We start from the raw sequence: 72089 nt of genomic DNA on the forward strand, positions 1-72089 counted from the left end.
CTATTCAGCTCTTGCACCAAGCTTAACAATGTTCTAGAAAGGAGTGGAAGCGCTGTCCTTCTCCGCAAGGATAAAAAAAAAAAAAAAATCTTTTCTTTTACCTTCCGTAAAGTAGATCTAAACCCAATCTCTATTTTTTACATAAACCTTTAGGCCCCTTGCACACGGGGCCTTCTACCTGCTGTGCGTCCCTTGTGCAGTGTCCAGCCCCCATGCCTGTAACATGTCAAAGTCTACGGCAGGCTGTGGTTGGAAAGGACTGAATCGTGTACTTAATGGTACTTGTATTGAGGGCCCTATGTGTTCAGAGAAGAATGCCTGGAACGCAGAAGATCTATGTTCAGGGGATTCATCCCTGAATGCATAGGCTCCAAGCACAGGTACCACTTACAACTGCAATAAGCCCTGTCCACCTGCAGCCTGCCATAGACTTTGAAAGGCATCTGTCCTTCCTGGGCACACTAAAGCACGACGCATTACAGCTAAATAGTCTCTTGTGCAAGGGGCCTTACATGTTGATGTAATTTCAAAAGTAGTTTCCAGTCTTTTCAAATGTAGCGCTACCCCCCCAGGGGACACTGGTATAAAAATGGTTCTTCACTAAAAGTAAACAGGCTGCCCACCACCACAGGCACAAGTCCATGCACTCCAGCTCCATGCACTCCAGCTCCAATAACTCTAGATAATAGCTTTTTGAAATCTATTGCTTGCAGAACTTTAAACAAGAGAGGGGATAGGGCATGGGAGGGTTAGGGATACTCTAAAGCACTGCAAAGAAACAAGAGGAATCTCTTCTTTTGGGTCACACCTCAGTTTCTCCTGAGGACGGGGAACAACCAGTACCCGGAGCCGGAGAGCAATCTCAATCCAAGCTATCTCTGGCAGTTACATCCTAAAAGCACACAGTCATCAGGAATCTGTTCAGGGTCATTACTCACAAGTCCTCAGGACAGATGCACATGTTTCAGCTTCCTCTAGACGCAATTCAGTGAGGGAGACAATCCTTCTCCAGGCCCAATCCCTTTGGTGAAGCCCCACTGCCAGCCCCTCGGGTAGATCACTCCAGGCCCTCAGACCTGGCACAGCTGAGACCTCAAGAACAGCTACACTGTCCACTGGCTACCTCAGAGGGGCAGCAGCCCCCCCCCCCCCAGGCTTGGAACCCTCCTGGGGAGAGAGAACAATCTCTCCAAGGCTTTAGACTATTTATCACCTCCCAGCCACCTTCTTGACACTCCTTTCCAGGAATTGGCCAGGCCATGATGAACTTTCAAGCTGGTAATTTGAATCTCCCTCCCTATGTTCTGAAAGCCTTTTCCAGTGGTAGGGGGAAGCAATCAAACTCCCAGCCTGGGAAACCCTGAACAGACCAGAACATACACTCACTGCTCCCTTGACTACAGAAGGATACAAAACCTAAATTTGCCTAGCATTCTATGCTAGGAGGATGCTACACACATTTTCTAAAAAAATGCAGATTTTAATAAAATAATATCTCATCCTTCCATGAGGGTCCTTGTTCAGAACAAAGTCACAAAATAACATTCAAAATTTTACAAGGCAATAAACATTACAAAATATCTGACTTTATTTCTTGTTTAATACAGTTCTAGTACTCCTCCTTCCTCCCTCTGCACAGCCATGAACATGAATAGTCAGCAGAGCGTCCTTAGCTGGGCCGGCGCTCCCTCTAGATGAACTAGGCAGCCGCCTAGGGCGCGCTGCTGCCTAGGGGGCTCAGCCACGGCCCGCTGACTTCCCTGTTAGCCTGGCCTGGAAACACGAGGGGCCCTACACAGGGCTGGGGCACTGACAGACTGCAGAGAAAGCAGCAGCAGCGGAGGACATCCATCATGGCTGCTGCATAGGAGGTCAGCAGCACCTCAGCCTGTGAGCAGGGCACAGCGGAGGAGGCAGAGGAGGTAAGCATGAGGTCAGTGGAGTAGGCAAAGTAGGCAGGCACAGTTGGGGAAGCGGAGGAGGTAAGCATGAGGTCAGTGGAGTAGGCGAAGTAGGCAGGCACAGTTGGGGAAGCGGAGGAGGTAAGCATGAGGTCAGTGGAGTAGGCGAAGTAGGCAGGCACAGTTGGGGAAGCGGAGGAGGCGGGCGTGAGGTCAGCAGAGGAGGAGCAGGAGGGCACAGCTGGGGAGTTGGAGGAGGCTGGACTCTGAACATAGCTGGTAATTCAGCACTCTGACCCTGTCATCTGCGCAGCCCTAGGCAAGACTAATGACCCCCCAACACCGGCGGGCGGGCGGGGGGTGCAGAGAGTGTTAGTCTTGCCTAGGGTGGGAAATACTTAAGTACCAGCCCTGGTCCTTGGTAATAAAGTGGCTATCGGATAGAAGTGCCAATGGTCAGTGTGCCAAAACACATCATCCTGTGTACATCAGGAGCTGGGCAACTGGCGCTATTCTGACCACGTGCGTCTCTTCATTATGGACAGCAAGTTAGAACAAACGTGAGTTTCTCGCCGTAAGCAACATGTCACTTCCACACCCACCCAACTCGCCAGATTTGGCTCCTGCGGACTTCACCTCTTCCTGAAGATGAAGATCCAGCTCAAAGGTCGACATTTACCACCATTGCGGAGATCCAGTATGAATAGCAGAAGGTGCTTGACACGATTCAAAAAGAAGACTTCCAGGACACATTCCAGAAGTGGCAGGAACGCTGGGAGCGCTGTATTGCTGTGTAAGGGGACTATTTTGAAGGTGATAGTGTGTAAACGTAGATAAATAAAGTACTTAATTCTAAACAGAGCTAGTCTCGAAATTTCTTGATACCACCTCATACGTCTTCTTCAGAAAATGGAATTTGTCATGTTTAGTTTTGTGTGCCTCCTATTTTTATTATTTTTTTTAACAGATAACATTGCCACAGTGTCACCGGCAGCAGGAAGGTCATTTTTGGGAGAGCTTTCATTGAGAATTAATGACAAAAAAATATTCCAATGACAAGAGGCTCTGAAAAATGCGGCATAAGCAAAACATGGATCTCAATTGTGACCTCTCACTGGCTCATAAAGTCATTGAAACATCTCTCCAAAGGTCGATGGATAACAAAGGAGGGAGATATGGACTCTTTTTATAAAGGTATTTTTTAGTGTTCAGTTAAACAAATAGAGCCAATAATTGGTCAGTTACAATGCAAAGTAACCATGTGCAGACTGGAAAGACTTACATAACCAAGGCACTAAGCCTTACAGTATATATATATATATATATATATATATAAACAAAAAAATTAAGAAAAATAACAAATAGAAAAATTCTGGATCCAAGCCAATGTATTGGTTTGGGTTTTGCAGAAACATCAGGCGATGTGTTGGGATACACATAGACATGAGCTATCAAATTTTATACCAAAGACTTGAAATGAACAGATCCTAACTTTCCATAATATTCATGTAAGTTAACCCAGAAATAAGAAGGCAGGAGAAGTGTGAAAAGGGAAGCAGAATAAGAAAAGAAGAAAAGGAAGGAGACGAGGAAAAGGAGTCCTAGGGAGTCCACGAAACGGGACCACTAGATCGACAGAAGAGTATTGTCAAATCAAGATGCCTGTGCGTGGGTAATCCAAGGTTGCCAAACCCAAAGAAATTTTTAATGGCTGTCTGATACTATGGCAGTCACGTTCTCATTGACCATAATATCTTTAACATGGTTTCTGACAGCTTTGAAGCTGAGATTGGGGTTTTCCAAGCTTTTGCAATGGTCAATTTCGTTGTAGTAAAGAGGTGCAGGCCCAATTGTTGTTCGGGGCAAAGCAATTCATTGATCGGTTTGCAAAGAAGAGCTTTGTACGAATGTCTGTTAAAGCGGAGTTCCGGGATAAAAAAAAATTTTAAGCTAAAAATACCCCCGGGACAGTCGGGGCTAGTGCATTTAAGCAACAATAGACTCTGAACTGTCCCCTGTTTCACTTACCTGTAAGAAGAAATACTTACCTTGAAAATGTTTTGTCCAGCGCTGCCATCTCAGGTGTGGGCAGCTGAAGCCGAAGCGTGTCCTCTTCGGTGACGTTGCAGTCCCTGACATCACCGAAGAGTGAATTTGGGTTGGAGGAATTTGACTGTGAGTCCTAACCTCAACCTGATAGAACACCTTTGGGATGAATAAGAGTGGAGACTGCGAGCCAGGGCTTTCCGTCCAACATCAGTGCCTGACCCCACAAATGTGCCTCTGGAAGAATGGTCAAACATTCCCATAGACACAGTCCTAAACCTTTTGCACAGCCTATATATAGGGACTGCTGATGAACTTGGATCCCCCACTCCTGTACAGCCAGGCACACCAAATTTTCACAAGTACCCAGAGCCAGGTAACAAACCGTGACTTTTTTTTTGTTATTTATTGAGGGTTAATAAGTTTGATAGGGATGGGAGGGTATGGGAAGCCCACTTGACTTCCGCAAAACGTCAGGGACATTTTCCTATATACAGTCAATGTAAAGTCTCCTTCACTTGCCTCCTGCACACACTTTCTTGCTTCAGCTAAATCACTGTAGGATAATCTGACAGTCTCCCAGTCAGATTTTAGCAAAAGTAATTTACAGGCAGGAACTCGTAGCCCCTTGTTGTGTAGAAAAGATGTAGTGAAACAGCTTGTAACTTCTCCTCTGTGGCCACTGATTCCAGCACCACCTCTTCAGGCACTGCCAACCCACCTGGCTGCAGCTGCCCTTTTCACTAGCCCTCCAGGCTAACTCTTACACCAGTCCTCCCTACTGACTTTTCTCAAGCCCACCCGGCTGACTCTCAGGAGATCTCTCAGGGAAGGAATGACGACTTAAGCACACCACTGTCTTTAGGGAGACTGGCTACATGTGTTAGTCCCCCAACAGTGCTAATCTACTCACGCTGTCCTCTCATGCTACCGTGCCTCCAGGATACCATCTCCTGTGTGGTTTTAGAATGATCCTTTCAGCACCAAGCCTTGGCCCAAGGAAGGACAACACCCCCTCCTCAGACTAGAGGGCACCCCTCAGGACCCCCGAAAGTCTCCTAAAAACTGTTTCTCCATCTTCCACCCATCTGTCCTGCTGGCATGGCCCATGTCTATTTATGGAGTGGTCTCAGACCCCTGCAATCCTAATATTCAAGGCAGCTCTTCCTAACCTTCGCCCACTAATTCTAGAAGATTCTCCAAACTTCTAGACCAGGGGAGGCACAAGAAAGCTGCCAGGATGAGTTACCCAGCCCTTGAACCTTACTGAACCCTGGCCAAGATTCCATGGCTCAGACTTAGCTCTGAGCCAAACTATATTTTATGTACTCTAAATTCTAACACACCCTGTACTAACTTCTAGCACACACTAGAGGGTGCTACACACACACATATATATACAAATACATACATACATACTGTATATATATATATATATATATACACTGATCAAAAAAAATTAAAGGAAAACTTTGAAAACACATCAGATTTCAATGGGGAAAAATATAATGCTGGACATCTATACTGATATGGACTGGGTAATGTGTTAGGACCAAAAGGATGCCACATTGTTTGATGGAAATGAAAAATATCAACCTACAGAGGGCTGAATTTAATGACACATGACAATTTCATTGCAGCAATTCAAAATGGTACTCAGTAGTTTGTATGGCCCCCACGTGCTTGTATGCATACCTGACAACGTCGGGGAATGCTCCTAATGAGATTACGGATGGTGTCCTGGGGTTTTTCCCGTCAGATCTGGACCAGGGCATCACCAAGCTCCTGAACAGACTGCGGTGCAACCTGGCAGCATCAGATGGACCAAAACATAATGTCCCAGAGGTGTTCTATTGGATTTAGGTCAGGCGAACGTGGGGGCCATTCAAAGGTATCAATTCCTTCATCCTACAGAAACTGGCTACATAGTCTCCCCACATGAGACAGGGAATTGTCATGCGCCAGGAGGAACCCAGGAGCCACTGCACCATCCTAAGGTCTGACAATGGGTCCAAGGATTTCATCCTTATACCCAATGGCAGTCAGGGTTCCATTGTCTAGTCTGTAGAGGTCTTTGCGTCCCTCCATGGATATGCCTCCCCAGACCATCACTGACCCACCACCAAACCGGTAATGCTGAATGATGTTACAGGCAGCATAACGCTCTCCATGGCTTCTCCAGACCATGTCTATCACATGTGCTCAGGGTGAACCTGCTCTCACCTGAAAATCACAGGACGCCAGTGGCGGACCTGCCAATTCTGGTGTTCAATGAGTTTCATGGTGCCGGGCATTGAGCACAGACAGGGCCTGCTAGAGGACGTCGGCCCTCAGGCTACCCTCATGAAGTCTGGTCCTGATTGCTTGGTCAGAGACATTCACAACAGTGGCCTGCTGGAGGTCATTTTCTAGGGTTCTGGCAATGCTCATCCTGTTCCTTCTTGCACAAAGAAGCTGCTCTCACCTGATTGTTTGGTCAGAGACATTCACACCAGTGGCCTTCTGGAGGTCATTTTGTAGGGTTCTGGTAATACTCATCCTGTTCCTTGTTGCACAAAGAACCTGCTCTCACCTGAAAAGCACAGGGCGCCAGTGGCGGACCTGCCAGTTCTGGTGTTCAATGAGTTTCACGGTGCCGGGCAGTGAGCACAGGGCCAGCTAGAGGACGTCGGGCCCTCAGGCTACCCTCATGAAGGTCAGAGACATTCACACCAGTGGCCTGCTAGAGGTCATTTTGTAGGGTTCTGGCAATGCTCATCCTGTTCCTTCTTGCAAAAAGAAGCTGCTCTCACCTGATTGTTTGGTCAGAGACATTCACACCAGTGGCCTGCTGGAGGTCATTTTGTAGGGTTCTGGCAATGCTCATCCTGTTCCTTGTTGCACAAAGAACCTGCTCTCACCTGAAAAGCACAGGGCACCAGTGGCGGGCCGGCCAATTCTGGTGTTCAATGAGTTTTTCGGTGCCGGGCAGTGAGCACAGGGCCCGCTAGAGGATGTCGGGCCCTCAGGCTACCCTCATGAAGTCTGATTCTGATTGTTTGGTCAGAGACATTCACACCAGTGGCCTGCTGGAGGTCATTTTGTAGGGTTCTGGCAATGCTCATCCTGTTCTTTCTTGCACAAAGGAGCAGATACCAATCCTGCTGATTGGTTAAGGACCTTCTACGGCCCTGTCCAGCTCTCTTAGAGTAGCTGCCTGTCTCCTGGACTCTCCTCCATGCTCTTGAGACTGTGCTGGGAGACACAGCAAACCTTCTGGCAATGGCACATATTGATGTGCCATCCTGGAGGAGTTGGACTGTCTTTGCAACCTCTATAGGGTCCAAGTATCTCCTCATGCTACCAGTTGTGTCACTGACCCTAGCCAAATGCAAAATTAGTGAAAAACTGTCAGAAAAGATGAGAAGGGAAAAAAATGTCTGTGGCCTCCACCTGTAAAACCATTCCTGTTTTTGAGATTGTCTCGTTGTTGTCCATTTAGAGTGCCTGTTGTTAATTGCATTAACATCAAAGCAGCTGAAACGGATTAACAACCCCCTCTGCTACTTAACTGACCACTTCAATATCCCAGGAATTTAATTGACTTCATGCTTTACTCTGATTTAAAAATGTTCCTTTAACTTTTTTGAGCAGAGTGTATATGTGTATATATATATATATATATATATATACACACACGCTCCTATAAATAAATGTAAATGTAGCACTGCCCCTGTAAGGACTGCTTGATATTTACTCTGTAGGTTCCCCCTGGTTACCAGCACCCCGCCATACTGTAAGGACAAGTCCTTAATTCTTCTTGGCTCACACTCCAATAATCAGTCCAGGGGTATTTGGTTGTTTTGTGGTTTATTGTAAATTGGGGATAGGAGAAGGAAATAGTGGGATACTCCTACTTTAACTATTCACAGTGATTGAGGACTCCTATTTTCTCTGGTTTGCTATAGATTTGAAACAGCCAGGCTGTTGATTCATCCTGCCACTTCGGATGAATGTGGATTAAGCCTCTTATCCTGAAGATGACTTGGTGAACAATTAGTTATCTTCAGGACACTCTACTTAGTATCCTCTCTCTCTTCTTCAGCTGACACCATCCACTGACTGTCCTACTAGCAGGGGTGGCCCCCCCTCAGGTCAGGCCCCTTGACACGAGTCCCTGTACTCATGATACTGTAGTCCCAGGGTCTCCAGTGTCTCCCCTCTCAGTCAGCTCTCCTGGACCTCTGGGTTGAGTGGGTGGAGGCAGCCGACCCCCTCCCTCCGGGACTCTGCTCCCCAGCCAAAGACCACACAGCACATGTGCTCCTGGCTTTTATACAGTATCCCAAAATGCATTGAGGCAACCTGCACTCTGCCAATCATCAGGACTGTATCAAAAGCCTTGGCACCCATTCGTCAGGTTTCCTTCCACTGTCCAACATGCCTCCCTATTGGAACAGTGTGAAACACTCTTTAGAGTGAATGAATCGCATACTGAGCACAATGAGCAGACCTCACTAACAGATCCTGCTCCCTGGTAGGCAGAGAGCAATATAGATTTTATCTGCAGCTCCTCTGGTAAGCAGACAGAGTTCAAAACTATACTTTCTCACTAGCACCTACCTAGGAGGGTGCTACATCTACAAATATTTTAAAATGGATGGTGTCAGTACAGCAGTGGATGGTGTCAGTCAGTTGAGAAGTAGATGGTGTCAGTAGGGCAGAGGACAGTGTCAGTCGAGCAGTGGACAGTGTGAGTAGGGAAGAGACTGGTGTCAGTCTGGCAGTCGATGGTGTCAGTAGTTTTTTATGTTTACTATTCTACTTTTTATTACTTTGTACAATTTTTTTATTATAATTTTTTAATTCTTTTTTATATCATTATTTTTAGGGAGCCCCATTGGGGGGGGGGGCTTTGGGGAATTTTTAGGGGTCTATACAGACCCCTGATGTCTCACTTTTGAGACAGATTCCCCAGTCCCTTTCTCTGCAGCCTCAGCTGCACTGGACTGTGAATGAATGGGAAGTGATCTGTGCTGAGTGGTTTCCTGTTAGTTCACAAACTGAAGCATAGTAAACACAGTTGAGATGCTTTGTATCGGTATTGGTGCATCCCTACTTGAGATGACTGTCAGAAACTGCAGACCTTATAGAGGAAATAATGGTCTGAGAATGTACAGGATACATTGTTGGCTGTGGATATGCTACATGAGGCTAGCATAGATCAATGCTATTATCCTAAATAATGTTCCCACTACAGACTGCTGAGGTTCAAGGGCCACACATCATATACCAAAGGGCTACATGTGGCCCTCAGGCCACAGATTGGACACCAGGGGATTAGAGGCAGTTACTCTTAATTTACTCTAGATGAATGAGCCACATTCACCACCACTGGTGACACATAACCTTATATTTTGCAGCTTTTCCGGTGATCCTTCTCCTGTCTAGCACTCTCTTTTAAATGAAACAAAAAACCCCTCGTCTATATTATTCTTTGGTATCCCACTAGCAGAGATTTTTTTGAGGTCATGTGGTCCTTGTGGGCGGTCGGAAGGTGATTTGACGTCCCCCGGCTGTGATCGCCACCCGGCCCAAGACCCTTTCTGAATTATAAGCAGGATATCCAATTAGGTTGTGCGCCATCCCGCGGCGCCTCTACGCTTACTTCTCCAACTCTGCCGAGACTCAGCTTTGTTCTGCGCGCCGACGTTGTCCCCGGAGCTTCAGAGCGCTGTGTACGATCTGAACATCAGACACGGAAAGAGGGTCAGAAACATTGATATTCTATTCAGCACTTGCACCAAGCGTAAGAATGTTCTGGAAAGGAACGACGTCCTTCTCAAGGTAAGAAAAAAAAATTGACTTTTTAAAAAGTTTAAAAAGTGTAAATTTCTTCTTTTTTTTTGTTGGGGCATGAGCAGTCAAATTCACATCTGTCTTCCTTCTGTATCCAATTAAGGTTGATCCAAATTCAATCTCTGAAATTATAGATAAGCTTTAACATGTTCATGCCATTTCAAAGGTTTTTAGTATTTCAGATATGGAGCGTTTATTAAAATAATCCCTGGTGATCCTCCCATGAGGGTCCTTGTTCAGGAACTTAATGCTATGGGATGACAACTGTCTCCCAAGTGCTCTCCTGCATTGTCATCTGATCACAGGCTCCCCCTGGTGGAGACTATGAGTGACTGTTCTCTGCTGAGGTTTTAGCTTTGTTCTCTCCCCGAAGCTTGAGAACACCATGTACAATGTGTACATCAGACAGCCAGGGATGGTCAGATCAATTTATATTCTACTCTGCACCTGCACCAAGCTTAGCAATGTTCTATAAAGCAGCGTCGTCCTTCTCTACAAGGTAAAAAAAAAAAACTTGTAACTGTAAATTTTGAAAAAGTGGAACTGATTCCATTTGGACATGAACAGTCACATCTTCTGAATAAAGTATATCTAAATCCAATTACTAAAAGGTTACATGAGCTTTAAAATGCACATGCCATTGTTTTAAGGCTGCATTCACGTTAGGACGCTGTGAAAACACGGGCAGAATCACACGTTTCTGCCTGCGTTTTCAGAAACGTGGCAAAGCGCATAATGTGCTTGCGGCGCCATTTTTTCTTAATGGCACCCCAAGCGCCGGTGCGTCTTTGCTGCATTTGTGGCGCAACAAAACACGCGTCAACAAACATGACTGGCTCAGTGCCAGAATTTGTATATGCACTTTCCGAGAATGTTTTGCACACATAGGGAAGCTCATTCAAGTGAATAGGCTGCCGTACGCAAGACAACAAAAAACACCAATGAAAAAACGGGCGGGACCTCTGAATGGGGCCTCAGTCTTTCAAATATGAGGTTTCCAGGAGAGACAGGCAGTCAGCTTCTACTATGCTGACTTTTTGGCTTACTCATAGTGCTCTGCGAATCTGTTGTCATGCATTCTAGTGGATCTAAACCCTAAAATCTAATTTAAAGCGGAGTTCCACCCAAAAGTGGAACTTCCACTATTTTGTTTCCTCCCCCTCTCCGGTGCCACATTTGGCACCTTTCAGGGGGGAGGGGGGAACGGATACCTGTTTTTGACAGGTACCCTTTACCACTTTCGGGATACGGCACTGCGGCGCCGTCCCTCTGAGGTTCGGGCCCCTCCTGCTTCCCCCGCCGCCACACCAATAGAAATGCACAGCGTGCTTCGCGCATGCATAGTAGGGACCCGCCCGTGAAGCCACAAGGCTTCATGGCCGGGTTCCCTTACCGGCAATGGCGGCGGCAGCACTCAACAGCCAATGGAAACATCAGCTGCAGTGCCGACATCATTGGACTCCAGGACAGGTAAGTGTCCTAATATTAAATAGTATGTGTAGCTGCTGACTTTTAATTTTTGGAGGGGATGGAGAGGGAGGCGGAACTCCACTTTAGGTTCTAGCAGTGAAAGGGTCGCTGGTTCGAATCCCAGCTACAACACTACCTGCCTGGAGTTTGCATGTTCTCCCTGTGCCTGCGTGGGTTTCCTCCGGGTACTCTGGGTTCCTCTCACACTCCAAAGACATGCTGGTAAGTTAATTGGATCCGGTCTACATTGGCTGTACTATGTGTGTGTATGAATGTGAGTTAGGGACCTTAGATTTTAGGATCCTTGAGGGCGGGGACTGATGTGAATGTACAATGTATATGTGAAGTGCTGCATAAATTGACGCTATAAAAGTACCTGAAATAAAACAAAATATTAAAACATTAACTAGACATTGATAGAAGTAACAAGACTGCTATATACTGCTGATGAGAAAAGGTATTTAGCAGTTTATATTTACTAAAAAAATTGCATTTCCATGTACTGTGTACTGTGGGAGACCAGATATAGTGAATGCAGGCTCCTGGCGAGACCAGATATAGTGAATGCAGGCTCCTGGGGAGACCAGATATAGCGAATGCAGGGTCCTGGGGAGACCAGATATAGTGAATGCAGGCTCCTGGGGAGACCAGATATAGTGAATGCAGGATCCTGGGGAGACCAGATATAGTGAATGCAGGATCCTGGGGAGACCAGATATAGTGAATGCAGGCTCCTGGCGAGACCAGATATAGTGAATGCAGGCTCCTGGGGAGACCAGATATAGCGAATGCAGGCTCCTGGGGAGACCAGATATCGTGAATGCAGGGTCCTGGGGACACCAGATATAGTGACTGCAGGATCCTGGGGAGACCAGATATAGTGACTGCAGGATCCTGGGGAGACCAGATATAGTGAATGCAGGCTCCTGGGTTTAGTAACACTTGAAGAGATGTATTGTTCTTGGTCATCAGATATATAGCGGTCTAAGGCTGGGTTTACACTAGCTGGGCTGCGGCTCACAGAAGGGGGTCCAGTGTGTCCCTGTTCTCCCTTTCAGATGTGAATCAGGTCAGAATTTTTGCCTGAATTTTTACATGAAACAGAGCTAAAGATTCACAGGACCCTTTTCCAGTGCGGACGGCAGCTGCCCCGGAGGTGTGTAAACCGGCTCCATTGAGAGCCGGTCACAGTCTCCTGTCATGCGAATTGGATGCAGGAAAAACCACATCCAATTTGCATAAGTGTGAATTAGGCCTTCAGATCTGTTAGTGGAGCCAAAGAATCAAGCCTGGAATCATTCAGGGATGTCATCAAGAATTTTCTACTACAACTACAGAGCACCAAACTAAATTCAGTTGGTTGGCAAACTTCTTACAGCATAGTCATACAAGACCATGGAGTGCAGTATGAAGTATTCATTTTCTGCATTCACACTTGGATTCCTTCCCTGGAAATCTTGGTGTCAATAATGAATTTGGTAAATGGTTTCAGTAGGACATTGCCACAATGAAAAGTGAAATGCAGGGCAACTGGACTCCATCATTGGTGGCTGACTATTATTGGACACTGCAGCACAAACCAAAATCAGCCTCAAGACACTTTTAGCCCTGATGAACTCATGCAGCATGTCGGAAACATTAAGCAATTAAATACATTATAGCCATTAAAAGTTAATTTTATTATTTTCAAGATTACATGATACAGTCATTATGCGATTTGTGTTCAGTTTGAAAGGGTCACCAAAAGTTTCTCAGGAAGCAAAGACGGCATGAAGACACATAGTGGTGGCACCGGCTCCCTTCGTCACTCCAGCCATGGTCATATATGTATAGGTATATGGACAGGCTAGGGTAGTATATAGACAGGCTAGTGTAAAGGGGAACTCTGATGTAAGGTGGTCTCTGATCACCAGAGCCCCCTTACATCAGAGTCTGCAGCATTCCACCTTACATGACAATCCACAGAGTTCCCCTTTACATCCGTCTGCATCGTCACAGTGTAAGGACAGCGAAAGGGGGAACTCTGCAGACTCTAATTTAAAGGGGAACTCTGTTGTAAAGGGAAACTCTGATGTGGGGGAGGATCTCTGGTCACCAGAGCCCCCCTCCTTACATCAGCATACATAGCATACACTATAGTAAGGGAGGACACTGATGTAAGAGGGGAGTAGGGGCACTGATATAAGGGGAAACTTTTATCCTCTTATCTTAGGGTTCCTACTCCCCTCTTACAGCAGTGACCCCCTGCAGGTTTATTTTCAGCAGATGGCAGAGCAGTCTGTCTGTGGTATGTTTCTGGTGCAGTCCAGGGCACTGAGGGCAGGAATGGATCCTCTTCTCTTCCCGCTCCCCCTCCTTGCAGTATGTTTTAAATTTGTGGAAAAGCCGCCTTTTCCACAAAAAGCAGCCTGCCCTGCCCCCCCGAGCTGAGCCCTACAGTGGACCGCCCCCCCCCAAGCCGAGCCCTTCAGTGGGCGCCCTGCCCCCCAAGCCGAGCAGAGCCCTTTATTGGACTGTCCCGTCCCCCGAGCCAAGCCCTTCATTGGGCCACCTTCCGCCTTACCCCTTCTCTCCTCCCGAAACGTCAGCAAACCGCCTTGCCCCCCACCTGAGCCAAGATCTGGAACAAACCAAGTGGCCTGGAGAGAGAAGGGGAGAGTGGGGAGCAGCAGCAGAATGACAGTGGCTGGATCGACACAGGAGCTTGCCTTGTTCCCGTCCATTGAAAATGATGGACCCGGACGGGGACGAGAGTAAAGCTCCCTGTTTTTTTCACGAACGTATCTCTAACCTGCGGAGGGTGAAGCCGCCCCCAACGGATGTGCGCTCTAGGTCAGCGCCTACCTTGCCTATAGGTAGCACTGGCCCTGGTTCAAATAAAGTCCTATCATACATTAGGTCTTTGCAAAATGGTTTCAAGGAATGTGCTGTAATGAGCAGCATAATCAATTAGGTTGTGTGCTGTCCTGAGGTGCCTTTATGCTTGATGAAGGATAGTGGGACCAGGGCCATCTTACCGAATGGGCACGCTGGGAAGTTGCCCGGGGGTGCCCCACCTGCCCAGCGACCCATCCCCTGCCAAGCATTAGTCCTGATTCCCGTGTGCATCCCACCGCCGAACTTAGCAGGTGGCAAGCGACTGTCGGCCCTGCGCTGCTGTCAGGCCACTTGAGCCATGGAGGGGGAGCCCACAACTGCAGGAATGCCTGTCCGCCTCCATGGGAACAGGCACACAGGACAGTCGAGTCTGACTCCCGTCGGTGTGTGTGTTCATCGGGCCCAGCTGCCGAACTTGGAAGCAGTCATTAGCCTGGCACTGCTGTACCAATAAATATCTCCTTATCGATAATTTACATTTTTATTCTCGTGGGTGAATGTGTAGGTGGGGCCCCAGTGCACTGCATTGCCTGGGGCGCTTTAATGCTCTTAAGATGGCACTGAGTGGGATAGTGCAATATCCACCTCGCAACATAGGAACATGCAGATAGGGGAACCTGAAAGGACAGATTTGTCTTGTGCATGAAGATCCAAGGGTCCCCAAAATGCTGCCACTGCTGTTAAAGGGCACCATACGACTCCTGTTTGCAATGAGACCTTTTTTCTATATTTTACGTTTTGAAAAGCAATTATTTGGAGGTATACAGTAGGTATGCAACAAGTGAACTATTCCCATCATTTTTTATATTCTCTCTCCAGTGTATTTTCTCCTTGAAGTACACCAGGATCTCTCTCGAGACCAGGAAGTAATAAGAAATTAGGGGCACAGGTAACACAAAGTGACATTGGCTAAAATGGATAGGTGGGGACATCTATATGGAATTATTGTGCCGGCTCCCTTACAACAACTGAAAGACTGAATCCAGCAAATGTTTCCCAAGGTTTTCTATACAGTGGGTAAGAAATTATATTTCTATCCAGTTTTGATTTTCTCTGTGACCCCCATTGGGGGGGGGGGGATTTTCCCCAATTAGAATGAAATTAGAGTAAGCAATATCAGTATAGGAGAGGAGCCTATACAACTCTGCAAGACTGAAGAGAAGGATGGAGTTCGGCTTTAGCTACATATGAAGTTTTCTTTTTTTTCTACAAATTCTATTGCTTAACTACAAGAACACAGTGGTGTAACTGCAGCACTTAATACTTTATTATTTTGTCAGCTATTCACTCAAGTTAAAAGTTTTCGAAATAATATCCGTTTCAGATTCTCCATTACCTGCTTTTAATATAATTTGTTTGGTTATTATATATTCGGAGTGAATTTTACTCATTTTCTAAAAAAAAAGTATAAGTAAATAATTACGCTTCTCTTTTTTTAAGCTGAATACTGGTTTTAACACTCTATTGCCGCCCACTCATTGCTAATGAGCGCATACATAGTGATCTGAGTGATGGCCACCATTATTGTAATGGAGTGCATGTAGATTCACCACTCAGGAAAATTGCTGTGTTCTCAGACGTGTGTAGGATAATGTATACACAGATCTTCTATATATAGGCAGGATGATAGGAACATGGGTGAATCAGCCTTGTAGTAGGGAGTTTTTCATAGTATTATACAACTTCAAGTCAACTTTGCCTTTACTGTGTAGCCCAATGGCTATTTTTGCCCCCCTGGGGTATTTGAATGCTCCAGTGTCAGTCAGATATAGCTCTATCCTTTGTGTTTATTATACTTTACTCCACATTTTTGGTATGTTTCTATGTGATCTGAATATTGTTTGGACTGTTATACCTTGTTTTCATTTACTGACTTGTGCCCCCCAACAAAAAAATATAGGTGGCCCCTCTTAAGCACTGGGGCCAGATGCTAATGGGCCCAACCCCAGGAAGGGAGCCAGCAAAGGAGGGCTTATTTACCACTCACAGATCAGCAGAAAGGGCAAAAGAACCGCTCCAGTGATAAGGTAATCCCAACCATCAAAATAAGGTGCGCAGTCCAGGCAACTGTAATGTATAGAGAGAAATAGCCGGACTCCAACTTGAAGGTGAAAAATATAAAATCTGTTTTATTCGTATCCAAAAGATAAAATCAATACAAAGTGTATCCATAATACAGTCATAGACAAGAGATGAACGCATAGTAGTTGACGCATTTCACGGATAAACGTCCGCTTAGTCGTAACCAGGTTGGGTACGAATAAAACAGATTTTATATTTTTCACCTTCAAGTTGGAGTGCGGCTATTTCTTATTTACCACTCACCTGTCCCTCAAGAAGAGCAAGTAGGTGGTTGCTCCCTCCCTGATTAACTGGTTTTTCGGATCCCTCAGACCACCAACAAGTTCCCCATGAGGGGCAAGTAGGTGGTTCCCCCTCCCTGGTGAACTGGTTTTTAGGGTCCCTCCGACCCACACCAAGTTCACTACGAGGGACAAATAGATGGTTGCCATCTCCCTATTGTACTGGTTGGGAGTCCCTCAGGTTCCCACCAAGTTCTCCATGAAGGGCAAGTAGATAGTTGCCCCTTCCCTGGCGAACTGGTTTTGTAGTTGGAAGCCCACAGAGGTTCACCATGAGGGGCAAGTAGATGGTTGCCCCCACCCTGCTGAACTGTTTTTAGGGTCCCCCTGACCCATACCATGTTCACCATGAGGGGAAAGTACGTGGTTGCCCTCTCCCTGGTCTCCACTGGTCTTGGAGTTCCTCAGATTATAAGGGGCCAAAAAGTGGTTGCCCCATCCCTGATGGACTGGATTTATAGTCCCGCAGACCCTTGCCAAATTCGGCATCAGAGGCAAGTAGGTGGTTGCCCTCTCAATGGTGAACTGGTTTTGAGGTCCTTTAGCACTGCATCAAGTTCACCATGAGGTGCAAGTAGGTAGTTGCCCCCTCAGACCTCTCACACATTCACCATTTGTGTAGGTATAAAAAGTAGGATAGAAGGAGAGCAACACAGATGACAAATAATGGTAATATTCTAGTTTAACTGATATTTACTTTTCCAGATTCCTGCAAGGATGTCCCACGATTTCCATCCAGCTGAGCAGAAAGGGAAAGATGGTCCCCTTTCCCCTGTGCCCAAATTACCATTTGAGCACTAACAGAATTCCTGTGCTTGGCAAAGTTTTATGAGCACAGGGAATTCTGGGGGTGGTGTTCCCTGTGATATCATTGTCCATATTTTACAAGTCCAAATAAGTTTTTTATTTGTAAAAAAAAAAAAAAAAAGTACTTTGGGTAGGACAAAAATGCACCTTTACAGTGGGGCTGCCCCCTGGACTGCAAGAGTCAAATGTTCATTTAGGCCTGGTTCACACCTATGCAGGTTGCAGTTTGCATATTCCAGGTGCGTTTTGCGTTTTTTAATACATGTTTTTATCCATAAAATCTATGGAACCAAAACCAGAGAAAAGTCTCTGGCCCGTTCCATAAAATACACAGATGTGAACGTGACCCATAAGAAACCATGTTAAATGGAATGTAGTGTGTTTCTGCAAAACTGGTCTCTTCTCCCCTCATAGTTATTTGATACTTTAGTTACAGATATGTAAGTAGTCGGATTTTATGTATATTAATATTTTGTAGCAATTTGTTATATTCCTCTCCTATTTATGAGATTTTTGTATTCTAATATAAGTCTATATTTACAGATATAATTTTTAATTAAGCTCCTGATGAGTGGACGGAGAGCCACAAAACGCGTAGAGCTCATAGATATGAAGACATACCCTTTGGAGGCTGACTTTATGATATATATTTTTATATATGTATTTATTCATTATTATAATATAAAGTGTATTTATGTATGTCATGTATCTACTTTATGTCAAGTCCTCTATTTTTATCTGGATTCTATATCATTGAGTCATTCATGTAATATCCAATAAATTATCAATTATTATTCTGTGACTTTATACAATCTTAATCAGCAAGTGACTTACCTTACATAAAGTCCCACGACCACTGTTTCTTCTCTGTATCTGCAAAACTGAAAATGCACTAAAAAATGCATATGTGTGAACCAGGCCTTAAAAAACGGTTTTACTTAGCTGATTCTCCACTCTTGCAGGCTTCCTCCCCAAGAACGGTCCCAGCAGCCTCCTCTCCTTTATGCTCCAGCTGCTGCAGGTCCTTTTTTAATGACTCCTTACACATAATCCCAAATGATTTATCTATCCTATATTATGAAGTATCTATTTCGGGTCTATAGACCATCCATGGACTTCAAAATGACCAGGCCAGTTGAAACTCTGTTGTCCACCATCTGTTCACATGTGTCACTGGGACATTTAGGAAACCAGTACATGGTGCAGCTTGCTGACAGCCTCAGATAACTGAAATATTGTGGGTAGAGTTGGCTAATTATTTCACTTCAGGCCTGAGAGATAAAAATCACATTAGAGTTTTGAAGGAGCAAAACTTTTTTTTGATCCAAGCCTGGAAGAAGTTTAGTCTGGAAGGTGCCGAAAAGGAGGACGGTACGGTGGGGGATCTGTGCATGCTTTTCTGGGCTGGTTGGACATTTGTGAGAGTGCAGCATTGACTGCATTTGCTCTTTTCAAATGAGAATGGATTTTGTTTGTATTAAGAGCAGTCTTTGTTAATCACACACTCATCCTGAGCTTAATTGGCCTTATTTCTGATAAGGGGAATCTCTATTTATAAATGGACTGGGTGAAATAACCTCAATGTTTGGTAGACTTGCTTTACAACATCCATTTCACTGTGCTGTGTTAGTCTATGGCCAGTCTAGTTGAGGGAGCAGCCATTGTGGTCAATACATTTACATTTTGTCCTGGTGGTTTTCGGCACAGGACTTTGAAAAGTTACAAAGTTAAAGTGTGTCCAGCATCTCCCTGACCTTCAGAGGTGAATATAAATCTTTTTACCGCTTTAGTAAATCTAAAGAAGATTGTACCTTCAGATTCTAATTAACTAGTTGAGTCCCAGGTGCAGTTTAAAAATGGCGGCTATTTGTCTCAGCATCCTTTTGATTGCTAACTTGTGTCTTTAACTACTTGCCGACCGCTCACTGAGCTGGTACTGCGGCAAAGTGGCTCGTTATCGTCTGGCGACGTAGACCTACGTCACCAGACTCCCCCCTCTCTCGGCGGCGCGCGCGCGCCGCCGGAGGCTCGCTTCCGCTGTATTCAGACAAAGCCAGAGTCGGGCCAGGGGAGGAGAGGCGGTGATCACCGCCGCTCTTCCCCGATCGCCGGGGATCGAGTAAGAAAATCCACCCACTTGTGTAAACAAAGCGGGCGGATCTCCTATGTGACAGACAGTGACAGATTACAGGATTCAGCATAGCTGAACCTGCGATCTGTGCCTGTGTCACACAGTCCCCTCCCCCCACACACGTCAGTAAGCATGAGGCATACATTTAACCCCTTGATCACCAATAAAGTTAACCCCTTCCCTGCCAGTGTCATTATTACAGTAACAGTGCATATTTTTAGCACTGATTACTGTAGTAATGTCACTGGTCCCCCCAAAAGTGTCAAAAATGTCAGTTAGGGGTCTGATCTGTCCGCCACAATGTTGCAGTCCCGCAAAAAAAAAAAATTGCAGATCGCCGCCATTACAAGTAAAAAAAATAAACAATAAAAGTGACATAAGTCTTTCCCATAGTTAGTAAACGCAATAACTTATGCGCAAACCAATCAAAATACGCTTATTGTGATTTTTTTTTTACCAAAAATATGTAGTAGAAAACAAATTGGCGTAAAGTGTTAAAAAAATTTTGATTTTTACATTTTTTTGGGGGAATGTTATATATCAGAATGTAAAAAATATTGTTTTTTTTTTTTTTTTTTAAATTGTCGCTCTTTTTTTCAAAAATTAAAAATCGCACAGGTGATCAAATACCACCTAAAGAAAGCTCTATTTGTGGGGAAAAAAGGACATAAATTTAATTTGGGTACAGCGTCGCACGACCACGCAATTGTCCATTAAAATAACGCAGTGCCGAATCCCAAAATATAGCCTGGTCAGGAATGGGGTAAAATCTTCCAGTCTTAAAGCGGTTAAAAATACGCTCATTGAGAATATTTTTGTCAAAGACATGTAGCTAACTATATTTTGGCCTAAATATATGACAAAAATTGAATATATTGGATATTTTTTAACTGTCAAATTAGAAAATGTCAATTTTTTCGCAAAATTTTTGCTCTTTTTTTATTAATATCACAAAAAATGAAAAGTGCAGAGGTGATCAAATACCACCAAAAGGAAGCTCTGTTTGTGGGAAAAAAAGGATATAAATTTTGTTTGGGTACAGGGTTGCATGACCGCGCAATTGTCAGTTAAAGTTGCGCAGTGCCAAGTTGCAAAAAGTGGCCTGGACGTTAAGCAGGAAAATCCTCCGGTGGTAAAGTGGTTAGTTGGTCCTGCTCAGAGTTCAGACATCCAGCACTAAGCCCAGGAGCTGAAACGGCTTGCTACACAGTGTTTTTTAGGAGCACTTTTGCTAATCATTCTAAACACAATTGGGTTGGTTTACTACAAATTTACTGTACACTTTTGAAAGTGAAGTTGCCCCAGAGCTTAGTAAATGAGCAGAAGCTCTGCTGACTTCCATCATCCAATCATGTGCAAGCAAAAATGCTTTTTTGTTCTTATTTTCCTTGCATGTGATTGGTTGTTCTTTGTAAAGTGAAGCCTCACCTCATTTACTAAGCTGTGGAAAACTACACTTGGGGCCCTTTCACATGGGCGCTCCGTATGTACGCAAATCTTCCTATTTTTTTGCGGATGATTTGCGGACATAATGTAAGTCTATGGCATTGCGGATGTCAGCGGAATACCATCCGCTGACATCCGATTTTCTTCCTTTCAGTTCTGTTCCGTTTTTTGGAACGGAACAGAACCCTATTTTTGTTCCGTTCAAAAAACGGAAAGGAAGGAAAATCGGATGTCAGCGGTGTCATCCGCTGACATCCGCAATCCCCATAGACTTACATTATGTCCGCATATCATCCGCAAATGGATGGGATGATATGCGGGCATACGGAGCGGATGACAGAAATGTCATCCGCTCCGTGAAAAAAAAAAAAAAGGACCACAGCGGAGCTTTCACACGGAGCGGCCGTGTGAAAGAGCCCTTGTAGAGTGCAACTGCACTTTCAAAAGTGCACAGTCTATTTGCCTTTAGTAAATCAGCCCCAATGTTTCCATGTTGAGTTTACATCGGGAGACTAGTCACAACAGGAGTGACCAGTGTTGCCAACCTGCCAGATTAAAATTTACTCACACGACACCGAAAATTTACTGGCACAGCCACGTTGTTGCTGGCATTTCCAAAAGTTCCAAAATTACAGTTTTAAGTGAAAATTTCAGTATTTAGGCTACAAATATGTACAATATGCAATTAGCAATGTGATTTAAAGTAGATATTATTTTATTTTTGATAGTAGCTCAGGCACAGGACTCAGGGGGTAGGAAATTAGAATGGACGGCACACACACACATAAAACTGACTCTCACAGTCACAGTGACAGCAGTGTGCAGCAGCACAGATGATGATGACACCTTACTGACGCGACACGTCCCCTCCAAAGTCACAGTGACAGTCTCTCTCCGCTTGGGTGCCTGGCACCATGACATCACACGACACCCTCAGGCACCACCTTCACCAGACCTGCCTACCACCGGCGCTGCCCACACACACTGTAGCAGGCACTCGGATTTACAGTTCTGAGCCCAGCGTCACAGCCATATTTTTTACTGGGAGCCTTTTCCTGTCACTGGCATTTACTGTCAGGGAAAAAAGTGCCCGTTTTTTACTGGCTGCCAGTAAAAATACTGACAATTGGCAACAATGAGAGTGACGCCACAGAACTTCAGAAATGAGGCTTGGGTAGAGCTGTTACAGCAGGGCCGGGGCAAGGGGTGGGCAGGAGGGACATGTGAGGTGCCGAGGCACCACAAGTAGATTAGGGGAGGGGGTTTGTGTTGGGAGGAGGAATTTGGGGGGGTGGCAGGAGGTAAGAGTTGTTCAAGGAGGGGAAATTAGGAGGGGTTGCGCTAGAAGTGGTGATTGGGAGGGGGGGGTTGTGTTGAGAGGAGGGGAGGTGGGATGGGGCAGGAGGATTTGTGCTAGGAGGGGGGATTTGAGGGGCTTGTGCTAGAAAAAGTAATATGGTAGGGGGGATTTTGTGCTAGGAAAGGACATCTTTTGGGAGGGGGATTTGTGCTAGTTGGGATGTTTGGGGGGCATTCGTGCTGGGAGGGGACATTGGGGGGGGGGGGGTTTGCTAGGATAGAGGATTAGGGGGGGGAATTTGTGCTGGGAGGGGGAATTTGGAATGTGGGGGGGGGGGTTGTGTTCAGAGGGGACATTTTCAGGGGTAGAGGATTTGTGCTAGGAAGGGGAATTTATTTGGGGGGGGGGGGTGATTGTGCTGGAAGGGGGGCTTCGGCAGGGGGGTGGATTTGTACTGGGAGGAGGGAAAATCTATGCTTAGAGGGTAAGCATGCAGACTAGTACTTCATTTTTGGGAGTAGGGGATTTTTGCTGCATGGGGGGGTGGGGGGGGGGGGCAGGATCTGGTCTACACTGACCCTAATCAGATCCTGAAGAAGAAGAAAAAATGTAAAAAAAAAAAAAAAAAATGAAAAGTGTAAAAATAGAAAAAGCAGATAAATATGGAATGGAATATTTTGGTTTTATTTATATATACATACCTACATTTTATTTATATATATATATATATATATATATATATATATATATATATATATATATATGTATGTATATATATATATATATATATATATATATATATATATATATATATATATATATATATATTTTTTTTTTTTTTTTTAATGGAACAACACAACAAAAAATTAGATTTCCTCCCCAGATTAATCCTCACGTCCCAACACCTATTAGCAAAGGCGTTTGGGGGGGGGGGTGTTCTTAACCCCCCTCAAATGCCTGCTTTTAATGTCAGTGTGAACTTAGCCTAAAGTAAAAAGACACGTTGAGTTTGTCTATTTTGCTATATCACATTAAAAAAAATGGATTTTTGTAAAATCTTACCGTAAAATCCTTTTCTCTTAGCTCATTGACAGACGTAGTCCTCGGTGATACAGCACCTTCGGGTTATGTTGCCTCCACAGGAGCAGGACTAGACAGGAAATTAAAAAGCTCTGGCCACACCCTAGGGGCAGTCCCAGAGGGTATATCCTCTCTCTCTCTGCCACAGCAAATCAGTTATGTGAAAAAGCAGTCTTTAGAGATTTTAACCCAACCCAACTCAAAAAACAGAGGGGCGGGGACTACGTCTGTCAATGAGCTAAGAGAAAAGGATTTTACGGTAAGATTTTACAAAAATCCATTTTTCTCTAGCGCTCATTGACAAACGTAGTCCTCGGTGATACAGCACCTTCGGGACGTCCCAGAGCAGTATCACAAATGAGGGGTGGGAAAATGAAAATCAAATCCCAATCTAGAAGGCCCAACCGGTGCCAACCAGAAGTTTACAATGCTCATCCTTATGATGAGACTCAACAAAAAAGAGAAAAAATGTTTTCAAACAGAAAAAACCCTCGAGGTAGACCACCGGTCTCCTCAAATTGCGGCCTGCAAAACCTTGCGGCCAAATGAGGCATCCGCCGATGCCGTCACATCAATTTTATAGAATTTTGTAAAGGTATGTACCGACGACCAGGTGGCCGCCTTACATACCTGGACCACTGACGCCTGATGGCGAAAGGCCCAGGAAGTACTGAGCGCTCGAGTGGAGTGCGCCCTAACAGGGAACGGAGGACTCTGACCCTTAATAGAATAAGCCTGTACCACCGTTAGTCTAATCCATTTGGCAATGGTCGCGGCAGATGCAGGCAAACCCTTTCTGGGGCCATCCGTGATCACAAAAAGTGAATCCGTCTTACGGAATGATTCCGTAGCTTTCAGGTATACCCTGATTGCCCGAACCACATCTAAGGAATGCAACGCATGTTCCCGATGATGCTTGGGCTGAGGACACAAGGAAGGTAGTACAATATCTTCATTCAGATGAAAATCTGAAACCACCTTAGGAAGAAAAGATGGCTTAGGATGAAGTACTACCTTATCCCTATGAATCACTAGGTATGGGGACTGGCATGATAATGCAGCCAGTTCTGACACCCTGCGAGCGGAAGTAATAGCCACCAAGAAGGCCACCTTCTGGGATAAAGTAAGCAAGGGAATCTCCCTGATGTTTTCAAAGGGAGGTTTCTGTAGAACCGACAAAACCAAATTAAGATCCCAGGGCGGTAAGGGCGCGCGGACTGGTGGAGCCAGGTGCCGCACCCCCTGGATGAAATTCCGCACCAAAGACTTGGTAGCTAAAGGTTTCTGAAAGAAGATTGCTAATGCTGAAACTTGACCCTTGATGGTGCTCAAGGCTAGCTTCTGCTCAACCCCTTGTTGCAAAAAGGCCAATATTCGAGTCACCGAATAGGTACGTGGAGGAAATCCTGAAGATTCGCACCACGCAATATAAGTCTTCCATGTGTGATAATAGACCTTGCTGGAAGTCGCTTTCCTTGCTTTAATAAAGGTAGGAATGACTGAAGTAGACAAACCTCTGTCCTTCAGTACTTGGGTCTCAATGGCCAGGCCATTAAAACCAGCGACTGTAAAGCATGATGGTAAATTGGTCCTTGAGACCACAGACACTCCCTGAGACGAAGTTCCCACGGAACGTCTGCGACTAGCATGTCCAAGTCGGCCAGGCCGGCTTGAGGAGGCCAGCCTAGAATTTCTAGGACCACTGGCGCTGATAGAATTTGAACCAGGCGTCCCTAGAGGTATCTGGCCCCGACCATCCGAGAAAGTCTGGTCGTTTTCTGTTCCCACACATTTATCAGATACCTGATAGTTATCAGGAAGGGTGATCTTTTCTGGTTGAACCTCAGAGACCGAAGTCACCCGACTAGAGGCTTCTTGGCCTATCTGGTCAACCAGATCCGATTCCTGTGAGGTATAGGGACGAATCTTAGGAAAAGGTAAAGAAAAAAATCTATTCAGGGAACGGTAACTACCGCTTCCTGTAGTACTTAAATGTTGGAAGGGAAGAATCGCACCGGTAGTAGTGGTTGATGCTCGATCTAATGTCCTGAATACCGGTGAAAACGTCCCCCCACCCTGAAACCGGGTGGGGGCGCACCTTCAGGCTGTGTACTCCATTGCTTCGGGTTTGGCTGGGTTGGTCCTCTGCTTGTCCGACCAGCCCTTCTTGAACCCTCCTGGAGGAGTCTTGCCTTTCCCGCTTGTACCAGCCGGGCGCCCTTTATGGGCGGTAAAGAAAGGTCCTCGCTTGTTGCGAGGTCCCTTAGCTTTAGCAGCCTGTGGCAAAAAAGTGCTCTTGCCCCCAGTGGCATCCTTAATGATTTCATCTAGGTTGGCCCCAAATAGACGATTCCCCTGAAAAGGGAGATTTGTCAAGGTCTTTTTGGAACCTAGGTCAGCTGACCAGCATTTTAACCACAGCACACGTCTGAGGATCACCGCTGACATAGATGCATGCCCTAATAAGGGAGTAGTGTCCAAGGCTGCGTCACAGATAAACTGTAGCCCTTGTATAATCTGTTCCATCAAATCAGATGTCTCCTGGGGAATATCTTTTCCCCTAAGGTCTTGGCGTACCATTCTCGCCCATTCCGTAAGTGTCTGGGAAACTAGACCAATAACAATTACTGGTCTAAAAGCTGACCCTATCAGAGAGAAGATGGTGCGGGACTCTGCTTCCATCTTTCGATCCACCGGATCCTTAAAGGACGAAGTGTCCTCCACTGGAATAACCGTGGCTTTATTCAGCCTGGAAATAGGTGGATCCACCACTGGTGGTACCGTCCATTTCTTAATGATGGATTCCTCAAACGGATAGCGTCTAGCCATACGCTTGGAAATAGTAAAGGTACGTTTAGAATGCTCCCATTCTCCTTTAATCTGATTACCGAAACACTTGGGTACAGGAAAAACCTTCACCGTTTTGATGGGCTTATTAGTACCAAAAGGAATCTCTGTTTCAGTTGCCTCTGCCGGTAAAGCCTCAAGTTTTAAGGTTTCCCGCACTGCCACAACTAGTGCGTCCACCAATGCTTCTTCCTGAATTATAGCGGGAGAAGAAACGTCCTCCTCACTGTCTGAGGGGGCTTTACCTGAGACAACAGCCCTTGCAGAGGAACCTGCAACTGCAGTGACCGTCTCTGAATCAGAGTCAGAGGTGTCCGATAGTATAGGGGTAGGCGGGGGTCGCTTCCTTGACCCCCGTCCCTGACAGGCCGCCTCCACCCGAGCCACCATAGACTCCAAGATTGCTGTAAATGACTCTACACTCTGTGCACCGGCGGGTCCCGTGGCCCCCTCGAGGGAAACAGGTGGGGGAATATGTGTGGCAGGGTCCATGATAATTCCAGTCACTTCCTGGATAATATAATTCAAAAATAAAAAACTTTTTTTTTTTTTTTTTTTTTTCCAGACCCCCAGCGCCACAAAAAGCCCCTTAGTGTTACCTGCTAGGGATCCCTATCGATCGAGAGAGAGAGAGATAGACCCCCAGGCTCACCACTTGATGCTCAGAGTTTAACTGCAACAGGTTACAGCGCTGTCTTGACAAACAGGAAGTCTTTTGGCTGGCTGCCCAGGAAGAAAGGAGGCGGCTCCGCCCCTCTGCACGCCTTCCGGCGCCTCCCCTAGCTCCACGAGGTGTTTGGATCACCTCAAACATGGCCGCCCCCATGCTGGAGACACGAGGCTACGCCAAAATGGCGGCTCGTGCGATCCAGCAAAAAAAAAATGGCGGCGGCCTGTACTGAATAGCGGTGTGCTGCAGGGCACACAACACTCTCTCTGCATGGGGATTTGGCGTGGTTGGCGGTACCGGCCCTGGCGGACCGCATGGCCATACGGGAGGCCTGCTAATAGCTGGAGATCTGATTAGGAAGGCAGTCTACATGTCCGTGGCTTCTGACTGGTAGGTAGCTTATTCTTATCACTGTAAGATTCCCAGAATGCCACTGATTACAATCTTTTTAACATGTATACAATTAGATTGTTAGCTCCCAAACCAAGCCTCCTGGCTTTTTGCACATAAAATCACACTCAAAGTAGGAGGATCTGTGTCATTTATAGGATAGAGAGGGACTCTATCTTACCATACAGAGAGGGGCCCGTGTTCACCACAAGACCCGTCAGGGGAAAAGGGGGAACATACTACTCACCATACCGGAACCAGGCGGGCACCAACTCCTGACAGTACCCCTCTCCACCGGGGCGGGAGGGCTGTCGACCGATATGGACGCCGTGACTCATGGTCTTTGGCGTTTCAGCGAGACGTTTAACTCGCGGGGTCAGTCCTTTAATGGGACTTTGTCGCGGCCGACCCAGCACGGAGCTATGGCCTGCACGTGCTCGTAGGCTGAACTGGGGTGACCACCGGATCTCAACATCCAGCCCGTCGCCCAGTTCAGCTTTCTTGCTTGAAGATCTCACAGGAACACTGGAGAAAAAAAGCTGTCTAAAAAAAAAAATCTTGCCAGGACCTAAGATCCCAGCAAGGTATCTAGGTCCTTACTCCTAACTAGACAGAAAATAACTGATTTGCTGTGGCAGAGAGAGAGAGGATATACCCTCTGGGACTGCCCCTAGGGTGTGGCCAGAGCTTTTTAATTTCCTGTCTAGTCCTGCTCCTGTGGAGGCAACATAACCCGAAGGTGCTGTATCACCGAGGACTACGTCTGTCAATGAGCACTAGAGAAATCCCAATTATGTGATATAATTTAAGTCAAAAACGTTGAGACTCATATTTTGGGGAGTACATATATTTCCAAAATGCTGCGTTTTGGAAAAAGTAAAAGAAATTTTTTGGTTTACAAGTTTTTTTTTTTTTACAATTTCTTCCAAAAAACAATTAGGAAATACAAATGTGTGTATAAATCTACTTTCAACTGAATTTGCTATTCTTTTTGTTGCAAGAAAACAAAATAGAATATGTTAGGGTAGACTACAAATGGTAAAAAGCATAAGGTTCTAACCAAGAACTCTATGAAGCAAAAAAAAGAAAAAAAAAGCTCTGGGACTCAACCACTTGAGTCCGTGGGCCTATTTCTAACAATAAAATTGATGCTTGACCAACCGCCAACCCTTAACTTTACCCCCATGGAACTCCAAGGCATAACTTCACCATCAAATATTAATCCTAAACTAATAATTGTAAAACCTAAATCAAAAAATTAATTCTTAACCCAAAGCCTAATATCAAACCTATCCAAAGATAAAACACCCCCAACATTGTAACTCTGTCGCAGTCTTAAGGCCTTACCGCATGCATTTGCGCATTATCTGCCCTGACAGTGCTCAGCTGGTGAATGAAGGCTGACCGTCCCATTCAGAAATGAGAAAGGACAATGCAAGCTCAGAAGAAAGATTTACTTAACAATACAGTAAAACCTTGGATTGCGAGCATAATTCGTTCCGGAAACATGCTTGTAATCCAAAGCACTCTTATATCAAAGCAAATTTCCCCATAAGAAATAATGGAAACTCAGATGATTCGTTCCACAACCATTTATTCATAAGTCCTTCAGTTTATAGCCCATATAAAAAGATTATAGCATTGCGATAGGTTGCATAAAATGTCCATCCACAAATAGCCGCTTCCATAAGGGGATTAGAAGCAAAATCCAGCAGGAGCTACAGAGTATAAAAGAGAAGAGAGGCGCCTCTAAGTGTAGCAATATGGTTCCATTTAATGAAGGTACAACATTTAGCAACTCACATGGTTGGTGAATAAAACAGGCACATCTAGGTATGCAGGCATCCGGGGTAAAGCTGTCCACATAGACCATCTTCTGCACCGCCAGCTGCCAGTCTGTAATCCTGACCGGGAAGACCACCCTGCAGTAAAGCGATCTGAAAGCGAGGGGCAGCATGGAAAGGATGACGTAGATGGCGGTGAGGGAGACGTCTATGCGGACAGCTTTACCCCGGATGCCTGCATCCTTAGATGTGCCTGTTCCAATTATCAACCATGTGAGTTGCTAATTGTACCTTCATTAAATTTAACCATATTGCTACACTTAGAGGCGCCTCTCTTCTCTTTTATACTTAGCTGTGACTTGAGGCTACTTGTATATCAAGACATCGCTTGTATATCAAGTCAAAATTTATTTGAAAATTTTGCTTGTCTTGCAAAGCACTCTTAAACCAAGTTACTCTCAAACCAAGGTTTTACTGTATATCCTTGGTGCTTTCATCTTTATATACAGTACCTTGAAAAAGTATTCATACCCCTTGAAATTAAAGTATTCATACCCCTAGCTTAAAGGGTCAGTCCACCCAGAAGTGGTACTACAGTGTTTGCCTGATGCTGGAGAGATAAATCACCTTCTAGTTTCTTCTTGTCTCAGGGGTGCTACTAGTTATATCACGGATTTTTCAGATCTGCAAACTGCTGTGCCCATTATGAGGGGTTCCCATCATCCCTGTGCTCAGTTCCCAGGTCTGTACCCCTGCTGTGCCCATTATGAAGGGTTCCTATAATCCCTGTGTTAAGTTCCCGGGGTCTGTACCCCTGCTGTGCCCATTATGAGGGGTTCCCACCATCCCTGTGCTCAGTTCTGGGGTCTGTACACCTGCTGGCTGCTGTGCCCATTATGAGTGGTTAATTTTGTTTATTCAAAATTCTTACAAACAACAACTTATATACAATAAAACCATAATAAATAAATTAATAAATAACATATGTACAAAATAATTGAAAATAACTATACAAAACAAGAACATAATAAATAAACCAAATTGCGCACAACATAAACCCTACAAGAGAGCCAGACTAAGAAACATCACCGTCACCATGCATTTTATGACTTATTTTAAGCGGACAACATTAATGGTTGCCACTTTTAACGGAGGATAATTGAGGCAGCCGTTTCTTAGCCTGACTACTCTCTCTCCCTGGAGAAACAGTGCTCTTCAGTGCACCCTGGGACTCCTCATCCATAGAAGATGCTGTACTCAACGAGTCCCATTCATCGTCATCATCTGACAGGACCCCAAACTTATTTGTCAAAGGCAAAACCTTAGGACTTTGGGTAGCTGAACACTTTTTTTTCCTTCTTCCTTTTCTCCTCCAACCATTCCACATCACCCTTGGACAAATTGGAAACAACAGTTTCCCCACTCTTACCCTCCCCTTCACCCCCACTCTCCCTTACCTTATCTGCCACCAGGCCAGCCTCTTCCCCATTCTACCCATTCCTCTGCAACCCACGGTCCCTAATAGAAGCCCTGCAATGCCGAGGGGGGGGGGGGGACTGGCACTGCACTTGATGCCCCTGCCTCAGCACCTCTTGCTGCCTCTGCAATTTTGGAAGACATAGACACAGAAGGATTGGACACATTCTCGGTTGCCGATACCTTCCATACAGACTGGGAAGACACAGGCACGCTAGGCAAATGCACAGACTGGGGCCCCACAGACTTGGAAGAGACTGACACACTGGGAATTGGCACAGACTGGGGAACCACAGACTGGGAAGACACAGGCACGTTAGGAAAACGCACAGACTGGGGCACCACAGACTGGAAGACACAGGCACACTGGGCATTGGTATAGACTCAGAGGGAATCGCAGGCACCCTAGCTGCTGAGCTCTGAGCATCCTCCATGTCCAGGCAGAAAAACTCTCTCATGAGCTCAGGCTGGTTGTGTACTGCCTCAGGACACTGGCTATAAGGACGCCCCACCGCATTGCACAAGTTGCACCTTATAATATTGCAATCTTTTGCCAAATGCCCTAAATCCTGACACAGAGAGCACTTCATTACTGGACAGGAGGATGCAAAGTGCCCTTTATCCCCACACTTATTGCACAGCTTTGGCTGGCCTGGATATAATATGGTCAGTCTGTCCCTCCCCAGGAAAGCTGAGGATGGCAGATGCTGAATGACATTGTCAATTACTCCATATTCCTCGATTATCCATAATTTTCTGTAAGGGGCTCAGGATGCCTCCATATCTCCTCAGCCATACAGATAAGTGGCTGGCGTTATACAACCTTGGGGATTAACCCTTTCCAGTCCGGCAGGCTCCTACACACGTGTTCATATTTTTCCCAAAATATGTCCAAAGGCTCAGGACAGATAAAGGACAAATCATACTCATAGGAGCCGGCTGGACTGATCAGGGCGAAGATATCTTCGGGTTTAAACCCCATCTGCAAAATCCTATCCACCACAGCTGTCCTATATGGCAGAATACCCTCTCCCTCCCATCGCAACTGTACAACATTCCTCCTTTTAAATAATGAGGAAGATAAAACATTTCCATGCTCCTTCCCTGCTTGCACCCCCCTCCCAGATCCTGCAGCAGCACCAGCATAGGTTTTCCTCCCAGACATACCAGTAATTACAGCATTGTCTTTAGACACAGCTACACCTGCTGACAAGGAGCCTGAAACATTACTTGCAGTCTTTGGAGTAGCAGAGACAAGACCCACCTCCTCCCCCTGCTCTGAGCACTCGGCTACTTTCCTGGGTTCAATCACAGTAAGTTTTTCCAGCAGGTGCATCAGGTTGTACTGCATGCTGCACATTGTCTATGGGTCTGGGCTGACAGAGCCCATAGCACTCCAAACCTCAGCAAGCACATTGTCACTATTAAAGTTCATATCACCACCTTGCACACACACTGTACCTGCTTGCTGTGTTACCTCTGCTGTGTCACGGCTGATGGTGGGATCAAACTTCCTCCTGGTTGTTGCAGACTTCATGGTAAATCTTCCTTTCTCCACAGGTCTCTCTTTCACAGGGCGAGGAATGGTATCCATCTCCTCATCTGAGGAATCCGCAGAAAAATTTAACTTTCTTCCACCCAGAGGGGATTCCAGCTCACTGATGAACTCCAACATGCCAGTACCCCCCTCAACCTCCTGCTCAGATGCTGCACATTGCTGCTGCAGAGGGAGGGAGACTGAGGCCTCTGCCATTGGGGGCTCAGCAGATGTCTGAGGTGTTGAAGAGCTGGGCTCATCTTCCGGGCCCACTTTCTCACTCTCTGCTGTCTCTGTCGGTACCTGCATCTCCTCACTGGCTAGGTCACTCTCCATGCTGGAAACGACTCCTCTCCTCATACGGCTGAAACGTTCCGCATTCCTGTATTTTTCCTTAAATGCTCCGCTGCTTTCCTTCAGAGAGCTCACCAGCTCTTTCTGCTTCTTCAAAGCTTGCTCTAAATCCTTCAATTCAGGCCTCAGAGCCAGTCTCTTCTTACGGTAGAGTTTGGCACAAAACAACTTTTTCTTTTTAAATTCAGCTTTTAAAGCTGACAATTTCTCCTCCTCTTTCTCAATCCGCGTCAGCTTGTTCACAATTCTTTGTCTAAAGGTAGACAGGGATTCATCCCTCCTTGAGCCAGAACCAATGTCTTCCATAGACTGAGGCCTAGTCTCAGGCCTATCCAGGGGGCCCCTGCCGGGGTCCTCCCCAGGATCCAGCATCCCTCCTGGGGCAGAGAAGCAACTCTAGCTCCTGGCTTCTGGAAGCACACAAGCTAAGGAACAAGTAACCTCACACCTCGCTGTCAGGGAGTGGAATGGCAGTTTCTCACCATCCCTGTGCTTAGTTCCCGGGTCTGTACCCCTGATGTGACCAGTATGAGGGGTTCCCACTATCCCTGTGCGGAGTTCCTGGGTCTGTACCCCTGCTGTACCAATTATAAGGTGTTCCCAGTTCCCACTATCCCTGTGCTGAGTTCCCAGGTCTGTAACCTGCTGTGCCCATTATGAGGGGTCCCCAGTGATGCAGCGCAACCAGGAGCAGCAACACACAGGGACTGGGAGTCAGTGACAACGTGACTGGCCGCTACTGGCTGTATGTACTATACACATTTGGGATCAGCAATGCCAATGATAGCCCTACTGACATACTATATATCAGACACTTTTTATTTGCTGGCACCATGCTCCCAGGATGACACCCCAGTTTGAAGTCCACCAGCTAACACATGAAGTCATGAACTAAGCCCAACCACTGTTCCCTGGGATATCTAGCAATAGTATACAACAAGACAGTGAGTGCCCAGTTTGAAGTCCACCACCAGCTAACACATGAAGTCATGAAGTAAACCCAACCACATTACCACATCTTCCCTGTGATATAGCAGCGCAGTAATAGCTGCTGCACCATGCTTACCAGCCGACTCAGAGAGGTGCCACTGTGGCTGTGGTTGTTGGGGTCTGCGGGCTGGGGGCTTATCGAAATCTGGAAGCCCCCTTTAATAAGAAGGCCCTCAGACCCGCCACCCCCCCCCCATGTGACTGGGTATCGGGCACATCGTACCCTTACCCATTCACCCAAAAAAGTATCAAAAAGTAACAAGCCCAAGAAACATTTTATGACAAGTCCTTTATTAAAAAATAAAGGTGTAAATCCATTATCAATCACGCCGCCCGCTGGATTTGAAAAATAGAAAAAATAAAAAACACACTCGTCTCTTGTGAGGCCTCCCGCCGTCTGCCCACTCTGCGCTTTGATATTTTTTTTATATAGGCAAGGGGCAGGGCCACCTGGCTATGTCACCCGGTGGCACTGCCCTCTTTTGACATCACATGATGTCAGGGATCTGGGGGTCCCCTTGTTAAAGGGGGCTTCCAGATTCCGATAAGGCCCCGGACCATAGACCCTGACAATCACAGCCCAGGACTGTCGGGAAGAGGCCCTTGTCCCCTACGGTTAAGGAGGGGGGGGGCGCTCGCTCGCTCGTCCCCTCCCCATTCCTGACCTGCTGGGCTGCATGCTCAGATAAGGGTCTGGTACAGATTTTGGGGTTGGCCTGGCTTGCAATCTCTGATCTAATTCATCCCAAAGGTGTTTTATTGGGTTGAGGTCAGGACTCAGGGCAATCAAGTCAAGTCCACCCCAAACTCGCTCATCCATATCTTTATTGACCTTGCTTTGTGCACTGGTCCAAATCATTTGGTGGAGGGGGGATTATGGTGTGGGTTGTTTTTCAGGGGTTGGGTTTGGCCCCTTAGTTCCAGTGAAGGGAATTATCAAGGCGTCAGCATACCAAGACATTTTGGACAATTTTATGCTACCAATAGTGTGGGAACAGTTTGGGGATGGCGCCTTCCTGTTCCAACATGACTGGTCACCAGTGTACAAAGCAAGGTCCATAAAGACATGGATGAGCTAGTTTGGGGTGGAGAAACTTGACTGGCCTGCACAGAGTCCTGACCCCAACCTGATAGAACATCTTTGGGATAAATTAGAGCGGAGACTGTGAGCCAGGCTTTCTCGTCCAACATCAGTGCCTGACCTCAAAAAATGTGCTTCTGGAAGAATGGTCCAGAAGAATTGAAGCTGTTATAGCTGCAAATGGTGGGCCAACCGAATATTGAACGTTACTGACTAAAACTGGGATGCCATAAACCCTTTCCGGACTGCCTGCCGCATATATACCTGTGCACGCATGTTGGGGGGCACACGCGCCCTTCCCCCGGAGCTCCACTACCGCTGTGATAGGACACAGCGGGAGCCAATCAGCGGGTCCGGCAGCCGTGATGCCTGCCAGGACCCGCTGATCGTTCAGTGGATGATAGAATGGCGATCTGCCTATGTAAATAATAGACGGTGGAGGTGCAGTAGACATTGCATATCTAGATTTTAGTAAGGCTTTTGACACTGTCCCACATAGAAGACTTATCAATAAACTGCAGTCATTGAGCATGGACTCCCATATTGTTGAGTGGATTAGGCAGTGGCTGGGTGACAGACAACAGAGGGTTGTAGTCAATGGAGAACATTCAGAACAAGGTCATGTTACCAGTGGGGTACCTCAGGGATCTGTACTGGGACCAATTTTGTTTAATATCTTCATAAGTGCTATTGCAAAAGGCCTCGATGGTAAGGTTTGTCTTTTTGCTGATGACACAAAGATATGTAACAGGGTTGATGTTCCTGGAGGGAAACGCCAAATGGAAAAGGATTTAGGAAAACTAGAAGAATGGTCAGAACTCTGGCAACTGAAATTTAATGTGGATAAGTGCAAGATAATGCACCTGGGGCGTAAAAACCCAAGGGCAGAATATAGAATATTTGACACAGTCCTGACCTCAGTATCTGAGGAAAGGGATTTAGGAGTAATTATTTCAGAAGACTTAAAGGTGGGAAGACAATGTAATAGAGCAGCACGAAATGCCAGCAGAATGCTTGGATGTATAGGGAGAGGTATAAGCAGTAGAAAGAGAGAAGTGCTTATGCCGCTGTACAGAACACTGGTGAGACCTCACTTGGAGTATTGTGCGCAGTACTGGAGGCCATATCTCCAGAAGGATATAGATACTCTAGAGAGAGTTCAGAGAAGAGCTACTAAACTAGTACATGGATTGCAGGAAAAAACTTACCAGGAAAGGTATAGCTTGGAAGAAAGAAGAGACAGAGGGGATATGATAGAAAATTTTAAATACATAAAGGGAATCAACTCGGTAAAGGAGGAGAGCATATTTAAAAGAAGAAAAACTACCACAAGAGGACACAGTTTTAAATTAGAGGGGCAAAGGTTTAAAAGTAATATGAGGAAGTATTACTTTACTGAGAGAGTAGTGGATGCATGGAATAACCTTCCTGCAGAAGTGGTAGCTGCAAATACAGTGAAGGAGTTTAAGCATGCATGGGATAGGCATAAGGCTATCCTTCATATAAGATAGGGCCAGGGACTATTCATAGGATTCAGATATATTGGGCAGACTAGATGGGCCAAATGGTTCTTATCTGCCGACACATTCTATGTTTCTATGTTTCTATGTAAATAAGGCAGACTGCTGTTCTATCAGGGAGGAAAAGAGAGATCTTGTATATCAGCACAGATCTCTCTTTTCCTCCAGTGCATCCATTCCTCCCACAGTTAGAAAGCACTCCCTAGGAGCACACTTAACCCCTTGATCACCCCTAGTGTTAACCCCTTCCCTGCCATTGTCATTTAGACAGTAACAGTGCATTTTTTAGCACTGTATTGGTGTCACTTGTTCCCAAAAAGTGTCACTCAGTGTCAGATCTGTCTACCGCAATGTCGCAGTCCCGTTAAAAAAATTTTTTGATCGCCGCCATTACTAGTAAAAACAATAAAAAAAAAAGTCCATAAATATTACCCCTAGTTTGTAGACACTATAGCTTGTTTTTTTTTTACCAAAAATATGTAGCAGAATACATATTGGTCTAAATTGATGAAAACATTTATTTTTTATTTTTTTATTGGGACAGTTTAATAGCAGAAAGTAAATTTTTTTTTTTTTTTTTTTTTTATAGCACAAAAAAATAAAAACCGCAGAAGTGATAAAATACCACCAAAAGAAAGCTCTATTTGTGGGGAAAAAAAGACATCAATTCTATTTGGGTACAGCACTGCACAACCGCGCAATTGTCAGTAAAGTAACGCAGTGCCATATCACATTGCCTGGTCATTAAGGGGGTAAAACCTTCCGGAGCTGAAGTGGTTAAAGTTCATGTGCGTGTAAAGGCAGGCGTCCCAAAACCTTTGACAATATAGTGTATATGTGCTTGGCAGACATTCCATTCCTAAACTATAGCCAATAATATGGAGTTGTCCTCCCCTTTGCCGCCATAAAAGCCTCCAATATCTTAGGTAGGCAACCCACAAGATTTTGTAGGGTGTCAGTGGAATTTGTTCCCATTTGTGAGGTTAGGTACTGATCCTGAATGAGAAGATCGGTTCACAATTGACATTCCAATTCATCCTAAAGGTGTCCAGTAGGGTTGAGGTTCTTTCTCACCAAACTGGTCAAATGATGTCTTTGTGGATCTGAAATTTGTAGTTATGCTGGAAAACAAAAGGGCCTTCAGCAAGGTTGGGGGGTGCACACTTGTGTAAAATGTCTCTGTTTTCCGTAGCATTAACAGTACCCTTCAATGGAAACAGTTGAACTCAATTATTTGGAGGGGGTTCCCGTACACCTTTAGCCATATAGTGTATTTAGGCTCCCCTATCAAAGGCAGGGCTTTTTTTCAGGGGGAAGGCAGTTCCAGCACTTCCAGAACTGAATGTATGTAATAGCAGGCCCTGGGGTGTGCTGGCTGATGAGGGATCTAATGTTGCTGGAGGGATCTATTTTTGTGTAGGAAGGGGGGTCTATTGTTGTTGGGGAGTTCTTCTGTTGTTCATGAGGGGTCTATTGTTGCTGGTGGTGAGTCTTATGTTGCTGGGGGTCAGTTGTTGCTGGGATGGATGTACTTTTGAGGAATGGATTAGTCTTTGTTGCTGGCTACTGTAGGGTCTATTGATGTTGGCTACTGAGGAACCTTTTGTTTCTGGAAGGGATCTATTTTTGCAGGGGGTGAATCTTATGTTGCAGGGGGTCAGTTGTTGCTGGGAGGGATGTACTGTTGAGGGAGGGGTCTTTGTTGCTGGGTTGGATTTATTGTCATTGGAGTGTCCATTGTTTCTAGATCTATTTGACTGTCTTTCTTGTTATCATTACCAAATTCCATACAAAATACACCACAAAATAATACTTGGTCTGTATTCTCTAAAAGGGGCGGTATTGTGAGGTGGGTAAGGGGTGGAACCAAGGAAAGGTGCTTGGAGGTGGGTAAGGGGCAGAGTCAAAGGGTGACTCGAAAGGGAGGAGTTCCTGAACCTATTCTCTGAGGAAAAAAAGCCCCGCTCAAAGGAATCCTGGAGTAATAGAATATGAGGGACCTGCTGACTCTTTAAGGAAAGAGGCATTGGGCCTGCTCAATAGCTGAAGAGGCTGCTCACCTATCTACTCCTGGAGCTGGTCAAAGTAAAGAACTGATGCATCATGCAGTACTACTAGCGTAGGAAGGACCTGGAGTTCTGGGGGGGTTAAATGGTCTTTAGTTGGTCTGTGTCCTATTCTCATAGTTACATAGTAGGTGAGGTTGAATAAAGACAATAGTCCATCCAGTTCAACCTGTGTAGGTGTGTGTGGCTGTAATCATCTCTCATACCCCTGAATGTTCTGATCCTTGAGATGTACGTCTAAGAGTCTTTTGAAAGCCACCATACTTCCCGCAGAAACCACCTCTTGTGGTAGAGAATTCCACAATCTTGTAGCCCTAACAGTAAAGAACCCCCCACGTTGCCTGAGGTGAAAACACTTCTCCTCGAATCGCATTGTATGCCCTCGAGTCCTCATGCAATCCCTTCGACTGAATAGCTGTTTTTCTATGCCGAGATCACCATTGAGATATTTATAAATTGCTATCATGTCCCCTCTCAGGCGTCTCTTCTCCAGGGAGAATAAATCAGCAGACGCTCTTCATAATTAAGGTCCTCCAACCCCCTAATTAGTTTAGTTGCCCTTCTCTGGACTCTCTCCAGCTCCAACACATCCCTCCTGAGGACTGGTGACCAGAACTGGACAGAATACTCCAGATGTGGTCAGACCAGAGTTTTATAAAGTGGAAGGATTATAGTCTTATCTCTGGAATACATCCCTTTCTTTATGCATGCTAATATTCTGCTGGCTTTGGCAGCTGCCGCTTGACATTGCATGCTGTTGCCTAGTCTATCATCTACCAAGACTCCCAGATCTTCTCCATATACATGGGCTCCACCTGATCCAACCAAGAGACACACAATGGAAGAAGCCTAATGCCTCGTACACACGCAACGATTATCGGCTGACCGATCGTCTGACTTTTGTCCAGAGTGGTGTTTTGTTGGTTGGAATGTGCCTAGACTGCACACGAATTTTCTCGGCCAACAAAAATCTACTTCAGAAGTGATGTCATGTGCTGGTTTACTTTCCGTGTGTTTTTTCTTCTCTGAGCATGCCCAGTCATGCTCATCAGATTTTTGTCTGCCGAAATCTGTACTGACTGACGGAAAATCGGCCGTTGTGTTGACGGCCAACAAAAATTTTATAGCCTGCACACCAGATTTGATTCGGCCGAAAAGTCGGAGTCGGTTGTCGAAAGCATCATACTAACAAGCCGAAAATCGGCCGATCGGACGTTGGCCGAAAATTCCCAGCCAATAATCGATGCGTGTGTACGGGGCTTAAGGCATTGCTTACTTCTAACGCCACGCTCCCAAATACTTACAACTTATTCCAATCACATTCATATCTTTGCCTAAACAAAACATTGTAAAAAGACAATTGCCTTCCTTGAAATTTTTCAACATGAATGAAACAGAATACTCGATCACTTTGATTTTAATACGCCGTTATTAAAAACCGCCAAATAAGACGAACCGCGCCAGAGACTCTCCTAAGTGACGCCAGGAAACTGACGCCATTGACAAGCACCCTGCCAATTCTACCGAGATGATGGAAGAGTTTTATTACCTTGTTTATTTCTGTTTTTTATTAAACAAACTGGCATGGGTTTGCAGGAGCCTGGGGAAGGAAAAAAAAAATCGTGCAATTTGTTAAGCAACTTACAGAGCGCCTGAGGGCCCCCACAGCGAGAGGGCTACAAGGAAGATTTCGATGCGTTTGATAGAACACAAAGGCTGACACCGGCTCTAGTGGGGCTGACAGCGAGGAAATCAGCAGCTGTGATATGCTTTGAAAAAAATGGATCAAGTGCCGCCAAAGGGGGGGACATGACGGGAATCTGAAACAATGAGGTGACGTAATTGCATTAGCGTACATCTCGGGCTGTCTCTGATCCATTAATCAGTGCGCAGGATACGATTAGAGCAGGAAGAACTGGGTGCCTTGCTTCCAGCACATGTCCCACAGAGCAAAATACATTACACATTAAAGTGGGAACGCTCGACTTGTGTCTGTTTCAATCTGCTGTGCTGAGCGCTCGTGTAATTGCTTTTCTGGGATACATAAAAATGTATCAATGTACCTTTATTTTGGATTATTTATAATTGCTTTTTCTTACGTTACATCCAACAAAGGCAGAATTTACAAGACACAAGTGAGCCTACGAAGGTATAATACCTATAGGCTACCATCTCCAGCCTATAATCAATATATAGAACCCATTCAGAAAGGTGAACTCCAGGCAGCAGCTAAATATATATACACTATATTATCAAAAGTATTGGGACGCCTGCCTTTACACGCACATGAACTTTACTGGCATCCGAGTCTTAGTCCGTAGGGTTCAATATTGAGTTGGCCCACCCTTTGCAGCTATAACAGCTTCAACTCTTCTGGGAAGGCTGTCCACAAGATTTAGGAGTGTGTCTATGGGAATGTTTGACCATTCTTCCAGAAGCGCATTTGTAAAGTCAGGCACTGATGTGGAAAAGAATGCCATTAACCGCTTGCCGACTGCGCACAGTATATTTACTGCGGCAGTCAGCCCCGGCCAGGCAGAGTGACGTAGGTCTACGTCGCTCGCCTGTCACCGGGTTTTGAGCCAATAGCGGGCGCGCGCCCGCCTCGGCTCGTTCACAGAGGAGTCCGGGCGTGTGACCGGCGGACCCGATGTCCGCCGGTCACACTACGATCGTCGGTAGAGCGGGAGAAAGGCGGGCGGCTTCTGTATACAAGCCGCCTGTCATTCTCCCCTGTGTAAAAACGGAGATTAGACGGTTCTACTATGTAGAACCGTTGATCTCTGTTTTTACAATAGGAGACATGTCCAATCACAGTTAGAAACACGCCCCTAGGGACACACTTAACCCCTCCCTCTCCAATACAGTTAACCCCTTCCCTGCCAGTGTCATTTTTACAGTAACAGTGCATATGTATAGCACTGATTACTGCAGTAATGTCACTGGTACCCCCAAAAGTGTCAAAGATGTCAGTCAAGGGTCCGATCTGTCCGCCGCAATGTCGCAGTACCGCAAAAAAAAAAATCGCAGATCGCCGCCATTACTCGTTAAAAAAAAACACCAAAAATGACAAAAATCTTTCCCTTTGTTAGTAAACGCGATAACTTTTGCGCAAACCAATCAAAATACGCTTTTTGCGATTTTTTTTACCAAACATATGTAGCATAAAACAAATTGGCCGAAAATGTTAAAAAAATTTTGATTTTACATTTTTTTGGGGGGAATTTCATATAAAAAAAAGTGAAAAATATTGTTATTTTTGCAAAATTTACGCTCTTTTTTTGTTTATAGCGCATGATCAAAAAATCGCACAGGTGATCAAATACCACCAAAAGAAAGCTCTGTTTGTGGGAAAAAAAGGACGTGAAATTCGTTTAGGTACAGCGTTGCACGACCGTGCAATTGTCTGTTGAAGTCACGCAGTAAAAAAATCGCAAAAAACCCCCTGGTCAGGAAGGGGGTAATATCTTCCGGGGCTTAAGTGGTTAATTGTGAAGTTTATTAAGGGTTGGTGCCGGTTCGCACTTGTGCGATGCGGGAGCCCTGCAAATCTACTGCAGGTTCCTGAGTCACATTGAATTTTCATGGCGATTCGCACTGCCGTATGCGAATCGCTGGGGGTGTCAATGCTTAATTTACAACACCCCTGGGGCAGCTCGCGTGTCATGGTGCTAGCTGACAATTCACGCATGAGACGGATCGCACTGGTGTGAACCACCATACGATCCGATTCTGCTGCAAACCTAAATTAGGGTATGTGCGTGTTCGGTGCGATTCAGATTCGGATTCGCCCATGCAATCGGTGTGGCTAAGTTTGCGTCGCACAGACATTGCGTGTGATTTTAGGGGCAGTGCGCTCCGAGTCGCATGCGGTGTCTGTCATCGCATAAGTGTGGACTGGCACTTAATGTTTGTTTTCCTATGGGACACCTTCCTTGATTCTTGACCGACTTGAACACACCACCTCTCCTCTGGTGTTATGTATTGATGTTAATTGCAATTAAGTATGTACCGCCCCTAGTTTTAGGAGCAGTTTTCACATTGTATAAGTTTGATTTTATTGTACATGTACATGCTATGAGGAAGGCGTAAAGCCGAAACACGTCAGCATCTGTCATGTTGTCACCGCTAACCATGTTGGAATAAAGAATTGTACTTGGAAGAAGCCTTTTTGTGTTTTTGTTATTCATATAACAACTGATGTGGAAGAGAAGGCCTGGCTCGCAGTCTCTGCTCTAGTCCATCCCAAAGGTGTTCTTTCAGGTTGAGGTCAGGACTCTGTGCAGGCCAATCAAGTTTCTTCACCCCCATCTATGTCTTTATGGGCTTTGCTTTGTGCACTGGTGTACAGTATTATTGGAACAGGAAGGGGGCATCCCCAAACTGTTCCCACAAAGTTGGGAGCATGAAATTGTCCAACATGTCTTGGAATGCTGACGCCTTATTAGTTCCCTTCACTAAGAAGCCAAGTCCAACCCGACCTGAAAAACAAGCCCACATCATAATACCCCCTCCACCAAATGATTTGGACCAGTGCACAAAGCAAGATCCATAAGGACATGGATGAGCGAGTTTGGGGTGGAGGAACTTGACTGGCCTGCACAGAGTCCTGACCTCAACCTGATAGAACACCTTTGGGATGAATTTGAGGCAGAGGCCTTCTTGTCCAACATCAGTGCCTGACCTTACAAATGCGCTTCTGGAAGAATGGTCAAACATTCCCATAGACACACCCGTAAACCTTGTGGACAGCCTTCCCAGGTAATATAGTGTATGTAATAATGCCTTCTTGGTTAGGCTGTTAGGAAAATTAAATTTTTTAGGCTTCTGCTGTAATCACAGGAGCAGGGATTGTTTAGATTGGTCTGCTTGGGGCTTCACAGACTGGAAGTTTGATTGTTTCCCCCTGCCCCTAGAAGAATCTTCTACAGCTCAGGGAGAGAGAATTCAAATACCAGTGTAGGTGCAGCATGATGCAGCGACAGTAAACACTCAGAGTCCAGTTGCAGATAACAGAACTGTATTGAAATTGCAGTTCAGTAAAACACAACAAGCCCAGCGCACTCACAGGATGTACAGCAATGAGTAGCAGAAGTAGGTCTCAGGTGTGCTGACAGCATCTGTCTCAAGGAGCAGAATGCGGCCTGGCTGGTCCTACCTAGGTAGGATGGCATGTCCCTGCACCTTCCCTACTCATCTGGCACCTCCCTGATGCTAAGCACTGCTCCTGACAGATGGTCCCTGTCCCTACTCTGTCCACATGCAAAATTTGTGCCAAACCCAGGAGCTAGAATCTTAAATAGACTCTGCCTGACCCAAGATGGCTGCCAAAGTCCCATTGGACATCAGCATTCAATTGGATGCTGACAAATAGGTATTGGCGCAAGCCAGGTGAACAATAAGTCTTAGGCAGTCTGTGGTGAATCAAATGGAAGGGGGGGGGAGGCAGGAAGAGTTCCAATGGGATATCTGCACACTGTGACGGCTGCTGGTGGTGCAGAAAGAAGCGGCTTTGTCATCAAAACAAAGGGGAGAAGAACACAAGCGCCATTCTAAGTGTAGCAGTTAAACATTTTAATACAGAATCAAAAATTTTTACTCATAAGAGTAGTATAAAAAGCGGGGGATAGTATTAGATTGTCCTTGGCATCGGCATCAAGGGGGTCCCTCTTGTTGCAGTCACAGCTCTTTCTGGGAGTAGGGGTCCCCTGTGTGCTGGCAGGAGGCTTCCCTGGTCTATAGATTGCTGGGGCTCGTCCGTCTGAGGGCCGCGACGTCACTTTCTAGATGCCAGGCTGAAGACTAATGGCGACGCGTTACGGAGCATGTGCTCCTTCTTCGGCTTGAAGAAGGAGCGCATGCTCCGTAACGCGTCGCCCTTAGTCTACAGCCCGGCATCTAGGAAGTGACGTCACGGCCCTCGGACGGAGGTGATCAAATACCATCAAAAGAAAGCTCTATTTGTGGGGGAAAAAGGACATTGATCTTATTTGGGGACAGAGTCACACGGCCGCGCAATTGTCAAATAAAGTAACGCAGTGCTGTATCGCAAAAAATGTCTGTAATGTAAACCTGATGTCTCTGGTTTATGTACTTTAAAGAGGAGCTCCAAGCTCCTTCAGAAAAAAATAAAAGTCAGCAGACTTAATATTAGGACATTTACCATTCCATGAATCCAGCGGTGTCTTCAGGAGCCATTTTTTTCAATCGGCTCTCGGGTGCTGCCGCCGCCAGCTCGGCTATGGTAAACCAGCAGTAAAGCCTTGCGCTTTGTGAATGGCCCGACAGTGGAGGAAGAAGGAGGGGGGCTGCACAGGTACCCAGCCCCCCCCCCCCCCCGAAAGGTGCCAAATGTGGCAGCGGAGGAGGCAGAAAAGCAAAGCAGGGTATTTTTTGCTATTCATGAACTGGCAATTGCGTAGTCATGCAACACTGTACACAAATTCAATTTATATCATTTTTTCCAAAGAAATGGAGCTTTCTTTTGGTGGTATTTGATCACCTCTGGGTTTTTATTTTTTGCTATATAAACGAAAAATTTGGGAAAAAAAAAAACAATATTTTTTTTTCTTGCTATAAAATATATATCCAATAACAATTTTTAAAATTCTTCATAAATTTAGGCCAAAATGTATTCCGCTACATGTCTCTAGTCAATAAAGTCCCAATAAGTGTATAATGTTTAGTGTGAGTGAAAGTTGTAGCATTTAGTATATAAATATATATTATATATAGAAGCTCGTTTGGCTGTACATCTCCTATGGATCACAAGGGTGCATTTCGTTCTGCGCTCCTGTGACCCGTTTTCAGCAGAAGTCCGTTCTCTGCTGACGTCACAGAAGTCAGTGCAGGCACCGTGTCATCAGGACCGCGGAGTCAGGATCCGCCGGGTGCCTGGACCGACACCCGTCTCAGCTTCTCAGTGAGCTGCTGAGAGCCTGAGCCAGCCGCTCCCCGCCCCTCGACAGCCCAGCGCTCCGATGAGCGAGGAGGGGGCAGAGCAGAGAGCGTGGACTGACAGTCAGCAGCAGAACCAAGCAATTGGTGGTGTTTGATCGTTTGGTTCTCAGTGTAGAGGCGCTGGGGGACCGATGCAGCATCCACCTAGGTAAGTATAAATGGGGAAAGAAAAAAGAATCCCATACATCTCTTTTAATGGTGGTGACCAGTGACTTATAGTGGGACTGTGATAGTGTGGTGAGCAATCTGACACTAGCTGACGCTGACTGGGAGGTACACCAAAAGACTTTTACAACACAGAGCTCCCTTCCCTGAAGCGGCAGGACCGATCAGCGGGTGCCAGAGGTCAATCATTGGACGGCACCCACTGATCGAATTATGCTGTGACTAATCAAAGCAGAGCTGGGGCGTTGGGCACACCCCCCACACGCGAGTGCCCCCAACCCAGAAGTACTGGATCACATATCAATGTAGAGGGGCCGCTTTGCCGCCGTACATGTAAGTGATGCAGTTGGCAAGCAGTTAATGTAAACTTTTCCTTTCTTTGAGTTGATTCTTTTTTTTGTTTTCTGTCTCTTGTAAGCATCTTAAGAAAGCTTCATTGTAATTTCCTTTCAGGATCAAATCAATAATATTATAAATTATATTTTGTTCTGTTGTCATGGGGCTCTTAACCACTTAAGCCCTGGAGGATTTGGCTGCTCAATGACCATGCCCTATTTTGCGATTCGGCACTGCGTGACTTTAACGGACAATTGCACGGTCCTGCAACGATGTACCCAAATGAAATTGACGTCCTTTTTTTTCTACAAACAGAGCTTTCTTTTGGTGGTATTTGATCACCTGTGCGATTTTTATGTTTTGCGCTATAAACAAAAAAAGAGCGACAATTTTGAAAAAATAGCAATATTTTTCACATTTTTTATATTACAAAAAAAAGGTAAAAATCAAAATTTTTTAACATTTTAGGCCAATTTGTTTTCTGCTACATATTTTTGATAAAAAAAATTGCAATAAGCGTATTTTGATTGGTTTGCACAAAAGTTATTGCGTTTTATAACTAAGGGAAAGATTTATGTCATTTTTATTATTATTTTTTATTAACTAGTAATGGCGGCGATCTGCGGACTGCGGCATTGTTTCGGACAGATCGGACCCCTGACTGACATTTTTGACACTTTTGGGGGTACCAGTGACATTAATACACTGCTATAAATATGCATTGTTACTGTAAAATGACACTGGCAGGCAAGGGGTTAACTTTACTGGTGATCAAGGGGTTAGGTGTGTCCCTAGGGGCGTGATTCTAACTGTTAGGGGGCGAGGCTAGTGAAGTAATCACAGAGACATACGATCCTACATAGCAGGATCACATAGCCTCTATCATTTCTTCAGGGAGAATGACAGACGGCTGTCTGTCTTTCTCCCACTCCTGAGGGAGATCGCGAGTGGCCGGCAGACATCGGAGCCGCCGGTCACACGTGCTGGCTAGGCAGGGAACAAGCGGGGCGGGAGCGTGCCGCCGGTGGCGCGCACTCGCCCCCTACAGGCTCTTTGGCGAGTGACGTAGTACTACATCACTTTGCCTGTAAGCGGCTGCGTGCCGCAGTAAATGTACAGGAGATGGTTGGCTGGTGACTATTTGGTAATCCGGCACTGACTAAAGAGTTTGAATGAATGGCATCATGAAAGGGAATCTGATTCAATTTATTGTCACTGATATTCCTCTTTCAGAATGAGTGAAGAAGAGAGCTGAAAAGAGAAGGCACAGCTCATGATTTGTAAAATGAGCAATAACAAGAGACTCTGAGTCTCTGAATGAATCACATAGCACACAAGATTCTATATAGTCCCATCCTGAGGTGTAACTAGAACCTTCAGGGCTCCAGAGCAAGAACCCATAAAGGGCCCCTGACCCCCAACCCCCCCTCCTCCCTTGCAGGGGCAGAGCGCCAGGACTCGGTCACAAGTGCAACCACTGCAACACTGGTAGTTCCGCCACTGGTGGCAGTAGTTTTTTATTTTTATTATATTTTTACCATTTTATTTTATTTGTATAATCATTTCCCCCAACCCCCCCTTCCCCCCTGCAAGGGCGGAACGCCAGGGCTCGGCCACAAGTGCAACCGCTGCGACACTGGTAGTTCCACCACTGGTGTCAGTAGTTTTTTATTTTTATTATATTTTTACCATTTTATTTTATTTGTATAATTATTTCGCCCAACCCCCCCTTCCCCCCTGCAAGGGCGGAACGCCAGGGATCCGTCACAAGTGCAACCGCTGCGACACTGGTAGTTCTGCCACTGGTGTCAGTCGTTTTTTATTTATTTATTTTTTTTTACCATTTTTTTTATTTGTATATTTATTTATTTACATTTTTTTTTATTATGTTTTACAATTTTTTAGGAGCCCTTTTTAGAGACTTTGGTGAAATATCAGGGATCTAAACAGACTTCTAATGTTTCAATACCTGTACGGAGGTTCGCGGGAGCAATCCTGGGGGTGCGCGCCTACCCCCATTCGCCACAGGAGAAGCTGATGCACGGGGTCGCGATTGCCGCCAGGCACCCACGATTGCTCCCTGTGGAGAGAGAACAGCGGTCTGCTGATGTAAACACAGCAGACCGTTGTTCTCTCAGTAATCAACACAGGGCTCCTGTGTTTCTCCTATTTAGAAATACAGGTCCCTGTTTTTATTCCACAAGCCCACCCCCCCCCCCCCCAAGTTAGAAAGCACCCCCCTAAGCTCACATTTAACCCTTTGATCACCCCTGGTGTTTACCCCTGCCCTGCAGGTGTCATTATTACAGAAACTGATTACTTTAGTAATGTCACTGGTTCCCCCCAAAAGTGTCAAAAATGTCAGTTAGGGGTCCGATCTGTCCGCCGAAAAGTCGCGGTCCCACTAAAAATCGCAGATCGCCACCATTATTAGTAAAAAATAATAATGATGAGGGGGGCTGGGGGAGTACACAGGAGCCTGATCACAGCATGAAAAACAAACACCCCTGTAAAATGGTCTAATAGGAAATCATCAGGAGGAGAAACAAATACAGCCGAAAGGCTGCAGGGGGGAAATGGAGGGCATTGGTTCCTCAATATGCCGCCCTCCCTATCCAGGTGCACAAGAGGGCCGGATGGGCCCGGGTCACCCCTGTACGTACGCCCCCCCTCATGAGCTTTATTGTTTCTCCTCCTGATGGTTTCTTATTAAGCCCCCTTTTACAGGGGCATTCTGTCTGTCCATTTCCATCCATCCCTTCATGGATTAAACAGGTGTAAATAGATTAGCATTTGTGTACATCCATTTTACATTCACGTCAGCAACATCCAGGTCTGTTGAAATGGATCAGAATGGATGTAAATGGATGACATCCGTTTACGTCTGTTCCTTTAAGATCTTTTTTTTAGCAAAAGTCAGCTTTTCAGATGGATCCAGACTGAACCACAATGTTTGTATATGGGTGAGCGGATGCAAACAGAGGATCATCTGTTTATATATAGCTTACATCCATGTCTTTTCAGGTACTTTTTTTGTAAGTCTGCATCATTTTCCCTTTAGATGGATCTGAATGGATGTAAACAGATGCCATCCACTTACGTCTATTCTATTTATGTCTGTTTTTCAGGACAGATGGGAGGTATGCATATTATACAGTGCACAGAGCAAACCCAATGTCATCCAGCAAGGCTTCACAACTATTCTAAATGTTTATTCTATTTGCAGTCTCTAGTGAATGGATAGACCTACGTTCCCATGGATATCACTGGTTTCTAGTCAATGGATAGGCTGCATTCTCAGCGATGTCACCGGACTGTAGTAAATGGATAGGCTGCATTGTCACATGATGTCACCGGTCTCTAGTGATTGGCTAGGCTACATTCTCAGTGATGTCACCAGTCTCTAGTGAATGGCTAGGCTACATTCTCAGTGATGTCACCGGTCTCTAGTGAATGGCTAGGATACATTCTCAGCAGTGGCGGCCGGTGTGTTGGGGCGCCGCCCCCCCTATCCATGCGTCCGGCCCCCTAATCTGCATGCGGGGCGCATGGAGTTCAATTGGGGCTTTTTTTTTTTTAGTCACCTGATTAGAGCCAGAGGCTTTATAGGCTTCAGCAAAGGGTGGACCCTGGGCGCAGAGCAGTGCGCCCCGAGCCCACCCATTGTGTGACAATAGCAAATGAAAATTCGCTATTGTCACACGGATCCTCCTCCTGGCCAATCAGGAAGCGGGTCCGATACACGCTTCCTGATTGGCCGAAAGGCAAACCCCATGCCACTGGCCGAGGAGGAGGCGGGAGGACTGAGGACTCTAGGAGACGTCGGAAGACTAAAGAGAAGCCGCCGCTACAGGTAAGTGCACTTGGCATGCTGTTCACTCTGCATTGAAAGGGGGCACGCTGGCATCTCTGCATTGAATGGGGGCACGCTGGCATCTCTGCATTGAATGGGGGCACGCTGGTATATCTGCATTGAAAGAGGGCACGCTGGCATCTCTGCATTGAAAGGGGGCACGCTGGCATCTGTGCATTGAAAGGGGGCACGCTGGTCTCTGTGCATTGAAAGGGGGCACGCTGGCATCTCTGTGCATTGAAAGGGGGCACGCTGGAATCTCTGCATTGAAAGGGGGCACGCCGGCATCTCTGCATTGAAATGGGGCACGGTGATCTCTGTGCATTGAAAGGGGGCACGCTGATCTCTGTGCATTGAAAGGGGGCACGCAGGTCCCTGTGCATTGAAAGGGGGCACGCAGGTCCCTGTGCATTGAAAGGGGGCACACAGGTCCCTGTGCATTGAAAGGGGGCACACAGGTCCCTGTGCATTGAAAGGGGGCACGCTATGCCTTAATTACTGAAGGCCCCTTTCACACTTTTGTGACCTCAAAGTCACACAATTTTTTTACAGCGTTTTTTGCCGCAAAGCAAGGCCTATTACATTTTTCTGTTTGCGCCCCCCCCCCCCTAAAAAAAACGTTGAGCACCAGCCGCCACTGATTCTCAGTGATGTCAACGGTCTCTGGTGAATGGCTAGAATACATTCTCAGTGATGTCACCAGTCTCTAGTGAATGGCTAGGATACATTCTCAGTGATGTCAACGGTCTCTATTGAATGTATAGGCCATATTCTCAGTGATGTCACCAGTTTCTAGTGATTGGATTGGCTACATTCTCAGTGATGTCACCAGACTATAGTAAATGGATAGGCTATGTAACAGACCGTTTCAGCAAACAAGGGGTTAAAATCCATTTAGGCGATATGCCCCTTTCTGAGAGAGCAGGCACAGCTACTGCAGAACATCAGACTCCCGAACTGGATACAATATAGCACTCCAACCTGGAACCTCACGAATAGCTGCTAGCAGACGAACATGAGAAGCATACATCAGCTTACATTCCTAGCAATCGGTCTCCAACAGCATACAGTGAATCCCCCCAAGAACGAGACAAAGCTCCGTGTGGAAGGTCAAGCAGTGGTATATTTATTGAGGGCTCCCTGCCCCTGTATTTATGCAGGTCTCCCACCTGGTGGACACTCCCCTAGAGGACCAGATGGAAGACTGTAACACAAACAGACATGTATCACATTACAGACTCACAGAAGACATTCCTCAGGAGGGGGCTGCTGGAAACCATCCCCCTCTCTAGACAAAAGCACTCAGTTTAAATCAGTAGACATTCCTCAGGAGGGGGCTGCTGGAAACAATCCCCCCCCCTCTCTCTGCAGCTAAAACTAGTTTGCACAGAGACCTCCATTAGCCGCATGGTTAGAGAAACACAAAAAGACCAAAAAATGCATAACTCCCAGTCTACTGAACAGAACCCCTACATTCAACCCATCCCCAGATAGCCTGGATCTGAGCGCTCAACATATCCAAACAGCGCTCAGATGCCACAAACAGTCAAATTGCCATGGGGTTTACATTTAGCCTGGGCTGATGAGAGGGTCCATAGTCCCATTGCAGGAGGCGAGCAACCAGGCTTCTCCAACGCCCAGTGGCGAGATTGGTCTCGTCACATTTCTCCCCTTTTCCAAACAGACTAACAGGGTATCTGACCTTCTGCCGGTCAGTGCCCTTGTAAGTCCAGCAGCCCACCCACAAAACAGAAACAGCAGTACAGCCCACCCAAAAGAACTGGTTACTACACCTGGGTAGAAGAGAAATTTGTCCATGTCCAGGTGCCTCACCTTGGCTGTGTGGGAGACTGGCAGACTGCCTTGGTGGGTTGCTGAGTGGGCAGAGACCAGCGGTACTCTGCCCTGGTGCCAGCGCTACCACAGAAGTAGCCTGGTTGGAGACGGGTTGTTGGAGGGGGAGACCGCCTGTCTCCCCTTTAGATACACCACCATGCTGCTGTGGGGGAAAACCGACTGTCTTCCCTTTGGCTAAACAGCCCTGTTGCTGGGGGTCAGGACCGACTGTCCCTACCCCCTGTGCTGTGAGTGCAGAGACCACGGTCCCATCTGCACTGTTGGGGGGCTTACTGTCTCCCCCTGGTACGTTAAGCTGCTGCTGTGGGATGGAGACTGGGCTCCCAATTCCCAACAAATCAAACTGTCCATGGGGAGAGGGGGTAACAAGCTCCTCTCCCAAATATACTTCCAGTCTTTGCGGAGTGAGACCGACTGTCTCTGCTCCCAATACAGTGTCCTGCTGCTGGGGAAAGGAGACTGGGCTCTCTATTCCCTGTAGGATACTCTGCCGCTAGGGAATGGAGACTGGGCTCTCAATTCCCTGCTGTATCTCCCGCTGGGGAATGGAGACTGGGCTCCCAATTCCCAAAAAATTACACTGCCGCTGGGGAGGGAGGACACTGCTCTCCTCTCCCTGGACTTCCCACTGCCTTCCTGGCAAATCACTTTGCTGCTGGGGGGCAGGAACAACTACCTCTGCCCCCTCTAACTCAGCCTGCCGCTGGGGAGGGAGGACGCTGCTCTCCTCTCCCTGCACTTTACACTGCTGCTGGGGAATGGAGACTGGGCTCCCAATTCCCTGCAGGACCAGTGGAGAGACGTCGGTCCCATCTCTACCGGCCACCTGGGGTTCTTCCCAGTAAAACTTTACCATCTCGTCCCCTCTGAATGGGTCTGTCCTGCTGCTCTCCTGCTGAGCCTTCTCATAGTATTGGAACAGCTGCTGGTAGCCCTGTTCTAGCTCCATCTCCAGGGTCACCAGGTGGACCAGGTCTTGCTCAATTTCGTGAGCGTCGTCCCAGTCATACCTGCTCTCCCTCCACTCCAAGAGATCACTGAACCGGGCTTGTGTAGGGCTCCCAAATTCCAGCTCTGAAAAAGACTCCCATAACAAGCCAGGACCATCAAACTCCTCTCCCTCTGGCTTGTCATGCTCGGCTGTCCAGGGCAGGTACTGTGCAACACACCACCACAGCGCCTGGTAGGCATCCTCCAGCCACATCTCCTGCCATACCCGGAGCTCCAATTCTTTTACCCATTCCTCCCGGGGCTGCTCCCCCAGGAAGGGCATCCGCAGGGCTACTCGCTTCTGCAACCGCTGGTCTTCCTTGGGGAGTCTCTCACCCCGCTGGTACTCTACAATGCCCAGTGCCTGGTACCAGATGCCTTTACGGACTGCATCTCGGTCATCCATGGCACCCTCATCGAACTCCACTGCTGGTTCCATGCTGGTGCTGTCAGGGTCGCTGTACTGGGACATGCGTTGCCCTCAATTGTAAAATCCAGAGCAATGGTGTCTCCTGTAGCTGTCCTTCTGGCCGTAGGAACGATCTCGCCGCTTGCCACCAAATGTAACGGACCGTTTCAGCAGACAAGGGGTTAAAATCCGTTTAGGCGATATGCCCCTTTCTGAGAGAGCAGGCACAGCTACTGCAGAACATCAGACTCCCGAACTGGATACAATATAGCACTCCAACCTGGAACCTCACAAATAGCTGCTAGCAGACGAACAGGAGAAGCATACATCAGCTTACATTCCTAGCAATCGGTCTCCAACAGCATACAGTGAATCCCCCCAAGAACGAGACAAAGCTCCGTGTGGAAGGTCAAGCAGTGGTATATTTATTGAGGGCTCCCTGCCCCTGTATTTATGCAGGTCTCCCACCTGGTGGACACTCCCCTAGAGGACCAGATGGAAGACTGTAACACAAACAGACATGTATCACATTACAGACTCACAGAAGACATTCCTCAGGAGGGGGCTGCTGGAAACCATCCCCCTCTCTAGACAAAAGCACTCAGTTTAAATCAGTAGACATTCCTCAGGAGGGGGCTGCTGGAAACAATCCCCCCCCCTCTCTCTGCAGCTAAAACTAGTTTGCACAGAGACCTCCATTAGCCGCATGGTTAGAGAAACACAAAAAGACCAAAAAATGCATAACTCCCAGTCTACTGAACAGAACCCCTACATTCAACCCATCCCCAGATAGCCTGGATCTGAGCGCTCAACATATCCAAACAGCGCTCAGATGCCACAAACAGTCAAATTGCAATGGGGTTTACGTTTAGCCTGGGCTGATGAGAGGGTCCATAGTCCCATTGCAGGAGGCGAGCAACCAGGCTTCTCCAACGCCCAGTGGCGAGATTGGTCTCGTCACAGGCTACATTCTCAGTGATGTCACTGGTCTCTAGTGAATGGATAGGCTACATTGTCAGCGATGTCCCCAGCTTATAGTGAATGGATAGGCTACATTCTCAGTGATGTCACTGGTCTCTAGTAAATGCATAGGCTACAATCTCAGTGATGTCACCGGTCTCTAGTGAATGGAAAGGCTACATTGTCAGTGATGTCACCAGCTTCTAGTGAATGGACAGGCTACATTCTTAGTGATGTCACCAGTTTCTAGTAAATGGCTAGGCTACATTCTCAGTGATGTCAACGGTCTCTATTAAATGTATAGGCCACATTCTTAGTGATGTCACTGGTTTCTAGTGAGCGGGTAGGCTCAGGGCTGGTGCCAGAATTTTTGACACCCTAGGCAAAACCTAATTTTGCTGCCCCTGACTCCACCCCCTTTGCCATGCCCATGTATTCGTGGAGGTGGAGATTTTTGCGGTGCTGGGTACGGCCCTGCAACGTGGTGGTAATAGTGTCTGGTAAACACAATATGGGACATAATGGGAGCCCTGCACTCCCCTGTAATGTACGAGGTGGTAGAGAAGGGGTCTCAGGGGGATAGCAGGCGGTGATGACGATGAGGTGACAGGTTCCTCCCAGCTGCCTGTCACCTGGCAGAGCCCTAGAAAGCCCTAACCACACCCACCTACATTACACCCTGCCCCATTCACCTACATGGGCTGTAATGGGGGGTAATTTCTTCTGTGACCTGTGTACAGCCCCCACCAACCTCAACTTCTCCTCCCGGCGGTCGGCAATAATGCAGCTTCACCACCATCCATGTGAATGAGGTCATGGAGACAGCCAATCACAGAGAGATCATCATTAGTCAGATGAGGTCAGAGGTCAGGATTTGGGTAGATGGGGACACTGTCCACCATACACACCCCCAATATCACACAGTCCAGCCTCCCCCCATATCATATCATACAACCCAGCCACCCCACCCCCCATATCACACAATACAGCCCCCCATATTATAGAATACAGCCCACTATATCACCCAATACAGCCCCCCCATATAAACGCATTACAGTCCGCACAAAACAGCTCGACCATATTATGCAATACAGCCCCCTCTCCCCCATAGCATACAATAGATCCCCCAATATCACACAATACAGCCCCTCCCCCTGGTATGAAGAGAAGACAGTGAGCAGGCCAGTATCTGGATGGAGGGTGTACTGTTTGAGGGGTGGGAGAGATGGGGACACACACACCGTCATTGTCTCACCTAGCTGGCTTTATGGAATTGCTTCCTCAGCCCGGCCAACAACATGCTGTCCTAGGCGTGAGATGAGGGAGGGGAGCCTGGTGAGCAGCAATCTGCTTCTGCCAGAACACGGAGAAGTGGGAAGCATCTAGAGAGGCACAAGCCCCGCCCACTGGATGTGATTGAAGATCACATCCTTTTGTCTAATTACAATAAGCTCAGCTCCTGATCTACAAGCCGTAATCCTCTGGAGGGGCGGAGCAAAGCGAGCGTTGAGCTGGATCACAAGGAGGAGCTCAAACCCCATAAGTGCCGGGTGGCATTAGAGGCACAGAGGATGTGATTTCCATGGAGGGCACCTCCAGCTCCCCTGACTAATGTGCGCTCTAGGCTGGTGCCTACCTTGCCTATAGATAGCGCCGGCCCGGGGTAGGCTACATTCTCAGTGATGTCACCGAACTGTAGTAAATTGATAGGCTACATTTTTAGTGATGTCACTGGTCTCTAGTGAATGGATAAGCTACATTCTCAGTGATGTCACCAGCTTCTGGTGAATGGATAGGCTACATTCTCAGTGATGTCACCAGCTTCTGGTGAATGGATAGGCTACATTCTCAGTGATGTCACCAGTTTCTAGCAAATGGCTAGACCTACATTCCCATGGATATCACTGGTTTCTAGGGAATGGATAAGCTGCATTCTCAGTGACGCAACCGGTCTCTAGTGAATGGATAGGATACATTCTCAGTGATGTCAACAGTCTCTATTGAATGTATAGGCTACATTCTTAGTGATGTCACTGGTTTCTAGTAAACGGGTAAGGCTACAATTTCAGAGATGTCACCGGTCTCTAGTGATTGGATAGGCTACATTCTCAGTGATGTTACCACACTCTAGTGAATGGATAGGCTGCATTCTCAGTTATGTTACCACCTTCTAGTGAATGGATAGGCTACATTCTGAGTGATGTCACCTGTTTCTAGTGAATGGATAGGCTACATTCCCAGTGATGTTACCGCCTTCTAGTGAATGGATAGGCTACATTCTCAGTGATGTCACCAGTTTCTAGTGAATGGATAGGCTTGTAATGTTCCGGTACCTTTGGTACCCTAAATTACTCTTTTCACAAGTGTATGCGCCCCACCATTCTCTTTTGGAAAGGTGCGCATACACCTTTAAGACTGAAGCTGTCATCACTCAGCGCCGGACTAGATGGCTATTTAAATCGCCGGTTCTCACTCACATGTGTTCGTTCAAACACCCTTACCTGGATGCTAACTTGGCTTGAAGCTTTCGTGCTTGCAAGCATACCTCGCTGACGGAACCTCGCTGCGCTGATCCCTGCATCCCGCTTCCGGATCATCCACTCCTCCTGAACCAACCTTCGGCTGTATTGCTATTAGTGCTAAGTACCCCGCAGGGGAACCCTCTATAAACTTATACTAAGCTTACACTATCTAGCTCTGCATAGTAAAGACTATTTATCACATCTGCATATCTAGATTGCTAGCTCTTAAGACTACTGCTACTTATTCCTGCACTGGGTTGATCTCTCTTGTATGTCCACCTGCTACTCTGTCATCTGCTACCATACATGATTGCTAAACCTACCTGCATCCATCTGCTACTGTCTTACCTTCAAGTGTCTGTCACCTACCACCTCCACTCAACCTGTCTCTTAAATCTTCATCAATGTGTTACTACATACATAAAGTCACTCTAGGAACCAGCTTGTTGAGTGTGTGTATTTGCTAGCTGAATTAAGACCTTCCACACATGATGAGTCATTGAGGTTGGGAATGGTATCTCAGCATCTCTCTTACATGACTACTGAAGTGGAATATTTCTGCAGCTGAAAATCCACACCATACATGAAACGCAGGAGCGTTACAAGGCTACATTCTCACTGATGTTACCGCCTTCTAGTGAATGGATAGGCTACATTCCCAGTGATGTCACCATTCTCTAGGGAATGGAAAGGCTGCATTCTGAGTGATAAATATTTCATGTTTAAGACTCTTATTTATAGAGAATCAGTCACATGCAGTGGTGGCCGGCCGATAGGCCGCCACTGCATGTGACTGATTCTCCCCACCCTCCCCCAAAAAAAAGGAGAAGAAAAAAAAGAAGAAGAAAAAAAAAAAGATTAAATAAAAAATAAAAACAAAAATTGTCAATTTTTGCCCACTAGGGGCGCCGTACTTAGTGCTGGGTATGGGGGGGGGGGTTTGACTTCGGCTGGAAGAGGCGCCGATTGGCGGTCTTCTGGGGGTCATCGGGGCGCAGAGCAATGCGCCCTGACACTCCCCACTTTACTGATGTCCGGTCTGTGATTGTTCCAGACTCCAGCCTGGACCAATCACAGGAGGACATGGACCTGGTGACGTGACGCGTGGGGGCGGTGCACCGCCACGGCGTCACGAACACCTTCCGTTCCCCCCAGCACAGAGAGAGGACACAGGACAGGAGAGCGAGAGACCGAGGAGTCACCAGTCGCCGCCACCGAGGACAAAGCCGGGAGCCGGGAGGACCGAGGAGTCGCCAGTCACAGCCGCCGAGGACGAAGCCGGGAGCCAGGAGGACCGAGGAGTCGCCAGAGCAGAGCGCAGTACCGAGGAGCCTGGAGGTGAAGAAGTGACAGGATGTGATCCTCCTGCAGCAGAGCACAGACTTCCAGTTATTCTGTGCCAGCAGCTGCAGCGGGACGGGCGGCCTCACGTTGTGAATGATTGGTCGGCTCGATCGGATCGTGCAGAGATAATCTGCGATCGCATCTGCCCGCAGAGTGTCCAGAGAAGTCAGGGTGTCCTGAACCTGCGGGGGGAGCACCATGTGGGGGAGCTGTCCCTCCGGACCCAGGAGCGACGTGTCTCCCGTCTTCAGCAGCCCACAGCACAGCAGTCGGTCCGGTTGAGTGAGCCAGCCCAAGAGCAGGTAAGTGACATGACTGTGACATGACCTGTGACATGACCGGTGACATGACCTGTGACATGCCCGTGCCATGACCTGTGACATGCCCGTGACATGACCTGTGACATGACCTGTACCATCACCTGTGACATGCCTATACCATCACCTGTGACATGCCTATATCATCATCTGTGCCATGCCTGTACCATCACCTGTGCCATGCCTGTACCGTGACCTCAAAGTCACGCAATTTTTTACCGCGTTTTTTGCCGCGAAGCAATACCTATTACATTTTTCTTTTTGCGCCCCCCCCCCCAAACATTTTGAGCACCAGCCGCCACTGGTCACATGAATCCTAACATTCTTTCTTACATCTACAAACCTGAAAGTTTACTGATGAAGAATTTTTTTTCTCCCCCTCTGGCTGCATAGATTTGTGTTTTTTTGGGGGATTTGGAGGGGAAAAAAATTAGCAATCTGCCTGTGAGGAGTCTTTTTTCTTCTGTGCTTCCTCTCCCAGAAAGAGTTCAGCATTACACTGCAATTGTACAATATGATGCATTTCTACAAGATGATAATTCCAAGGAAGAAAACATTTTTTATCAATAATGAGCCTTCATTTCTCATTCGCCTAATGATAACTCAATTTTAATGTCAGACTTTCTTGATTATGGCTTGAGGACATTTATTAGTCATTAGAAAGGTCACATTCACTTATTTCCCTTCCCGCCGCGAAGTGCGTGCTGTGGAAATACTCAGAGATTTAGCAAGATCGCTATAATGTCACGTAATGCTGTGACAGAAAGCTCTTCACCGCCGGGGACACGTGAGTTCATCTACACCTCCAGTTCTAAAGATTGGGATAATTTGTACTGTCTTTTTAGACTTGGATGTTTACTGAATGTTCCTGAAATGAACACGTGCTGGGCCCAGAACGTGCTGAAATTGGGTAGAATCTTGTAATAGCCCGTTTACATCTCCGGATTCTGGCTCATGGAACATGTGGAGACAAAGCTCTGTCTCGTTTCTCCAATTGTGCTCCTGTATTGCAACCCAAAGGACACTACATTGGCTGCTTCAGCACACCTTCAGTGACTGCAAAGCAACATTTGGCTCGTCATTTCCTTCATGGTACACCCATGCGATTACTCTGGGCGATCCCATTGGATTTTTTTTCACCCATGCTGCATCCACCTCTTGCCCCCTTGTGTCCTCGCAGGTCCAACTTCAATAGATCCCGGGCCAGAGGTCCCTGGCGGTCACCTATTGGAATTATTGCCATGTGCATCCAAGCTGATTTACATGTGTTATTTGCATTTATTCTTGCTGCCTCACAAAACGTGTCAAGTTTCAAGATGCAATCTTTCATCCAAACATGTCTTGATATACTGAACTTTTTATGTATACTGTATATGTACTGTTATGGAATTACTACAAATCAGCATGATATCCAACCACTTGCACTATGTAATGTGTTGAGATTTGTATTTATTTATCAATAAATTGTGAACCATATTTACCATGTATACAATGGTTGTGCATGCTGCACCTCATTTAAAGCAGAACTCCAGTTTTGTTGAGAAAAAACATTCCCCTCTGGGTGATCTATGTACATTGCAGGGATTTTAACAAACTTTGTTCAGATTCCTACCTTTTGTTATTCTGAAAAAAATTAGATTTTTGTATTTACTGTAAAAATCCATTTCTCTGAGTTCATCGACGGACACAGCGCTCCATAAATTATAACTACTGGGTTATATTGCCTCCTCCAGGAGTGGGACTAGGCAGAAAAAAAATCATCTGGTTACGCCCATAGGCTGTCCTCAGCTTGGGTATATAACCCCCCTCTCTGCTCTAGGTAATTGGTTTAGTATCAAGCAGTGTAACGGAACCGCAACCCACACTGTGCTTGTGGACTTCCGTCAGTATACGGCTTCCTCCCAATCGTGAACCTAGATATCAGATTTTCCAGCTGACCCATACAAAGCTAGCCGACAACGTAGCTTGCATAAGTTTTGGAACCTTCTCGAATAAGAACTGTTTATTCAAACACAGCCACAAAGAGATATACACTGTGGGACAACCACCCCCTTAGCAGCCAATCCACATACACATACACATCCCATAATAGGTTGATCTTAAGGCAGACAGAAACAATAGAACGCTGGTATACAGGCACTTACCAATAACAAACCCCACCGCACCTCACTATCTAGCAAGGGTCTATGAGAGACTCCAACAATATTCAAGCAATCTGAAAAGTCAAATTGTTTATCTTTATATATTTCTTGAGGGATATTGTTCAGAAATATTATTGTCCCAAGTGAAAGAGGCTCTTCATTCTTTCAACACAAACCGCACATGGAACCCAGGATAACCGAGGTAACACGAAATGCGGTGTGGTTGTACACCGATTCTGATTAGTGCAGACCCGACTGGGGTTCTTGGCCACCCTGTGCCCCTAATAGACACAGAGTAACTTACACATGGGAGGGGCCAGGGAAGCTGGACAAGGAGTTTCCCGACCTCTCTAAAGTAATCTGGGTTCCACAAGCCCCCCACCCAAAGTGATTCCTGTCACAAGCAGTATTAGAAGTATCAGAACTCCATAGAGGGGTGGGTGCTGTGTCCATCGATGAACTCAGAGAAATGAATTTTACAATAAATACAAAAATTCTATTTTCTCTTTTTTTCCATCGATGGACACAGCGCTCCATAAATCATTACTACTGGAACGTCCAAAAGCAGTGCCAAAAGGAAAACGAGGGGTGGGGAAAATAACCCAAGGCTAAACATAAGAGCCCTTAACCAGGACACAGGAGCCTTAACCAGGTCACAGGAGCTCCGTCTGAAAAATAAAAGTTTAAAGAAAAACACCCTTCAAGAGGGCACAGCCCCTATTAAACAGCAGCCTGCAAAACTTTGCGGCCAAAAGAAGCATCCGCAGATGCAAAAGTATCTACCTTATAGAATTTTGTGAAGGTATGCACGGATGACCAAGTGGCCGCCTTGCAAACTTGCAATATTGATGCCTGATGACGGAAGGCCAAACAAGCACTCAGTGCTCAAGTAGAATGCGCCGTGACAGGGAAAGGTGAAACCTGACCTTTAATGGAATAGGCCTGAGTCTGTCTGATCTATCTGGAGATGGTAGTCAAAGGAGCGGCCAGCCCTTTTCTTGGTCCGCCTGTAACAACAAAAAGCGAGTCTGACCTCCAAAATACTCAGTAGCTGCCAGATACACCCGAATCGCATGAACCACATCCAAGGTTTGCAAAGCAAATTCCTTGGGATGAGCCAGCTTGGGACACAAGGAAGGCAACACAATGTTCTCAGTCAAATGGAAGTCAGGGACAACTTTGGGCAGGAATGATGAACAAGGACAAAGAACCACTTTATCCCTATGGACCACTAAATAGGGACTGCGACAGGATAATGCCCCTAATATCGATACCCTGTGGGCCGAGGTAATAGCCACCAAGAATGTCACCTTTTGGGATAACAGACAAGGGAATCTCCCGAAGATTCTCAAATGGAGGTTTCTGGAGAACCAAAAGCACTAAATTTAAATCCCATGGCTGCAAAAGAGACCGTACAGGTGGAGCCACATGTGGAACCCCCTAAATTAAGGTACAAACCAAAGAGTGCATGGCTAAGGGTCACTAAGAAGATTTCCAGGGCAGACACCTGGCCCTTGATGGTACTCAAGGCCAACTTCTGATCAACACCCCGTTGAAGAAAGGTTAAGATCCGAGCCACAGAAAAGGATCCAGGATGAGCGTCAATCGACTCACACCAACACATGTACGCTTTCCACGTACGATGGTATATCATGCTGGAAAACAACTTCCTCACCTTTAACCATAGTAGGGATCACTGATCCAGATAGACCTCTATCCCTTAGTACCTGGCTTTCAATAGCTAAGCCATTAAAACCAGTGACTGAAGCAGGATGGTAGATAAGCCCTTGGGACATTTGGTCTTCTCTGAGAGGAAGCCCCCAAGGGACGTTTATGGCCACCAGACTGATTGGAAGATCTTCTCCCTTGATGTCTCATTGATGGCGCATTACTATCATCAGATGTAAGTGTATTACTTTTGCTTTTTATCCTTAATAAACAGTTTTACGCTATGGAGGCTCTTCTTTGATTATATTTGGGTACCGGAGAGTCCAGGAATTACAGGAATTAAGCCATTTCCCACTGTCTGAGTCCACTGGGAGAAATTCTTGTTCCAGCATCCGCCAAGTGACAAAGCAAAGTCTCTGAATATACGTTTGATCTCCCCATTGTTTGGTGAGTGGGGACACAAGAGGGGAGCACGCAGTGGTCTGCACTATTAAAGCGGTTGTAAACCCTATAAAAAAAAAAAAACCTGCAAGACAAAGGCATAATGAGCTAGTATGCATAGCATACTAGCCCATTATGTTTAACTTACCTTAAAACGAAGCCCCGACACGGACCCCCGGACATCGATGCGGGCGCTGCCATGATCCCTCGTCGTCTCTTCCGGGTTCGGCGGCTCCGGCGCGCTGATTGGCCGGAAGAGACGGCTCCAGCGCGCTGATTGGCCGGAGCCGCGATGACGTCACTCCCGCGCATGCGCGCGGGAGTGATTTTTTCCGGCAAGCTCCCGGCAAGTTAATTGAAGGTCCCCCCGGACCTTCAGAGCGCGAGCGGCTGCATGCACTGTAAATATCTCCTAAACCGTGCCGGTTTAGGAGATATTATTTGTACCTACAGGTAAGCCTTATTATAGGCTTACCTGTAGGTAAAAGTGTCAAAAAGCGGGATACCATCGCTTTAAGTATTCTAGCATGAGCACTTTTACAAGCATCATCTATTTTCAGCTGTTTAAAGAGGTTGTAAACCTCAGAATTTTTTTTTGAAAAAAAACGAACACCTGAAAGACAAACACATAATAAGCTAGTATGCATCGCATACTAGCTCATTATGAAATACTTACCTTAGAACGAAGCCCCGAAGTGCCGACCTGGAGCCACGATGACATCATTCACGGTCACAGCACGGGGCTCTGAAGGAACGGCACGAGCGGCTGTTCCTTCAGAGTGCATGCGCCAGTGATGTCACTGGCTGCATGCAAAGTAAATATCTCCTAAACGGTGCATGTTTAGGAGATATTTACAGTACCTATAGGTAAGCCTTAATATAGGCTTACCCATAGGTACAAGTTGCAGAGGAGGATAAACATCCTCTTCAAGAGCACAAGCACTTTATGCATAAGGACTTTATGTGATCAAATCCAAAATACTTTTTTCAGTTGCTTCATGTATTTGCACTTCAGTTCAGTGATATAGCACCGGCACTTTAATTTATTATGTATTATATAGTAATGTATTGTTAATGCACATTGAAGATTTTTCGTTTACATATCTTGCTACTATTCTCTAGGTTTGCTACAATGGGGTTTACTAAAACTGGAGAGTGCAAAATCTTGTGCAGCTTTGCATGGAAATCAATCATCTTTCAGTTTTTATTAAAGCTGAACTGAACAAGCTGAATTTAGAAGCTGATTGGCTACCATGAACAGTTGCACCAGATTTTGGACTCTCTAGTTTTAGTAAATCAACCCCAATGTGTCTTTTGTTTCAAAGAATTATGTATTTCCTATGCTCCTCAGTTCCACCTACTGCTCATCCCAAAAGAACATTCGTTCAGATAAGAAGATAGTCTAAAGAACACTAGCTTCCTGACGCCAACATGGCAGCATACATATGATATAGCTCTGCCCCTATATCCACCCACAGGACCCGTTTAAATCTATAAAAGTGTCTGAGAGCAACCTCCCCCGTTCTCTTTTTTGTCCTTAAGATATACAGCCGCAAGACAGTGATGTTGCAATAAGTCCCTACCTGCCAACTGTGTCTGTATCCCTCTGGGTTCAGCCTTGCCCAGGCGCAGTCCCACAACTTAGGTTGCTAAATGCACCAACAACGTGGGGAGCCCCTTCTGGTGGTCTTTTGGGGCTGAGGAGTTCTCGAACTAGAGATGACAGAACCTGATGTGGAGCACCTGAGATGGTGTTTGGCTTCTGGAGTCCATGATGCATGTGTCTCCCTACACACCTTGTTCTGAATCCTGATGCTGGTGTCAGTGCTACAGTTTTATTTCTCCTACAGGTATATGCTATCCCTTTTTTGTTTTCCTCCCTTATCTCTGACTTCATTAGTCTTACAATTTGATTGTAGATCTTCCTTTACTTGTTGTTCTGTGCTGCCTACCAGTGGCGGCCCGTGCATAGGGGGCGCCGGAGCGCCGCCCCCCCTAAAAAGAAAAGAAAAAAAAATAGAAAAAAAATATGGCAAAAAAATAATAAAGTTTTGAAAAAAAAAAAATTGAGTTCGCAGGCCTATGCACTCGGCCTGGTGGATATGGGGGGGGGGTGGGGTTTACGACCCAGAAGAGGCGCCGATTGGCTACCTTCTGGGGGCGTAACCTGGGCAAAGCAAATAGCGCTGAGCCACCCCCACCTTCGTGATATCCTGGCTGTGATTAGTCCAGTCTCCAGCCTGGACCAATCATCATCCAGGACATCGCTGACTCACAATGGGGGCGGTGCCGGTGCGTGCGTCAGTCACACACCATCACCGCCCAGACCGGAACTGAAGACAGAAGACTGAAGACGAGGACGTCCACGGCGCTGCTCGTCTCGGTTCCCGGAATCCCGCCGCCGTCAGAAGGTAAGTGATTGAAGCCGGCCTGTACCATCACCTGTGCCATCCCTATGCCATCACCTGTGCCATCACCTGTGCCATGCCTATGCCATCACCTGTGCCATGCCTATGCCATCACCTGTGCCATCACCTGTGCCATGCCTATGCCATCACCTGTGCCATGCCTATGCCATCACCTATGCCATGCCTATGCCATCACCCGTGCCATCACCTGTGCCATGCCTATGCCATCACCTGTGACATGCCTATGCCATCACCTGTGTCATCACCTGTGCCATCACCTGTGACATGCCTATGCCATCACCTGTGTCATCACCTGTGCCATGCCTATGCCATCACCTGTGCCATCACCTGTGCCATGCCTATGCCATCACCTGTGCCATGCCTATGCCATCACCTGTGCCATCACATGTGCTATGCCTATGCCATCACCTGTGCCATGCCTATACCATCACATGTGCCATGCCTATGCCATCACCTGTGCCATGCCTGTACCATGACCTCAAAGTCATGCAATTTTTTTACCGCGTTTTTTGCAGCGAAGCAATACCCATTAAATTTTTCTTTTTGCGCCCCCCAAAAATTTTGAGCACCAGCCGCCACTGCTGCCTACACACCACAAGATTAGTTCTGTCCTTGTCATTTTACCAATTAAGTTCAACCAATGACACCATGCACTATTATTGGTGAATGTGTTTTATGATCACAAAACAAAGACGAGTTCACTGCAGGGATTTCAGTTCATAATTCACAACACATTCTGCACATATTCCATTAGATGGGGGTCAGAATTTCCTTTCACATCTGATTGCCCAGAAGCTGTTTAGCAAAGTATGACGGCGCCTGCACCGGAACTGACGTCGGGGCTGGTGCAGGCGCATTGATTCCTGGGAGGGATGACGTTCAGCTCCCAGGAATCATTGCAAGCCAGGAAGTGACGACTCGCCGTGGGCGCGGAGGGGAGGAAGAGGAAGTAAGGTGAGTATATTTTCTTCTAAACAAGGTAAGTAAAAAAAAAAAAAATTGCGATTATCCATTTGTTTTTCAGGTGACCCGGAGCAAGAAGATGGAGGTAAGAATAATTTTAGGGAGGAACTCCACTTTAATTTGTTATTTTTTTCTTTTGTCTGGAGTTTTCTTCTTTCATCTGTGGCTTTTCCTTTGACCAACAAGCGTGTGTGCAAAATCTGGTCCAGGTTTTGTGGCTGTTTCTGGTCTCAGGGCTGGCTTTGGCATCCATGCATGCACTGTGCAGATGGCGTGTTGCAGCCATCTTTGCTATGGCATGTATAGGCTCATGCATGCATGCATGAGGTGGTTTTTGCACTTGAAACATCTTCTGTTTTCCCTTGCTTATGCTGCAGGTGAATGGGGGAGGGAAGGGAGGTGATTCAGGCACATGTCTATAATCATTTTGCTTCTTTGTATGAGTCTCCTTTTCCTTTCTGCGCAGTGATGACATCCTTCCACCAAAAGGAACTTTCTACCACATATCCAAGACCTCCATATGCTCAGGTAGTGACCATAAGTCTGGTAAGTAAGAAGAGGAAAAAGAGTGCCTTTCCATGAGCATGGCCTTCGTCTCCAGATGCAACTTAGCCCGCTCTCACTCTTGCTTAAGGTCAAGCTAAAAGAGCATTGCCATGTCATGACAAGTCCAGTGTGGATAGCCGCTCATCCATCCCCGCAGGTCTTGCCCAGGGGGTGCAGAAAGTTACCAGTGAGCGTCAGCATTACTCCTCCCGAGTGCTAATAGCAACAAAAGGGTAAGAAGTGCTGGGCCTGCGGCACAGAGCTATTACCATAATAAAATGTCTGTGGATATTGCTGCCAACACCTCTGTAAGGACAAAGAATGCTGTAAGCCAACAAGTCATGGCCGTTCATGGGCAAGTCTCTGAGTTCTCCAATCACTTATGAAAGCGGACTCCGGGCGCAACATCAAGGACGTAGCCCTGCAGATGAGTTCAGGGCATCACAATTAGCCCTTCTAACCAAGGGGACCCCAAGCCCATTACAGCCAACTTTGTTCCCGGCTCTGAGGACACCTTTATCTAAGCCATTCACCCCTGCCTTACACCTGGCTACACCAGAGGTAGAAGAGGGTTGGTCTTCCTCCTTGAAGAGGCTAAGCAGGTTTTGAGTGCCACTTGGGTCCAGTCATTCATTAGGGCAGTTAAGCAGGCCCTGAATGGGATGACCCAAATCACTGCCTTCCAAGCCCATACATCAGGTTTTCAAGACACGTCCTTCCATACGCCCCAATGAATGGAAGGGTGAAGAGGCTGATTCAGGAGTAGTGGCAGTAGTGATATGAAGGTTTACAGAAGTAAGCAGTGGCAAAATTATACCCTACTGCAGAGGGAAGTGCCAATTCTCTGCTCAAAAGAATGGCACTGCATCAAGCTAATGCACTTAACATGCATTGCAGTAGCACACACTTTACAGCACTGCACCATACTGCAAAGGTATGGACACTATCATAAATCATTTTGTCAGGAGTGTTATTCTTCCCAGGGAAGATTCAGTTTAGGTTGGCTGTATCTACGATCGATGAATTGATGGATATCTGAGAGATTCAGGTCAAGACGCAAGGGGCGCTTGTAAGCCAGTGATCACAGTACTTTGTTGCAAGCACAGCACAGTTGAGATCCAGATTCACCCATGAATCCCTGAAAGAGCAAATAGATGTTCTTGGTGAGCTTAAGTGATCGGCAGATTTTGTGGATGAAGTAGCATTTGTTGTTATCAATGTTCCCCGAAAGCAATGCTGCATTCAGCGACAATGAAGGGGGCTTTAAAGCCCAGTTCTAAGTCAACAAATCTGTCCTCAGGCAGGGTGGTCGTAAGCAGTGCTGTATCCTGGCCTAGGCCAACAAGGCCCAGGCCTAGGGCGGCACTTTGCAGGGGGGCAGCAAAAAAAAAAGCTGCTCCCCGCATGAAAAAAAAAAACAGCCTCCTTCTGGCTCCCGCACGAAAAGGGTCCCCGCCGGCTTGTGCTACACTTTTAATATAGTGCCAGTTTTATGGGGTGAAAGAGGGCAGGATCCAGGAGGCAAATCAGTCTGGCATCCCCACAAAGTGGTCACATTGCTACTTGCTGGTATGAAAATACCGGCGGCAGAGGACATGGGAACAGACCGCAGGCTGCCGACCACACTAAATACAACTGGGCCAACGACCGCCAATGCTTATAAGTGTGCCACTTCAGCCTAATGCTCTGCCTACCCTCCTCCACCCCCAGATATGTCAGGCATCATGTCAAAAATATAATTTTATTTCTTTAAACATCCTTGTCCTTGAGTGAGCATATTGAATTGCATCATATACAATTAAGACTTTTAATTGTATATGATGGCAATAATATTTTGGACCTGCTCACCTCATATGTCCTATCGCAATATGTCACTGGATTAGTAAGATTACTCCAACCTTATAAGATATTTGGACTTGTGTTTGGTGCGAATAATTATTTCACTTATTTGTATAATGACTATGGACTTCCCTTTTTTTATACAAATAGGTGGAATAATCCTATAATTACAAATCGGTGGCAGCAAACACAAGTCCAAATATCTTAAAAGAAAGGAGTAATCTTACTAATCCCATGACATAAGGCTGTATTAATGGGCACTGATAGACTGCACTGATGGCCACTAATGGGGCTGTACTGATGGCCACTGATGAGGCCACACTGATATTCTGCATTGATGAGCAGTAATGAGGCGGCACTGATGAGGCGGCACTGATAAGGCTGCACTGATGAGGCTATGCTGATGGGCACTGATAGACTGTGGTTATGGTTTGTGGTTTACAGATGACAGGGTTGGTCATAAACAGGAAGGGGTGTGGCCTTTACAGGAAGGAGTGGGTCATATTTAAATTAGGGGGTGCAAAAGTTAAGTCAGGCCTAGGGCAGCACAAAACCTAAATACACCACTGGTCGTAAGTGCCTGTATGATGCCAATTTTCCCTCTGACTACAAAATTTGACTATTCCAAGAAACTCACCGCCGCTCAATTCTGGTTGTCCTCAGTTTGCTGTGCAGATGGAAGGTGCTTGCAGTTGGCTCTTAAATGGTGTATAACAGGGTTTAATTTTCATAGAGCGGCACACATCCTTGAAATGTTGAACACAATTTATTGGCCATGATTAAAAGGCACATGTACATACGAACACTAAGTACTATTCCAAGAGCAATCAGTGGTTAGTCTGGCTTTCCTCCTCATAGGAGGTCGAGGGCCGAGGCTCCTGTGAGTTCTTTCTGATAGTTTAGTCCACTCTACATTCCAGGACTCAAGATCCTTTTGCCAGAATGGAAAACTTCAAGAGCAAATGGAAGAGTGTGCAAGATGCACAGCCATGGTCCTTTTTAATCTCTTCATAATCTCCTACAGGAGTCTGATTGATGGGAGACTACCCCTCTAGGCTAGTGTGGGGACTAGGGTGGCCGAATGTGTGCACAAATGGTAATGCCCATTTTTTTGGGATTCAGGGATGCAATTCACAGTAAAATGGTTACTTTTGGTGCTTTAGACCTCACTCTCCAGAACATTTCTTCATCCTGACCAGCATAGCACATTCCCCTCAGAAGGTGGATGTCCTCTCTGATTACATCAATATTATATGACTGGCTTTGAATGTAAAGAGTCTCGGTGTGAGAAGGACATTTCCAGTTCGTGGGTCTTCCTTTCAGGGCTATCCGCCTCACCGATGACGGAGGTTCTAATGTCTGTGTAGCCCCTCTGTTGAAACAGGGGTGCTTCAATTCCACCATTACTTGGATGGTATTCTGCTGTTGGATTAGAGTCCAGATGACCTACTAGTTAAAAAGTGGATTCTTCTGGCCAGCCTGAGAAGTTCTGGCTGGATAGGAGCTGTCAAGACAGTTTGAGCAAACCTGTCTAGTCAACGATATGGAGCCCCAGTTCAATGCTCACAGAAGCACTTTTTCTCCTCCTTTTTGAATGAGCCAAGCAGTTGTCAGCTTCCCAATGTAGGGATCTCTTGGAAACCATGATGTCTTGCATCCCTATGCTACCCTGGGCACACTGTATTCTCTGAACATCCGATAACTTTTCTTTTTGCAATGCAAAAGGCAGCCGATTCAAAGTGCTTCTTCCCACATGTGCAGGAGCCTCTGGTGATGGATATGTCAGGGGACCCTCACTTGATCCCTTCCGTTAGGCTCGTTACCTTTGTCACCACTGATACCAGTACCTGGTTCCCCAATGAATGGGTCTTTAATCTGATGATCTTGTCCATATCACTCGGGTACAGGGCCACCCTTAGCCTGTTTGCATCATCATCCATTCACAAGGTGCCTCTCTTTCCACCCTCACCTGTTGGTGGAGGAAGTGGATGCCCTCACTCACCCAAGAAATAGTCACCTAACAGATGCCTTTCCTCTACTGCCTTTGGTCATGAAGTTCCAGGGGAGACTGTTGTCTGAGGGTCTCACTAGGATAGCAAACGTGCCGATTGGTCCGCAGGCCTTGGGTTTGCCCTAGCCGTGGAATCAAGGCAGGGCCAGGCACTTCAGCTACCAGCTACCAGTGTTTCCACAACACCTGTCCCATAATGGCCTGTAAATGGAGGGGGAAGGATTGGAGGACTTGGGTCATCTTCTAGAAGTGGTTAAATCCTGACAAGGTTCCAGAAAAGACGTTAACAAATCAATTTACTCCAAAGTCTGGAACAGGTTCACAGCCTGAGCAGAATTTTGAGAGCTACCAGGGGAATGCTTCATGAGGTCAGTCCTGAGAATTTTCCCTGAGGAGGAATAACGTTTCCCAGTAGGTTTTTATTCTGGCCCTGGCTTTCTTGCCAGGACTCTGTTTGCATCATCAGAAAGCAGTCCTCAGTGGGACATCACTTTAGAGGCAGTGTCCCTCGATAACTTCAGACGATAACTTCAAGGGGCAGAATATTGGCTCTGCAAACACTTGGAGCTACAAAGTCCTACATCATATTCCTTCTGGACAAATTAGGGCTATGCTCCTCAAGCACTTCTGTTCCCAAGGTGGCTTCTGTTTTAATCTTACAAAGTGATGGTTCTATTCTTTCCAGCAGAGACAGTACCTAACCTACACTGGATGTACCAGTGTGTCTAAAATGCCTACCTTCAAGCAGCTTACTAGGTAAAATCCTCCAGAAGGCAGATTGTGTTTCCATCAGGCAAAACCTTGTCATCTTGAAGAGTCAAGGTCATCCAGAAAACTTACAGTGCGGCCAGGCAAGAGCCTCCACAAGTGATACTTACTCATTCAGCTAGGTACATTTTTACATCTTTAAATTTGGACATTTGCCTATAGAGACCTCTGCAGAACAGGAGGCTAGTTGGCATGGTGCACTTGCCTACAGCGCTACAGGGAAGATCCAGGGGCTTGTACATCAATGACCTTCAATGGAATGACGGTCTAGGCTTCCATGTCCACTGTAGTAAAGTTTGATTATACCCCACCCTTTTCAGCTCGCTATTTATCATATGTATGCTGCCATGTTCGAGCCAGAAAAATGGAAAATTGTATCAAATACTTACCGTAATTTTCCTTTCCTGACAAGCATATGAACCCTCCCTCTGATCTTTGTGCTTTATACGGAGAATGGGGGAGGTTTCTCTCAGTGGTTATATAGATTTAAACAGGTCCTGTGGGTGGATATAAGGGCGGAGCTATATCATATGTATGCTGCCGTGTATTGGTGTCAGGAAAGGAAAATTACAGTAAGTATTTGATACAATTTTCCATTTTTTACCCAGTTTACACCAAACAAATGTACATACAGATACGCTGGACAAATTACTGTGAAATTTTTTTTTTTATAAAAAGACCTCTTAAAATATAGGTGTAGCCCCAAATTTTTATTGTGTTCGTTTTGGGAAGAAAGGGGGAAGTTTAAATACTCCTTTTGGTTTATATATTGCTGTCTGTCTGTTGATGGGTAGATCTTTCATGGGAAGAAGTGAACCCATTGGAAGATTTCCCCTCACCATCTATTTATGTGATAATTGTAAAATTTTAATTTTCCCATCACTCTATTTTTTTGGTTCATCTCCCTAGTGGGAAAATAGACAGCAATAAAAAAAACCTGCCAGTGGTTCTAAGCCTTTCATACTGCATCCAAATCTAAAAAAATGGAAGTGATCTTCTGCTGTAGAGCTGCATGGGGGGTCTAGAGCAAGTCTCCACTGACCAGTTCCAGACCCCGCCCATGAAGAAAATGAATGAAAAAAAATGTAAAAAGGTGTATAAACAAATAAAAATAGTTATACATATACATAGATTATATATATATATATATATATATATATATATATATATATATATATATATATATATATATATATATATATACACACACACACACACATATTATATATATATATATATATACACACACACACACACACACAGTATCTCACAAAAGTGAGTACACTTTTCACATTTTTGTAAATATTTTACTATATCTTTTCATGGGACAACACTGAAGAAATGACACTTTGCTACAATGTAAAGTAGTGAGTGTACAGCTTGAATAACAGTGTGAATCTACTGTCCCCTCAAAATAACTCAACACACTGTCATAAATGTCTAAACTGCTGGCAATGAAAGTGAGTACACCCCTAAGTAAAAATGTCCAAATAGGGCACAATTATCCATTTCCCTCCACGGTGTCATTTGACTTGTTAGTGTTACAAGGTCTAAGGTGTCAATGGGGAGCAAGTGTGTTAGATTTGGTGTTATCGC

This window comes from Pelophylax lessonae (assembly GCF_965119305.1).
Source record: "Pelophylax lessonae genome assembly, chromosome: 9".
NCBI classification, from domain to species: domain Eukaryota; kingdom Metazoa; phylum Chordata; class Amphibia; order Anura; family Ranidae; genus Pelophylax; species Pelophylax lessonae.